The sequence below is a fragment of the Medicago truncatula genome, chromosome 7 (genome assembly GCF_003473485.1).
Source record: "Medicago truncatula cultivar Jemalong A17 chromosome 7, MtrunA17r5.0-ANR, whole genome shotgun sequence".
Taxonomy (NCBI): Eukaryota; Viridiplantae; Streptophyta; class Magnoliopsida; order Fabales; family Fabaceae; genus Medicago; species Medicago truncatula.
Genome location: NC_053048.1, coordinates 5,310,340 through 5,382,428, shown reverse-complemented (window position 1 = coordinate 5,382,428; position 72,089 = coordinate 5,310,340). Strand labels below are relative to the sequence as shown.

At 33.6% G+C, this 72,089-nt stretch overlaps 4 protein-coding genes across 5 annotated transcripts; 2 read left to right on the top strand and 2 right to left on the bottom strand.

Annotated features, from left to right (window-relative positions):
- Positions 1 to 20,127: 20,127 nt before the first annotated feature.
- On the top strand, positions 20,128 to 27,667 carry LOC25497608 (protein DOWNY MILDEW RESISTANCE 6). 2 transcript variants are annotated; one of them, XM_039828316.1, is made up of 4 exons: positions 20,128 to 20,385; positions 20,776 to 21,026; positions 24,218 to 24,539; positions 27,260 to 27,667. In XM_039828316.1, exons 1-4 carry the CDS (start codon positions 20,185 to 20,187, stop codon positions 27,341 to 27,343), a joined length of 858 nt encoding a protein of 285 aa, XP_039684250.1. In that variant the 5' UTR covers positions 20,128 to 20,184; the 3' UTR covers positions 27,344 to 27,667. The 2 variants fall into 2 exon arrangements, with proteins under 2 accessions (XP_039684250.1, XP_039684249.1); XM_039828315.1 differs by lacking the exon at positions 27,260 to 27,667 and adding an exon at positions 26,645 to 27,073 and having other exon boundaries at positions 20,131 to 20,385.
- Positions 27,668 to 28,593: 926 nt separating this feature from the next.
- On the bottom strand, positions 28,594 to 32,015 carry LOC25497607 (protein DOWNY MILDEW RESISTANCE 6). Its single transcript, XM_013592226.3, has 4 exons — positions 31,753 to 32,015; positions 31,152 to 31,402; positions 29,779 to 30,100; positions 28,594 to 29,069 (listed from the first exon to the last, which is right to left on the bottom strand). The coding sequence occupies exons 1-4, from the start codon at positions 31,957 to 31,959 to the stop codon at positions 28,836 to 28,838; spliced, it is 1,014 nt and encodes a 337-aa protein (XP_013447680.1). The 5' UTR covers positions 31,960 to 32,015; the 3' UTR covers positions 28,594 to 28,835.
- Positions 32,016 to 35,194: 3,179 nt separating this feature from the next.
- LOC25497606 (protein DOWNY MILDEW RESISTANCE 6) lies at positions 35,195 to 38,812 on the bottom strand. The gene is made up of 4 exons (XM_039828104.1): positions 38,463 to 38,812; positions 37,729 to 37,979; positions 36,003 to 36,324; positions 35,195 to 35,584 (listed from the first exon to the last, which is right to left on the bottom strand). The coding sequence occupies exons 1-3, from the start codon at positions 38,667 to 38,669 to the stop codon at positions 36,003 to 36,005; spliced, it is 780 nt and encodes a 259-aa protein (XP_039684038.1). The 5' UTR covers positions 38,670 to 38,812; the 3' UTR covers positions 35,195 to 35,584.
- A 12,698-nt stretch (positions 38,813 to 51,510) lies between these two features.
- LOC25497604 (uncharacterized) lies at positions 51,511 to 52,584 on the top strand. Its single transcript, XM_013592223.3, has 3 exons — positions 51,511 to 51,688; positions 51,773 to 51,861; positions 52,236 to 52,584. The coding sequence occupies exons 1-3, from the start codon at positions 51,665 to 51,667 to the stop codon at positions 52,381 to 52,383; spliced, it is 261 nt and encodes an 86-aa protein (XP_013447677.1). The 5' UTR covers positions 51,511 to 51,664; the 3' UTR covers positions 52,384 to 52,584.
- The last annotated feature ends 19,505 nt before the right edge of the window (positions 52,585 to 72,089 follow it).

Here is a 72,089-nt window from a genome sequence, read left to right as displayed (position 1 = left end):
GCAATTTTTGTAATATGGACTACGGACACTATGGCGCACCGGCACGCACACACTCACCCTAGATGTATGCCTAGGATTGCATGGTTAGACGAATGCTTAGGTTTGAACACTTAGAGAAAATCCAACTTTTTCCAAAATATGCAAATAACCTCACTTGAAAACATTTTTGCAAAAATAAAATAGGAGTCAAAACTCCTTATTTCCCTTTTATTTTCTTAAGTAAAATTTCTAATAAATCTTAACTATACTTGGACTTCATTTTGAAAAAACTAATTCCACCTCACCTTTTTTCCAAATCTCATGCCCTTGAGGCCCCTCATCTCTATTCTTCAAAATCTCTTTTCAAACTTAAAATCAACCAACAAAAGCAAAAACCATTTTTTTGAGAATGAACTACGAACGGTTTTGATCCCTTAAAAGGGTACGTAGGCAAGGAGTCAAAACTCCACCAAGCCGAAATAAAACCAAATTCTACTTCTTCTCACCCCTATTCTTCACTAATCATACCTTCTTTTTTTACCAAATAGACAATAAAACTAAAGCGTAGAAATAAACCTAGGAGAGCGGTTCTTATGGAATACCATAATCGCTCCGGGTGCCTAACACCTTCCCGTAGCGAAAACGACCCCCGAATCCGGAAACTCAAGGGTTTTTCTCCTTTTACCCTTCCCAAGAAAAAAGAGAGATATCAACGGTCAAAAGGTTCAAGTCCAATTAATGGCTTGACACCCAAAAACCATGATAACACAGTAGTAACCTGCTCGCAACAACTTCCTTGACATAGTATGCCCTGTAGCATGGGTCCCGAAGGTACCGTCATGTACATCATGCATTAACTGCTCTGCTTCATGTTCATCAACACATCTTAACAATACCATGTCATAGTTCCTCTTGTACATAATATCTCCATCTAACAAGAATCTACTGGCCAATCTTCTCAGGGTCTTCTTATCTTGTTTGGAAGCACCCGGCGGATACTCACGGCTCAGCAAGAACTGTTTGATGTCGTAGTACCAGGGTTTATAGTCAACCACATTTTCGCCAGCCTGATCGATCACATCCCCAATAGCAAACACATGTGAAGGTCTTTCAAGGCGTTGCACTTTGATTACTGGCACATCATTCCAAAGGTTTACTCGAAACATGGAGGATAGAGTAGCAAGAGCATCAGCCATTTGGTTCTCATCACGAGGAATATGGTGCAGCTCAACCTTTGTAAAATATGTCAGCAGACGTCTCGCATAATCGCGATAAGGAATCAACTTAGCATGGTGAGTCTCCCATTCACCTTTTATCTGATTGATGACGAGCGCAAAATCTCCATAGATGTCGAGGTGTTTGATTCTCATGTCAATTGCTTCCTCGATCCCAAAGATACATGCTTCATACTCAGCCATATTGTTTGTACATTCGAACAAAATTCGGGCGGTAAAAGGAATGTGATGCCCCTGCGGGGATACAATGACTGCCCCAATTCCTTTACCATAAGCATTGACAGCACCATCAAAGACTAAACCCCACTTGCTATTGGGATCTGGACCTTCCTCAATCAACGGTTCTTCGCAGTCTTTTGATTTCAAATACATGATCTCTTCATCGGGGAAGTCGAATTCAATTGGTTGGTAATCATCAAGAGGTTGGTAAGCAAGATGATCGGCAAGAATGCTACCTTTGATTGCCTTTTGAGTTTTGAACACAATATCATATTCAGACAAAAGCATCTGCCAGCGTGCAATCTTCCTAGTAACAGCAGCTTTCTCAAAGATATACTTTATCGGATCCATTCTGGATATTAACCAAGTTGTATGATTCACCAAATAATGACACAGGCGTTTAGCGGCCTAGGCCAGAGCACAACAAGTCTTCTCAAGCATTGTATACCGAGTTTCACAATCGGTGAACTTCTTGCTTAGATAGTAGATAGCATGTTCTTTCTTTCCAGTCTCATCTTGTTGACCAAGTACGCATCCCATGGATTCATCAAATACTGCCAAATACATAATCAAAGGCCTCCCTTCCACGGGTGGGACAAGGATAGGTGGTTCCAGCAGGTAATTCTTGATGCTATCAAAAGCTTCTTGGCATTCATCATTCCATACAACAGGCTGATTCTTTCTGAGTAGCTTGAAGATCGGCCCGCAGGTTGCGGTCATGTGAGATATGAATCGGGAGATGTAATTCAAACGTCCGAGGAAACCTCTGACTTGCTTCTCTGTCTGTGGAGCTGGCATTTCTCGGATGGCCCGGACTTTATCAGGATCGACTTCAATGCCCTTTTGGCTGACAATGAAGCCTAATAACTTCCCGGATCTGACGCCGAATGTACATTTATTGGGATTCAATCGAAGCTTGTATTTTCTCAACCTTTCAAACATCTTTGTCAAATATTCAACATGTTGCTCCTCATCTGTTGACTTCACAATCATATCATCCACATATACTTCGACTTCTTTGTGAATCATGTCATGAAAGAGGGTAGTCATCCCTCTTTGGTAGGTAGCACCAGCATTTATTAGGCCGAACGGCATCACTTTGTAGCAGAAAGTACCCCATGGAGTGATAAAAGACGTCTTTTCTCTATCTTCAGGAGACATTTTGATCTGATTGTAACCGGAGAAACCATCCATGAAGGAGAACACCTTAGACTGAGCAGTATTATCAACAAGCACATCAATATGAGGCAATGGAAAGTTGTCTTTTGGACTAGCTTTGTTCAGGTCTCTGAAGTCAACACACATTCGGACTTTACCATCCTTCTTTGGCACAGGTACAATATTGGCAACCCATTCAGGGTACTCAACTGTCATGAGGAAACCCGCATCAATCTGTTTTTGAACCTCGCTCTTAATCTTGAGAGCCATATCTGGATGAGTCCTTCTCAATTTCTGCCTGACGGGAGGACATTCAGGCTTGGTGGGGATCCGATGCTCCACAATCATAGGATCTAGACCTGGCATATCTTCATACGACCATGCAAAAATATCCGGATATTCCCGGAGGAGTTGGATGATCTTCTTTTTAACCCCTTCCTCTAGAGCAGCACCGATCTTGATTTCTCGCTTGTTCTCCTCGGTACCTATGTTGATAAGCTCAATCTCTTCCTGGTGAGGCTGAATGGCTTTCTTTTCTTGCTCAAGTAACCGAGTGATCTCATATGGTATGTCATCACCTTCCTCATCTTCGGCCTCATACACTGGGAACTCAAAATTCGGAGGGAATGCAGGGTTACTGTGCCCAACGGGTTTATTATAGTTCAATCTGCGTAAAATGGTTGGATGATTTTAGAAAGAGGGTTTTTATGCAGATTTTTGAAATTAATAAGAAAAATACAGATGTTTTGGTTTTTTCTGGCATTACCATTATTTCCAAGAAAAAAAAGGCACTAAAAAAAAGCAGTCGTGAAAGAAACGACAATTTTTTATTAATCAACGGCAATGCCGAAACAAACATGCCCTTACAGAAAATATCACTCTCGCTTTGGGCAGAGCGAGAGGATTGTTATTTTGAAAAAACAAGATACTTAAGCAACAAGGTATATTACTCAGAAACATGCATGATTGAGGGAATGTTAATGGCATCCCAATCTCTCGCAATGCCTCCTGGTATAACAAATACAGGCCTCGGGCCAAATCCAGTTGTTTCTTCTGTGATTGCGTTGACGAACCCAGCACTACAGAATGCCCCGGTGGAAACTCCTGAAGTTGGGGAGAAGCCAAGACCTTCCTTATGCTTGTTCTCACGAAGCTGTATTAACCTGCCCCAGCCGGCAGCTTGACCCTCTTGGACGGCTCTCTGTGCATCCTTCAAAGAAGCCATTGCAGTTCCATCCCTCTTGGGCTCCGTACCTTCGACAGTTAATCCTTGAAAAGCGGTCCCCTCTGCAGACCCTGCTTCTATGCAAGAGAAAGATGATAGCTGGCTAACCAGGTATGCCTCCTCTCCATGAATGGTAACAAGCTTTCCACTTTTTGCAAATTTCAACTTCTGATGCAAGGTAGAGGTCACCGCCCCCGCGTCATGTATCCATGGTCTCCCCAAGAGACAGCTGTAAGAGGCATTAATATCCATGACCTGAAACGTGATTAGAAAGGTTTCGGGGCCAATAGTTATTGGCAAGTCTATCTCCCCGAGAACGCTCTTGCGGGTTCCATCAAAGGCTTTGACCAAAAAAGTGCTCTTCCTCAAAGGAGTTCCCCGGTAACTCAGCTGATCCAGCGTTGACTTGGGCATCACGTTCAAAGATGAGCCAGTGTCTACTAACACATTTGAGATCATGTCAGACTTGCAATTCATGGAGATATGCAAGGCCAGATTATGATGCTTTCCTGCTTCGGGCAATTCATCTTCACTGAACCACAGATTGCTGCAGGCGGTAATGTTCCCCACTATGCTACCAAAGTGATCCACAGTTACTTCATGATCCACATAAGCCTGCTCCAATACTTTCAAAAGGGTATCTCTGTGAGCAGCGGAACTCAGGAGTAAAGACAAAATGGATATCTTCGACGGAGTTTGCAGCAGCTGATCCACAATCTTATAATCACTTCTTTTGATCAACCTCAAAATCTCGTCCAGATTAGAATCCTCTATAGACCGGCCTGGTTGGCTCGCATCTCTGTTAACGGGAGAAACATCAGTCGGGGTTGGCTTGTCAATGGGTGGCACGGTAGGCGTAGCGGCCTTCTTTTGAAACAACGGTGGACGGACTCTTCCGCTTCTAAGGGCTGCTGAAGTTCCTTCGGCGGTATTGTTCATCACAGCCAAGGACACCAGAGGCACTTCTACTCCGTTTTCAATTATGGTAGCATTATATTTGTACGGGATAGCCCTATCTGAAGTATATGGTACCGGTCCAGGCAACCTTATCACCAAAGGCTCAGCATTCTTCTTCAAAGGTATACTCTTGACAGGTGGATCGTGAAAAACTGGCACAATCACGCAGACGTCACTAACAGTCAAAAAATTATCATTCATCAAGCTTTGGATGTCATCTTGAACAGTGTAGCAACCCAAAGGATTACGAAGGCATCCTAGGCACTTGGCATGATCATGGCTGAACAGAGAAGCTTTGCACAACTTGATGTGTAGAGGCACCAGAGGAGTTACGACGTTATGGACATCAAGTCTAGGAGCTTCCTCACATACTTCGATCATATTCACAGCGGCATGATTTGGGAGAGGATTGTCGAGGACATGTGGGACATTATTCTCAAAAGTCAGCTTTCCTTGATCAATGAGCTTCTTCACGATATACTTCAAAGCGTAGCATCCCTCGACATCATGACCTAGGGCACCTTGATGAAAATCACATTTGAGATCAGACCTGAACCTTGGAGGCAACGGATTAGGTGGGGGCTTACCCTGTCTGGTTGTACAATGCCCTCTATGGAGTAAAGTTGGAAGCAACTCAGCATACAACATCGGTATCGGAGGAAAAGTAGGTCTAGCTTGCTGATTTTGTTGTTGTTGTTGAACCGGCAACTGTTGTTTCATCTGTTGAGCAATTGCATTAACGGGTACTTGAGGTTGACCCGGTGGCAGAGGATACTGATGATAAAATGGCGGAAAGAAAGGATGCTGAGAATACGGCACATATGGGTATGACGGAGGCATTTGAGCTGCATTGATAGGAGCAACAGTAGCCATGGATTGACCGGCTCCAGCTGACACCATCCCTACTTCCGTTTCTTTCTTCTTGTGGTGTCCATTACCATACCTCTTCGATGCATTCACAGAGGACTCAGCTTTCTCGAACACAATGATTCCATCCCTGACGGCTTCCTCCAGACGGGTTCCCATGGTGACCATCTCCGAAAAGTTATTCGGGGCAGCAATGATCATTCTCTCAACATAATCCTTCTTCAAGGTTTTTAAGAATGTTTGGGTCATTTCTTCTTCATCAAGAGCGGGAGTAATGCGGGCAGCTGCCCCCCTCCATCTCTGAGCGTATTCACGGAAGCTTTCCTCCTTCTTCTGGGAGAGAGATCTGAGGAATTCCCTGTTCGGCTTCAATCGGGTGTTAAACCCGTAGTGGCTCTTGAAAGCAGCGGCTAATTCATCGAAGGTATGGATATCATTTTTGCTCAAACTAGTATACCACTCTGCGGCATCTTCCATCAAACTATCCTGAAAGCAGTGGATCATAAGGGAATCATTGTCTTTGTAATTGCCCATCTTTCGGACGTATTTGATGATGTGGTTCTGGGGACAAGTTAGCCCGTTGTACCGGTCGAAATCCGGGATTTTGAACTTCTTAGGGACATCCACTTTTGACACCAAGCAGAGGTCTTGAGTTTTGAAAGAGTCCGCATTCCCTCGATTGGCTTTGATCTCATGACGGAGTTCTTTAGCAAGTTCCTCCATCATCTCTTCCATGGTTTTGGTTACGGGGATGCTTCCGTGCTGTGTGTTGATGTTAACACTTTGAGGCATGGTATGCACAAGAGGCTCGGTGACAGCTGCCGTTGTTTGTGGCAAAGTAGCATTGATGGAGACAGCATTTGTTGCAGGGATCAGAACATTGTTAGCAGTGCCCGAAGTGCCCGCTGCAGTACTGGGAGTGAAGAACGGTGGAAGCCCATACGGAAACCCAGCTGGCATAGCAAAGCGAGCGTCTGCAGATGCGGTTGGGAGCATGCTTGTAGTCACCGGTATAGCTGTGGCTATAGGGATAGCCGTGGCTGATTGTTCTTGAGCGGCTAGCAGAGCAGTCATGACATCATTAGCTTTAGCCAATTCCTCCCTTAGAGTGGCTAACTCGGTACGGAGCTGAGCGTTCTCTTCTTCCATAGCCTTTTTCCTTCTTCTGTATTCTCTGGTTCGATCGATTCTGTCAGGTTTGTAGACCTTCTGAGCACGAGCCACTTTTCAAACTGTGGCAGAGGAACCAGGAGGTAGTGAGCACTTGGAAGCCTTTGTGACCAATGCATGATGCATGATATGCAAATGCAAATGCAAAAGACTTCTTTTTTCATCGAAGGATTTTTAAACAAATTGGAAATCTTCCAAATAATCAAAACTACATAGTATTTTCAAAAGGAAGACTTTGAAATTTCAACAAGATAAACAAATGAAGCCCTCAAGCATAGGAAGTAGTCGGAGAATCATCGGACTCGGAATCTGAATCACAGTATCTGGCAAAGAAGTCTCGTCGTCCTCTGGCTCTCTTGGAATCCCTCATAAGCAGCTCGTCTTTCTCTTCCAATTCCCTCCGGACCTTAGCTAGTTCCTTCTTCAACATCAGGTTCTCATGAGTCTTCTGCTCATCTCTACCATCCAAAGTCATGATTAGATTCTCAGCTTGATTGTACCGAGCTTTCCACACTTGCTTCTCACGACTCTCCATAGTTAGATGCTCCTGATACATATCCTGAGTCGTGGGGAGTAGAGGTAGAGGCATAGATGGAGCAAATGAAGATACATATCTCATAGCTGGATAAGGCATGCCAATCTCCTCAGCTCGATCTATCACCCACTGAGTATAGGCCTCATGAGCAACACCGGATCTCACACCTAGATGCTTCACACTCTTCCTTCGAACCTTGGACCAAGCATCCATGAAAGCTTTCCTTTGTCCGGTAGGAGAATTCGTGTAGAAGAAGAACTCTGGAGATGTAGCAAGATTGATGGGCTTCGACTTCATAGGGAAACCAAACTGTCTCATAGCAAGCTCGGGGTTGTAGTTAATTCCTCCACGAGTACCAAGAAGAGGTACATTGAGAAAGTCCCCACAACCCATAATGATTTCCTTCACCTGAGCGGCAGGAGTGAGCCAGACGACCTCATTAGGAGTGAGGGCCATAATCCGCTGCGAGTAGGACCAGTTCTCCGAGTTGTCATGGAAGGAACTCGGAAGGTGCGAAATAAACCACCTATACAAAAGAGATATGCAGCAAAGAATATACCCACGGCCCTTGAGAGTCCTATCATGAATGGCGTGGTAGGTATCTGCTAGCAAAGTGGGAACCGAATTCCTGGAATGGAAGATCTCAATAGCATTCATGTCCACAAAGTTGTCGAGGTTTGGAAAAAGAATGAGCCCATAGATAAGCAAAGCAAGAATAGCCTCGAGTGTATCCTGACAAGTAGTACTGAGATTAGCCTGCTCAAGAAGATACTTTGAAGTGAACCCCCGGATGTGAGACTTGGTAATAAGATGGTTGGAGACGTCGGAAGTCTTGAGGTAGAGGTCCTTAGCAATAACCAGAGGAGTAAAAGAAGTCCCGGGACCGGTGAAAGGCGTCTTCTCGGCTATAGGTAAACCCACTAGATTGGAGTAAGCCTCGAGAGTAGGAACCAACTGGAAGTCCGGGAAAGTAAAGCAACGGAAGCTCGGATCATAAAATTGCACTAGAGTGTGCACTAGCTTCTCTTCCACATCGGTTCGGAGCAAAGTAAGCAATCCCCCATACCGGAGTCGGAACCCTGTTTGACTCTTGACCTTGAGTGCCAACTCTCTTAAACTGACCAAATCCACTTCCTTGAACTTGTAGCACTTAGTCTTCTTCATACCTGTGATTATTTACAAAAATTTCCATTTGTTTAAGCCCTTCGATGAATGCATGAAAAATGTTTATGCATGAATGCATGTATGCATGATTGTTTTTCCAATTACAGAGAAAACATGGAGGGTTTGAGATTAAAGTCGAGGAGCCACGGGCGGACACGGTGCCCGGTAAACTAAAGTTTAGGATAATAGTAACCAAGGTTCTAACACAGTTCCCAAACTGCAACCTCTCTCACATATATCATGGTAGTACAGGACGACACCCGTTCCATGATTATTTGTGAGAAGGTCTAGTTTGAGTGTAGTATCGCGTGACGACTAAAGTTTGAGACAACACTCAATTTAGCCACCGCACTACGTCCTAAAAAGGCTAGGATGGGTTTGGTAACTACGGTTCATAGCTTCGTCGAACAATTGAAAGTGAAGTGCCTAAGCATGACAACACACGCCGACAATATCACCTTCAAAATGCCTCAGCTATGTGAGATTGATCGCATAATCCAATACACGAGGCAACCCCCGGATCGAATTGTCGATTATATCTCTACCTAAACATAAGTTCACTCAGCCCGGGTATAGGACTTTTGATATTCTCACCCCACACGTCAAATGAAAGTAAACAAAATATTCACATGTATAAATAATAAAGTAAAACATAAGCAAAAAGAAAACTAGGTGTGACCCGCTCTAAGAAAAAAAATCCCCAGTGAAGTCGCCATTTCTGTCATCTCGATTTTAGGGTGTCAAGCCATTGATTGGACTTGAACCTTTCAATCCTCGATGTTCTCTATTTTTTGGGGAAGGGTAAATGGAGAGAAACCCTTAAAAAGTTCTAAGTTCGGGGGTCGATTTCGTTACGGGAAGGTGTTAGGCACCCGTCGCGACTATAGTATCCTATAGGAACCGTTTTTTAATTTTGCCTATGCTTTACTTTTATATTTATAAAAAGAATTTTTGTTTATTAAGAATGGAGGGAGAGATAGTTTGAGTTTGATTTTATTTGAAAAATAATTTTTGAAGAGGGGGAGAGAAGCCGTAAGGCATAGAGGAAATGTCGAATTCGATTTTTAACAAAAAATGTCATGGAGTTTTGACTCCAAGTTTTTTTGAAAAATTTAGCCTATTTCGAAGAAGAAATTTCGCTAGGCGTCGGATTCCTAAACATACACCTAAATCGATAATCATGCAACGTGTGTGTGAGTGTCGGTGCTTGTGTCGGTGTACATTATTAGAGAGTCCATAGTCCTTTACATTGTCCTAGATACATTCTATGGTCTTGCAAGAATGTAAACTAAACTAAACTAACTAAATTTATTACAAACCAATTGGCATAGAAATGAATACAAAAAGAAAAACCTAAACTAGGAGCAATGAGGGTACAAAGATTAGGTGCTTATGGAATGAGTGAGATATGAAGCATAAGAGTTAGTAACACAAGTACAAAATGATAAAAAAGAATGCAAGCAATATAGAATTGAAGAGCACAAGAGAAAGAAAATAATGCAATGAAACAAAGTGGTAAAAATACACCTAGAATTTAGGTATAACACTCATATATGCATATGACCTATAATTCCCTCATTATAGCCATTTTTGAAAGATTTGAATTTAAGCTACAATGTGAGGATCATAAGAGTACACACAAGCCAAGCATTATATCATATTCCTAGAGATATTTTCACACATTATTTCACATGCAAAAATATCACAATATGAAAAAATGCATCAAGAACATATATGGAATTTAATGAGCAAGAATTAAAAGAACAAAGTAAAGAAAATAAATGCAAAAATAAGCAAATAAATTCTAATACTTAGAGGAAAAATTAAAATGATAGGGAAATATTTTTAGAAAATTTTTTAGGAGCATAAAATGCCAAGAAAGTGTAAAAAAGTATTTAAAACACAATTAAAAAGCAATAAAAAAAAGGCTCAGCAGGATTTAATCTGGTCCGCTGGACGAATCCAGAGGTCCAGATCTAACTCCCAAGATCACATCACAGCCACTGGATCAAAGATCCAAGGGTCCAAAAAAAAGCACAAAAGATAGTGTAAAATGCAGGAAGCACAGTGACCGTTAGATCAAAGATCTAACGGTTTAAACAGAAGATATACCATATTCCACACAAAAAGTCACACACAGGATTCAAAATCAAACACACAGCAGCCATCAGATCTTGGAACAATCCAGATCTGATGGTTCACAGAGCGAGGGAACACAACAAGAGCACGCACGCGCGCGCGTGGGAACGGAGGGAGTATAAAAAGGAATTTTCACACAAAAATCACATAAACTTCTTCTTCTTCTCTCTCTAAGTCACACTTAGAGAGAGAAGCTCTCCCTTCTCTCTAAAAGTCCCGTCGGCGGACATGAGTGGTGGTGGTGGTTCCGGCGCGGCGGCCGGCCGGTTTCCGGCGGCGGCGCCACCGCGCCGGAAAATTCAAACTTAATTTTTTTTCAAAATTTTTACATCAAAAGTTCCGTCACCACCTCCTCTACTCAAATCCGGTGCTAGTTTTAAAAAGGGGTGAGAGATTCGTCGTAGATCTACGTTTGATCTTTCGGAATTTTTTCACTCTTTTTGTAAAAAAGCTTACGGATCTAGATATCCTTTTCGCTCTAGAGTCCGAATCCGGCCTCAAAATTTCAAAAATCCGAACGTACAAGCTTAGATCTACAAATCTTGATTCGTAACAAACTTTTCACATGTGTATATGCGCGAAAATGAGGGAAAAAAGTGTTACCGTCGTCGTGAAACGGAGAAAAAAATCCGAGCCTCCTCTTCTCTCCGCCGCGCGCGCGGATTTGCTCCGGTGGTGCCGCTTTTGCTCGAAAATCCGGTACGGATTTGGTGTTGGTGTGGTGATTCGCGGTGGTTTTGAATGATTCCGGTTCGGATTTGTTGATTTTGTGATGATTTGAGTTGGTTTTGAGTGAATCCGGTTCGGATTTGTTGATTTTGTGAAGATTTGTTCTTGGTGTTCTTGGAGAATTTTTTGGTGATTTTCTGTTTTGGATCTAACTGATTTTGGAGAGAGAAAGAAATTTCTGTTTTTGTGATGTGACTGATTTTTTTTTTTATTTGGATCTGACACATCTATTTATAGCCTGCTATGTGTATTTGTGGGCCAATGAGAAAATGCCATCTGGACTGGGACTGAAGTGTGCGAAAATTCTGGACAAAAATGCCTCTGGGACCTTTTCTGCAAAAAAAAATAATAAAAAAGGACTGGACAGCAATTAAAAATGGACAAAAAATAAAAATTAAAAAGTTTTGGACTAAATTGTGATTTAAAAATAAAATTGAACTAAAAAAAGTAATTTTGACAAACGTAAAGTGAAACTAAAATTAAAATCAACAAAAGGACTAAAACGAACCAATTAATGACATGAGGTATTTTAAAATACCTCCCTGTCGAAATATTAATAGGAAAAGACCAAAACGCCCCTAGGGACTAGACTGACTCGAATTGACTCAAATGCAATTTTTGAAATTATTTTCTTAATAAAGACTCGATAATGATTTGTACAGACAAATTGAAAAGACTCAGAGGCAAACACAGGGACTAAAATGGGTTCCACTGCAGGAAATGACCAAAATACCCTTTTGTATGATTTTTTGAAATAAAATGCAAGAAAAGTAATGCGACGTTTCAGAGAGTTCTTAAATGACTTGTAATGCAAGAAAAGACAGACAGAGGCAGTAAAATATGTTTTAAAAAGAGAGTAAAGATTCAGAGAAAAATAACAGAGAATTGACAAATATCAGTTGTTAAAAAAGAAATTTGAACGAGTATTTTTAGGTCCAAAATCAGGGTATAACAGTAACCATCTCTGAGAAATTGTTTGGGGCTGCGATAATCATCCTTTCAACATAATCCTTCTTGAGAGTCTTCAGAAATGTCTGAGTCATTTCCTCTTCATCTAAAGCAGGAGTGATACGGGCAGCTGCCCCTCTCCACCTTTGCGCATATTCACGGAAACTTTCCTCCTTCTTCTGAGATAGGGACCTGAGAAACTCCCTATTTGGCTTCAGTCTTGTATTGAACCCATAATGGCTTTTGAAAGCGGCTGCTAGCTCATCAAAAGTGTGGACATCATCTTTGCTTAGACTAGTATACCACTCTGCAGCATCTTCCATCAGACTGTCTTGGAAGCAATGAATCATAAGGGAATCATTATCCTTGTAGTTGCTCATCTTCCGGACATACTTGACAATATGATTTTGAGGACAAGTCAGCCCGTTATACTTGTCGAACTCCGGGACTTTGAACTTTTTGGGAACATCTACCTTCGATACCAAGCAGAGATCCTGGGTTTTAATGGAGTCTCCGTTTCCCCTGTTGGCCTTAATTTCCCGTCGGAGCTCTTTGGCAAGCTCTTCCATCCTCTCTTCCATAGTTCCGGTTGTGGCAATACTCCCGCGGTGCGCATTAGCATGGACAAATTGAGGCACCGTATTCACAATGGGCTCGGTAACAGTTGTTGCGGCTTGAGTCAAGGCGGTACTAACAGGAGTCAAGTTTGCCCCTGAGATTGGGCCATTGCTGGTAGTACCAGAGGTGCCTGCACCTGTATTAGCAGTATAGTACGGTGGAAGTCCGTAAGGATACCCAGGTGGCATGGTGAAGCGGGGATCAGTTGTTGCAGTAGGAATCACATTTGCAGCTGCAGAAACTACAGGAGCTGGTTGTTCTTGAGCAGCCAACAGAGCAGTCATAGCATCATGAGCTTTGGCCAATTCCTCCCTTAGAGATGCCAATTCGGTACGGAGCTGCGTGTTCTCTTCCACCATAGCCTTTTTCCTTCTTCTGTATTCTCTGGTTCGATCGATTCTGTCAGGTTCGTAGACCTTCTGAGCACGAGCCACTTTTCAAACTGTGGCAGAGGAACCAGGAGGTAGTGAGCACTTAGAAGCCTTTGTGACCAATGCATGATGCATATGATGCATGATATGCAAATGCAAATGCAAAAGACTTCTTTTTTCATCGAAGGATTTTTAAACAAATTAGAAATCTTGCAAATAATCAAAACTACATAGTATTTTCAAAAGGAAGACTTTGAAATTTCAGCAAGATAAACAAATGAAGCCCTCAAGCATAGGAAGTAGTCGGAGAATCATCGGACTCGGAATCTGAATCACAGTATCTGGCAAAGAAGTCTCGTCGTCCTCTGGCTCTCTTGGAATCCCTCATAAGCAGCTCGTCTTTCTCTTCCAATTCCCTCCGGACCTTAGCTAGTTCCTTCTTCAACATCAGGTTCTCATGAGTCTTCTGCTCATCTCTACCATCCAAAGTCATGATTAGATTCTCAGCTTGATTGTACCGAGCTTTCCACACTTGCTTCTCACGACTCTCCATAGCTAGATGCTCCTGATACATATCCTGAGTCGTGGGGAGTAGAGGTAGAGGCATAGATGGAGCAGATGAAGACACGTATCTCATAGCTGGATAAGGCATACCAATCTCCTCAGCTCGATCTATCACCCACTGAGTATAGGCCTCATGAGCAACACCGGATCTCACACCTAGATGCTTCACACTCTTCCTTCGAACCTTGGACCAAGCATCCATGAAAGCTTTCCTTTGTCCGGTAGGAGCATTCGTGTAGAAGAAAAACTCTGGAGATGTAGCAAGATTGATGGGCTTCGACTTCATAGGGAAACCAAACTGTCTCATAGCAAGCTCGGGGTTGTAGTTAATTCCTCCACGAGTACCAAGAAGAGGTATATTGAGAAAGTCCCCACAACCCATAATGATTTCCTTCACCTGAGCGGCAGGAGTGAGCCAGACGACCTCATTAGGAGTGAGGGCCATAATCCGCTACGAGTAGGACCAGTTCTCCGAGTTGTCATGGAAGGAACTCGGAAGGTGCGAAATAAACCACCTATACAAAAGAGATATGCAGCAAAGAATATACCCACGGCCCTTGAGAGTCCTGTCATGAATGGCGTGGTAGGTATCCGCTAGCAAAGTAGGAACCGGGTTCTTGGAATGGAAGACCTCGATAGCATTCATGTCCACGAAGTTGTCGAGGTTCGGAAAGAGAATGAGCTCGTAGATAAGCAAAGCAAGAATAGCCTCGAGTGTATCCTGACAAGTAGTACTGAGATTAGCCTGCTCAAGAAGATACTTCGAAGTGAACCCCCGGATGTGAGACTTGGTAATAAGATGGTTGGAGACGTCGGAAGTCTTGAGGTAGAGATCCTTAGCAATAACTAGAGGAGTAAGAGAAGTCCCGGGACCGGTGAAAGGCGTCTTCTCGGCTATAGGTAAACCCACTAGATTGGAGTAAGCCTCGAGAGTAGGAACCAACTGGAAGTCCGGGAAAGTGAAGCAACGGAAGCTCGGATCATAAAATTGCACTAGAGTGTGCACTAGCTTCTCTTCCACATCGGTTCGGAGCAAAGTAAGCAATCCCCCATACCGGAGTCGGAACCCTGTTTGACTCTTGACCTTGAGTGCCAACTCTCTTAAACTGACCAAATCCACTTCCTTGAACTTGTAGCACTTAGTCTTCTTCATACCTGTGATTATTTACAAAAATTTCCATTTGTTTAAGCCCTTCGATGAATGCATGAAAAATGTTTATGCATGAATGCATGTATGCATGATTGTTTTTTTCAATTACAGAGAAAACATGGAGGGTTGAGATTAAAGTCGAGGAGCCACGGGCGGACACGGTGCCCGGTAAACTAAGGCTTAGGATAATAGTAACCAAGGTTCTAATCAAGTTCCCAAACTGCAACCTCTCTTACGTATATCATGGTAGCACGGGACAACGTCCGTTCCATGTTTATTCGCAAGAAGGTCTAGTTTGAGTGTAGTATCGCGTGACGACTAAAACTCGAGACAACGCTCGGTTTAGCCACCGCACTACGTCCTAAAAAGGTCAGGGATGGGTTTGGTAACTACGGTCCATAGCATCGTCGAACAATTGAAAGCAAAGTGCCTAAGCATGACAACACACGCCGACAATATTACTTCCAAAATGCCTCAGCTATGTGAGATTGATCGCATAATCAAATACACGAGGCAACCCTCGGATCGAATTGTCGATTATATCTCTACCTAATCATAAGTTCACTCAGCCCGGGTATAGGACTTTTGATATTCTCACCCCACACGTCAAATGAAAATAAACAAGTATTCACATATGTAAGCAATAAAACAAAGCGTAAATATAAACTAAGGAAAACTAGGCGTGACCCGCTAAAAGTGTCCCCAGTGAAGTCGCCATTTCTGTTATCGCGATTTTCGGGTGTCAAGTCATAAATTAGGCTTGAACCTTTCAATCTTTGATATTCTCTATTTTTTCTTGGGAAGGGCAAAATTGAGAAAAAACCCTTAGATTCGAAGTTCGGGGGTCGTTTTCACTATGGGAAGGTGTTAGGCACCCGGAGCGATTATGGTACTCCATAAGAACCGTTCTCCTAAGTTTATTTCTACGCTTTATTTTTATTGCCTACTTATTGAAAGAAAAGAAGTTTTATTTGAGTGAAGAATGGGGGAGAGAAGATGATTGAGATCTTATTTTTATTTGGAAAATGATTTTTGAAGAAGAGGAGAGAAGCCGTAAGGCATAGAAGAAAAATGTCGAATTTGATCTTTATTTTTATTTCACAAAAAGGCATTGGAGTTTTGACTCCAAAGTTTGTTTGAAAAATTTAGCCTATTTTGAAGAAGAAATTTCACTAGGCGTCGAATTCCTAAACATACACCTAAATCGATAATCATGCAACGTGTGTGCGAGTGTCGGTGCTTGTGTCGGTGTACATTATTAGAGATAGTCCATAGTCCGTTACATTTTGTCCTAGTATACATTCTATGGTCTTGCGAAAATTAAAATGGAAACTAAACTATCTAAAATATTACACCATTTATCATATGAATAAAAGTAAAAAAAAATGGCTAAACTAGTGGAAATAGAAATGGAATGGTGAAATGCTCATGAGATGAATGAAACAAAGGGTGAGATGATTAGTAAAACAAAGCATAGAATAATAGAAGTGCACAAAAAATAATATTGAAAGGAAAGACATAAAAGAAGCAAATAAAGTGGCAAAATGTGTGTGAAGATGGACATAAAACTCTAGCACATGTATGACCCATAATCCCTTTATTTTGGCGTTTTTAGAGATCTTGCTTTGTGTAAAAAAAATGAAAAAAAGATGGGACATATTTTATGCTAGAATTTATGGCGCACTTTCAAAACATTTTGACACTTTATTCACTAATGAAAATGCATACAAATTGCAAGGTGAAGAGGGAATTAAAATTGATATACAAAAGCAGCAAATTGCACATATAATCAGCAGCAAAATCATCACAAAATTGCACTCCAAGAAGTCATATCACATGTCAACGCTTCATGAGGAATATTGCACTAAAAAATGCACATACATGGACCAAAAATACACTAATTGAACAAAAACATCACATGTGATCTTTATCATATTTTTTTAGTTGAAAAGCATCACAAAAATATGAGAATCCACCAAGAATCATGTGATATTTTTTGTGCAATTTTTAGAGTATTTTTCAAACATGCAGAGGTTCAATTAGTAAAGAAACAGGGTGCAGATAGCAAAAAAAAAAAAATAACAAAAAAACGAAAAAAAACTAGGCCCAAACCCATGCTGCTGGAGACGGATCAGGTGGAGAGCACAGGGACCGTTGGATCGATCCAGGAATTAAAATCTAGATCCAACGGATGAGAAAGAAAGGAAAGAACCAAGAATAAACCGGTTCGGTTCAGCAGCCTATATATAGGTGTGAAAACCGGTTTTTCTCATTTTTCTTCTCCTCTTTCTCTTTCTTCCCTCAATCTAGTGAGAGAAGCTCTCACTTCTCTCTAGGATTTCCGGTCACCTTCTCCGATTCACATGGCTTTTCCGGCGCGGCGGACGGCGGTGGCGCCTCCGCGCCGGAGTTCGAAACTTCTCCGATTCAAAAACTTTTTACGTTTTTGGACATCCTTTTTTGCATACTACTCGAATCCGAGCTTAGATTTTTCAAAGGAGTTTTGAATCGGAGTAGATCTAAACTTGAACCTTGATGAAAAAAAAAAGATTTAAGAAAACGGAAAAGAAGAGAGGGAGAACGACGGCGGTTACCTCTTTGGCACTTCGAACTCACGATTGCAGCGGCTCTTGGCTTGGCGTTGTTGCTTCGTGTTCTTCGCGTGTGCGCTTCGTTGCTGTTGCTTCGGCTTCGATTGCTGTTGCTTCGGCTTCGATTGCTGTTGCTTCAGCTTCGTGTGCTTGCGTTTCTGTTGCTGGCTTCGATTGCTTGCGTTTTTTCGATTCTGTCCTCTTCTCCTTCCTCTGTACAGATTCGATTTTCCCTTCCTCTTCTCCCACCGTGATCGGTGCTTGAGTTCTTCACTTCCGGTGAGGAATTCGCACCTTGTATTGCGGTGGAATCGATTCAATGATGAAGATTCGTACACGAATCTCTGAGAATTGATGATGAATTTCGGTTAGGGTTCTTTGTGTTCTTGAGAAATTTTTTTGTTTTGATCTAACAGAAAAGAGAGAGAAAGTGAGAATCTGTTTTTTTCTTTTTTGGTGATGTGTATTGCCATTTTTTTGGATCTGTGCAGAAAAAGTCTATTTATAGACTGCCATGTGTGATTCTGGACCAATGAGAAAAGGACATCTGTTTTGGGACCTTTCTGCAAAAAAAATGAAATTAAAGGACTGGACAGCAAATAAGAAAAAAGGACTAAGAATGCAATTTTTTAAAGAGTAGTGGACTGAAATGCAATTCTTGAAATTGTTTGATGGACTAAAATGTAATTAAAAAATAAAATTGAATTAAAATTGGTAAATTGGGCAAAACGTAAAGTGAAACCAAAAATAAAATCAACAAAAGGACTAAAATGAACCAGTTCCAAAAATGAGGTATTTTAAAATACCTCTCTGCCGAAATTTTGACAGGAAAAGACCAAAATGCCCCTAGGGACTAAACTGACTCAAACTGACTCAGATGCAATTTTTGAAATGATTTTTAAACAAAGACTCAACAAAGATTTGTACAAACAAATTGAAAAGACTCAGAGACAAACACAGGGATTAAAATGGGTTCCACTGCAGGAAATGACCAAAATACCCTTTTGTATGATTTTTGAAATAAAATGCAAGAAAATGTAACGCGACGTTTCAGAGAGTTCTTAAATGACTTGTAATGCAAGAAAAGACAGACAGAGGCAGTAAAATATGTTTTAAAAAGAGAGTAAAGATTCAGAGAAAAATAACAGAGAATTGACAAACATCAGTGTTAAAAAAGAAATTTGTACGAGTATTTTTAGGTCCAAAATCAGGGTATAACATACATAAATTTGAAAAATTAAGATATCATTCTTTAGAGTCTTTCTGAAGAGAGTAGTGTCAACTTGACCTCTTTTAAAATCGTTTTCTAAAAGAAAATTACTCAATCTATCATACCAATTACCAAGCTCTGGAAGCTTGTTTCAGACCATATATAGAGTGACAGTTTAAGTTTAAAAACATACTCTGGGTGTTTTAAATCTTCAAACCCAAGTGGTTGCTTGACATATACTTCTTCAGATATGACATCATTTAAGAATGCACTCTTAACATCCATATGATACAAAATGATATCATTATTAACATCATATGATAGTAGTAATCTGATTGCTTCTAATCTAGCAACAAGTGCAACAGTTTCAAAATAATCAATACTTTCTAGCTGACGGTAGCCTTAAGCTACAAGTCTAGATTTATTACTTACCACATCACCTTTTTCATTAAGCTTGTTTTTGAAAACTCATTTTGTTTCAATGATGTTCTTATGAGATGGCTTAGCAACTAAGTCTCAGACATCATTTCTCTAAAATTGATTCAACTCTTCTTACATTGTCACAATGCATCCATCATCTGAGATTGGTTCATTAACATAGGTAGCTTTAATCATTGAAAGCATTCCCAACATTGAGTGTTCATCTCTGACTGCATATATTGTCTTTGTTTCCAACGATTATAACTTCTTGATGTGAAGACTTGTACTTGAAAGTTCTTTTAAAATGTGTTGCTTCTTGTGAGCCATCATAAGCTTCTTCAGAGTCTTTGATATCTAATCCCAACAATTTTATCTCTCAGTTTTTGTTTCCAATTTAATTCTTAGATCTCTTCATGTACCATCAATATCCTTTTTCTATTCTTTTTTTTGAAGAGATATCCTTTTTCTATTCTTAAAACTATAATAATTAATGAAAGATATATCGACATCACATGACTCTTGTACATAGGAAAACTCTAGATGCATATGTTTTAACCTCTAAATTTGCAAGCATGTGTATTTCCCTAGTTTTTATTAAAGTTGGTGATGATGGGTGAGCTGGTGGCAATGTTAATTTTAGTAGACTTCAGAGTCATATATGCTTGTATTTTTTTATTTTTTTTGGAGATGACTTGTGCTTGTTGTGATAGAGTTAACTGTAAAGTTTCCACATGTACCTTCCTTATTATATATATTTATTACTAAGTAGGTAATGCCTTTTATTTTTTTATAGTCTACAAGTGTTCATCGATAAGACTTAATTTTAATGTTTCTTTAAATAATGGAATATATTAACTTAAACTTTATGACTTTACACTATAAACATAGAAAACACATTTAAATAGACACATTCAGAGAACCTAGGCATTGAGAACATGGATAACATGCTTGTCTCTAGCTGGTTTCATCTTCATTCAACTGTGCCTTTATCGTATGTGCAACCGCCGGAAAGTAGACCCGGCACGGCGTCCGTGATTTCCGGCAAGTCAATCCCGGTGGTGGATCTTGGGAGTCATGACCATGCTGAAACATTACTGCAGGTTTTGAGAGCTTCTGAGGAGTATGGATTTTTCCAGGTTTGTACTTTAAGATTTTGGAAACCTTACGTTTGAATATTTCACCTATATGGTTTTAATTAGAAATGTTTTTTTTTTTTTTTTATTGTATACAAAATTAAAAATCTCCTATATAAAAAAAAGAAAAATTCTCCAGGATGGTGCAAAATAAAATATATAAATAGATAAGAGGGTTCTAAATTGTGGTCCATAATTAAAATTGCGACTAGAAATGATAAAAATTCCCTAAAAAAAAAATAAAAAAAAAAGTTTTGCTGGTGAACTTTTTTTATGACAAATTTTCAAATGAACTTTAATTTGGAAGAAAATTCTAGAGAATTTTGATTGAATCATATATATATGTTTGTCGTTATTTAATATGAAAAACTTGTGGATTTATTTATTTATAAGGTTGTTAACCATGGAGTTTCTAAGGAGTTGATGGATGATACAATGAACATTTTCAAGGAATTTCATGGCATGCCTGAATTAGAAAAGATAAGTGAAAGTTCAAAGGACCCTAATGGAAGTTGTAGACTCTATACAAGTCGTGAGATTAATAATAAAGATTTTGTTCAGTATTGGAGGGACACATTAAGGCATATTTGTCCACCTTCAGGTGAATTCATGGAGTTTTGGCCACAAAAGCCTTCAAGATACCGGTATATCTACATATCCTTTCTTCTATTTTAACTTTTTTGTTTTTTTTTCGGTTTAACTTTTTTGTTTAAGGGTCATGTTAACTTGTACCCTTAGGGCACATGTTATGCATAAATATCTTTTGTTTAATATTAAATTTTTTAAACAGTAAATTAACACAATTTTCGATATAATATTTTTATTAGTGGAATCCTTAACATGTGTTTTAAGGGCACAAATTAAAATTTCCCTTTGTTTAAATAATAAATCCCAGTGCATGATGGTTATAGCTGTTAATTAATTGTTTAGTTACGGTTCAGTGCTCAATGTTTTAAATAAATTTTTTATACTTTTTTTATTTGGAAACTTACTTTTTTAGGAAACTTATTTGGAAATTTACTTGTTTACCTTGAGCACAAAACATATTTATTTATTCAAATTGATAGAGTATATCAATACAATACAAATTTAAAGTCACTAAAAATAAAAGGGAGAAATCCGCGAACAATCTCACAATATCCATGTTAATATCATAAAACTACATAGTACACGTGCCTGCAAATATGACTATATTCAAGACCCCGAAATACTTATGTCTCCAAATCTACAACGTTGACGACGTCAAAGTCATTAATTGAACTTGCACTTGCTCAAATCTATTTTTTGAACGTGAATCAAATAAAAATTGTACTAAGATGGGAAATAAAAAACATCGCACAAAGACGGAAAATCAAAACAAACAAAGTCGTGCAAACATGACGAAATCACACACACAAACGAAATAAAATTGACCATAAATCACCCATGTTTCGTTATCAAGAATTAAAAGTGGTGATGGCTAGGGTTTGTGAAGAAAAAAAGAGTGAGATAATTCTTAAAAATGTCACACTTATCTGAAGTTCGGTCATGAGGTAAATAAAGTTTGATTAAAAATTGTTTTAGCCAATAATCAAACTATGTTTCTACTAAATAGTTCATCTTTTTTGGAGCTCATTAACCATAAAACCAATTGTTTAGTCTAAGATTTGACTTTATAAATTAACATAAACCACTAATATTTGCCTAATGATATATAAGAAATAGAGATGATCTCCAACTTGGACTACGACTAGGGTTGAGAATAGGCCAGGCCGACCTACAAGGGCTTATGACTTGGCCTGTTTAAGCCTGACCTGACCTGTTTATTAAAAAGGCTAGGCTTAGACTTTTTAAAAAGCCTATTTAAGTAAATAGTTCAGGCTTAGGCTATCAAAAAAGCCTATGAAGCCTAATAGGCCGGTCTGTTATTGCATGTTAGGCTTCATAGTGGACTTTTTAAATAGGCTTTAAAGCTTTATAGTGAAATAGGCTTTTAAGGTCTTATAGTAGTGATAGACAAGTCTTACACTGAAATAGGCTTTGAGACATATTAAACCTATTTAAAAGTAGATAAAATGGAATGTTTAGTGACTTTAATAGTAAATAGGCTTGTAAATAGGCTTTCAGGCTAGGCCAGACTTTTAAATAGGTCAGGCCAGGCCAAAAAATAGGCCTATGAAAGGCCATAGGCCAGGCTCAGGCCTGCAAATTTTTTCGTAGGCCAGGCTCAGACCTATCAAAGCCTGGCCTGGCCTGGCCTATTCCCAACCCTAACTACGACTAATCATTCATTAATCATTGTATAAATTTGTTTCTATTTAATAATGTTCTTCAACAGTTTTTATTTCTTTTGGCCTTCACAAATTGCAATTTATTTAATCCTTGAGGTCTAGGTCAGATTTTTAATCAAATGAATAAATTAAAATCCTTGATAACGATCAAGATAATATAGTTTTTTTCAATTCGAGTCAGAGATGCTTGATGGTGGAAGGTTGATGTGTTCCCAGTTGACAAATACCACCTCTTTCCTAAAGATTGATTGTGTGTTTTCTTAAAGTTGATTGTGAAAGTTATAGGTCACAATCAAACATTTGATTCAATCACATTCTTAGTAAAATCATACCAAAATACGTTACTTCTATGGTTAGCTAGAATAGTATAATTTTGAAATTTGTCTATTATTCACTTTATTAATTTCTTAAATATGAAATAGTTGATAATGCAATTTCTAACAATTACTTTTTTTCTCTAAAAAAAAATAAAACTACTTATTTTGGTTGAGCTCATCTTAGAATACATACATTGTATATTAAATTAATTGATTGTGATGTCTCAACAAACTCTCCACACATGAGTCATAAATAACAAATTGTATGATAAAAAAAACTAGTGTTATATTGATACTATAAAATGCCATATAATAAAATAATGAGGGTTATATTTGCCCTTTCAATTATTCTTCCATACAACAATGCAGGAACTTATGGTTCAAATTAAAACCTTATGATACCGTTGCATATAGAATGTGACTATATATTGTTGCATATTATAGAGTGCCATATGCATGGTTATGATTAGTACCATTGGCTGCATGAAATTAACAACACCCACATGGCTATACTTCTTCGTACGTACAAATAATCAAGATCAATCTGCAAGTAAGAATGAATAATAATTGAGCATATATTAACTAACTACCTACCAACTTTAAGAATGGGAAAAAGCTGCATGCAAGTTTCCAAAGTTTTGTTTTCAATTATTTTTTTTTTGTTTTTTATTTTTATACAAACCACTAAAAGATGGTCCAAAATACATCCTTACCATTTTTAATAAAAAATAACAAACAAATAAAATGTTTAAGTAAAAGACAGAGGGAGTAGCTCAGTTTTTTTTTTTTTACCTAGCTATGCGCAGATCAAATTGCATGTAGAAACCAGTATTGTAAGAATGTATGAGAAAAAAATAATTAATTAAATATGGACACATTAAATTTTTTTTTTTTGAGAGAAAAAGAGAAAACACATTCATTTTTTTTTATATTTCTTTGAAAAATATTGATTTTGTTTAATATTATTATATATTATTATCTATATTATTATTATAAAGGATCTATATTATTATTATAAAGGTCATGCTAACCGGTGTCCCGGAGATATCGGTCTACATTTTCCCTTTTTTTTTTTTGTGGTGGCTAGGGTTTGAACTCCGAATCTTGCATATATTATGCATTGTCCTTACCAACTGAGTTAAGCTCACGATAACGCATTTCCCATATTATAACTATAATTATCATATTTTATAGTTGAACTATTAATTCAATCATTTTACTAACATTTTTATATTGCACACTTTCCAGTGAAATAGTTGCAAAATATACACAAGAAATGAGAGCACTGGGGCTTAAAATATTGGAGTTGATATGTGAAGGGTTAGGACTTGACCCCAAATATTGTTCTGGTGGACTTAGTGAAAGTCCATTATTGTTAGGGCATCACTATCCACCTTGTCCACAGCCAAGTTTAACTTTGGGAACACCCAAGCACAGGGATCCTAACCTTGTTACCATTCTGTTTCAAGAAAATGATATAAATGCTCTTCAAGTATTCAAAGATGGGGAATGGATTGTTGTTGAGCCAATTCCATATGCTTTTGTGGTTAACATTGGGCTTCTTTTGCAGGTATTCTCTCCCTTTATAAAATATAAACAAAATAACTACTTACTTTCTCCTATTTTGAATATAAACAAATAATTATAATTTTTGGTCTTAAATAAAAGTGAATTTAATTACTTTTACTTTGTTTGATAATATCATTCTTAAAACACCCATCCGTTAATATTTGTTTATTTACGAATGACAGTTTTTTTCCCAAAGAAAGTTCCTATGAAGGGTACATTTTAAAATACCATTACTTTTTTTTGAAGGATAAAATACCATTACTTTGTTTATCAGATTAAAAAAAGTTATTTGCACTTAACTAATTTTCTTATAAGTCTTCCCTAAAAATAAAATTCTTATAAATAAGTCCGAAGTTAATTTTTAATGATAAAGACAAGAAGGATAATTTATTATTAATGTTGTGAATTCAGTAACTTTAAATCTCACATCAATGAAATTTAAATACGTGAGAAAGGTATTAATGGTGTCAAGTAACCACAAGCAACAACAATATATCTAGATCTGAATCTCGTAACCAAGTGTAAAGCAAATCCACAATCGAACCATATAATAACAAGATAAAGAGGGTAGAGAAAAGAGAACAGCACATCAAAAATATTTACCCTATTCAGTCCAACAATGATTTGCTATGGGGGAGAGATTTATCTCTCCAATTCACTATCAATGAGTTCTTTACAAAGAGATACAAAAGGTTTACAATAAATTATCTTCAACAAACTATCCAAGAACAAACCTAATTTCTACTCTTTTCCTAATCTCCTCCCATAAACAAGAGACTCAATGATTTCACCCGCCCAATGTGTTTTCCATTTGTTTCCCAACTCTTAACCTTTGATTTCCTGAGGATCTTCTCTTTTGGTTACCCAAGACTCACCTAAGTTTATCACAAATGACCCTCATTTGAAGTGTTTACCAATCCAATGAATCTCTCTCCAAAAGGCACCGACCCTCTCCCAAGAGCCCCCTCTTTTGGTTCTCAAAGATTCACATCTTGAAGTTTTGAACATCACCTAAAGACCCTCAACCTTTAGTATTTAAATACCCTAAAAGTCCCCTCCTTTGGTATCCATGAGATTCACTAAACTTGCTCATCAAATTTGTCAAAGGATGCTTATATACTGTTAAGATTCAGGCAAAACCACGCAACGATTTGCCTAAATTGTTTCACGATTAAGCTCGTATGTAATACTGTATTGTGCCCTTAACCAAAAATCATGTCATGATTTGCTTCCAAAAATACACCTATATCGTGACTTGAAAATCATGTCACGGTGCCAAAATCTTATCACGGTACCAAAATTGTGTCACGATTTCAAACTCCCAGCACACTAATTTTGAGTCATTTGTTCAACAATTAAGATAATTAATTATTCACATTTACCCTTGTTAGTTTCATTTAAAGTTTAGATTCATTACCTACATTATTCCTCGTTTCATTTAATTGGATCAAACAAACACTTTTGTGTTACTTAAGTGGTAAGAGCGTAGTCTTATAACTTCACGATACTAAATTTATATCAATTTAGCGATGGCTGTAAAATATCATTGGTACCACTTTGATAATAAAAAAAATTCTCCTTCCCCAATTCTAAAAAATGGATAAAAAGAATGTATAAAAAAAAATGTATAAATTATAAAAAGAAGAGTCATTAATTTTGAAGGACATTTTGGTATACTATCATTGATAAAAAAAAAAGAGTTAATTTTGCTATAAACACTCTATTTAATATTCATTCTCTTATTGGATAAAACTTGTATGAATTTCACATTTTATGTTGAATTCATTTCCAAAAAAAATTGAAGCATGCATTTCATCCAATAATAAAGTTGATGTTATCCATGTCAATATTAGCAATAATGCTCTTCATCTCTTTGAATTCAACTAAGTATAAAATCGAGTAATTAATTAGAAAATAAACATATAATGAGCTATCCATGTACAAGTCTTGATATTTCTTGAAAAAATATACAAATTTTGACATGTTAGAAAAATCTTTATAAGTTAAGTATTAGTAACAATAACAAGTGATTGAGCTCAAATGGATATTGAACATATCAATAACAAGTGATATTGAATTTAAATTTTTTCTCTCACTAATGTGTAGATCATTAGTAATGGAAGGCTGATAGGAGCAGAGCACCGTGTTGTGACAAATTCAGGCACTGCAAGAACCACTGTTGCCTACTTCATCCGTCCAACAAAAGAAAGTATTATAGAACCAGCAAAACCTTTGACATGTTCTGGTGCTCCTCCCATATACAAGCCTATAGCATTTGATGATTTTTTGAGAATATTCATGACAAAAGGCCCTGATATTGAAACATTCCTCTAGTTTGTGTTTGATTTGCTAAAAATAAGAAACTGCACAAGACAACTCTTATTGTACTTTGATTTAAAATTGATTATCAAGTTAGAGAAAACAAAGGCAAAAGATCGAGTTCTCGTGAGTTTAGCTCAATTGGTATTAATTAAGTCACGTGACAACGTTTTGTCTCAAGTATATGATATTTATAATACTCAAATATCTTTTTTATTTTTTTATTAAGAAAAATATTTTCTCTCTATCCGACTCGGTCCTCTGCGCTGATTAAGAATAAATACTAAATCGCTCGAATTAGGCCTGCAAACAAAAAATAATTTTTGATTAGATTTTATAAACAAAATTGTCTCATGCAGACAAAAAAAGATCACATGTATATTTTTTGGTCGTGTTAATCAGGAGGCGATTGGTTTTGGTTTATTTAAGGGGTTTAAAGTTAGAGACTCTGAGCTAATGATTTATAATCTCCATGGAAGCGAATGATACTCTAATGTAGATCAAGAATCTATGCATGTGGCGTCAGGTTTTCTTAATTGTAATGAAGGTTTCCTCCCTTTTCAATACCTTGGAATACTTCAGGATGTTTTCTACTTTGCAACCTATGTTGCAGGTTTAAAATCTAGACTTACTTATTGGCTTCATATATGTTAGATTCAAATGTATAATGGTACTCGTTTACTTGTTTTTGAGTAGTATTCCAAACTTCTATATCTCATATTGTAAGATGGCAACTATAGTTTTGAATTATTGGTGGATGGATGTTATTGGCGGATAACTGAGTTTTGGAAGAAGATCCTTCTTATCAAATATGGTGTTGAGGAAGGTCACTCTCCTTAGATAAGTGTCAACTGAATGTCATTTTACCTATATAAATCATGACACTTATATTGCAAGAAACATCATAAAAATCCTTGAATTATTGTAATTATTAGAATACTAATACTCATTCCGTCCTAAATTATATGTCGCTTTACAATACCAATGAAACATTAATGTTACTTTTCCTATTATATCCTTAACTATTTATTATTCCCTCTTCTTTCAATTCTTTCATTCATCTTTCGCATATCATAGTAAGGGTAATTTTGCAAAACAACTCATAATATCTCTTTCCCACAAAAAATTAATTACATTTCTTAATACGTGTGAAATTCCCAAAACGTCATATAATTTAGGACGGAGAGAGTATTATATTAGATTTAGTGTACCTTTACCATGTAATCCAACAGAATGTGCATCAGTTCAAATAAGAATGAAAGTTCCAAGAAAGCACCTTAAAATCACGACTTTTGCCTAGAGAACCACATACATATTAGCGCAGCGTAAGGTTTCTTGTAGTGCAAGCAAAACAGAAATTAGGGTTTCAATGGAGAAGATGAAGTTGGTTATGGAGGTTAAAGTTTGTTGGAGAGAGAGAGATAGAATATTGAATTGAAAATTTTATTCACACTAAAGATTGTGTTACAAGCAAGTATAGAGTAAGTCTTCTGTAACTAATTAAAATGAAGTTTATCCAAAATAACAAATTAAACTCTTAAGTGTTTGTTAAGCATGATTATGGATTAAAACACACAAACTAATAATACTCACCCAAGAAAGACAAGTCAGAATCTAAAGCTTTGAAATGGGTGAAAATCTATCCATATCCACAAAATATATCCATATCCTCTCAAAATATATTTGAGTAAAAATAGTGAATGAATTTAGATAAAAAAAAATTAATAAATCGGCCATCACCAAATGTCTATCACTTATTTAATTTTTCCAACAGTATATGATATAAAATTACTCTAAGTGAAAGACAAATTAATTCAACTCAAGACCAAGAGAGGAAGGTTGCACATAACTGTTTGGTCATAAATAAGACCTTCATAAAGTCAAAAACTACAAGATAAATTATTCATTTGCTTGGATACCAGTCCAACAACTTATTCATGATTACTTGTATATTTCCTCAGGCACAAAAATTAAATTTTTATAAGCGGAATTCAGCTTCAAAGTAAGGACCCTTGTTCATAAAATTCTCCAACAATTCTCCAAATGGCATGGATGGATATATGGCTTGTGAAGTTGAACTTGCAAGAGGCTTTGCAGGTCCTATGATTGCATCTTTTTTTGGGTTAATGAAATAGGCAATAGTGTGCCTATTAGGGCTTGAATTTGTTATAACTCGGTGTTCAGCACCAATAAGCCTTCCATTGGTAATTATCTATATCAATCATAAAAGAAAGTTCAATTTTGTCATACAAAAACTTATTAAAAGATGTTAACTATAAGAAGTTATCAAATTTGTTTTCCTAATTTTCTAAACGTGCAAAAATAAGTTCATAAACTCATTTACACTTCAGAAAACTATAATACTTCAAACTTTCATTGTTGCTTAACATTATTAATTAAATTACATTCAAAAGTATTTATACATATGGTTTCTAATTAATTTTTTTTTTTCTTAATCCTTCAATTCTCAATGGAAAGAGTTTAAAAAAATTTGTAAGGCGATCAGATAAATAAAGTCTAGCAAAAAATTATCTATCTAAAGTTCAGACTTCGATCCTCTCAACCGATAATGAAGATAAATTGTTTCTAATTTGATTACATACTAATTAATTATTTACTAAGTATGTTGAATTTCTAATTTGTAATTAATAAACATTCACACTACAGTAAAAAAATAGAGAATTCATATCTACTTAATTAATTAATACTCGATCAAAGTTTACTTATCTCTTCTCTAGAAACCAGAGGATTAAGATTAAAAAAATTAAAACAAATAGTTATACAAATTTAAATCATGCATTTTAAAATAAAAAATTATTTAAATATCAGGTAGATTTTTCTAGATAAATTATATGGATTCAACTTAAAAAAAGACTCTATCTATTGATATCAAATACTAAGTTAGATGAAGAAACATGTACCTGAAGCATAAGCCCCATATTAACAACAAAAGCATTAGGAATTGGCTCAACAGGAATCCATGCCCCATCTTTCAAGACTTGAAGTGCAGTGATATTTGGTTCTTGAAAAAGAATGGTTAGAATGTTTGGATCTTTGTGGCTTGATGCTCCCAATGTTAAACTTGGTTCTGGACAAGGAGGGTAGTTATGAGATATAAGTACTGGATTAGCACTTAGTTCTTCAGAGAAGTAATTAGGGCTTAGTCCCAACCCTTCAGAAATCAGATCCAAAATTCTCAGCCCTAGTGCTCTTAGTTCTTGTGTATATTTTCCAACAATTTCACTGAAAAAATATCAAAAATTAATGTTAATGAATTATTAAAAATATAACACAGTATGATCCCTTTAAAAATATTTGTTCAAAAATTTTAAAAAGGCTAAACTACACTTTTTGACCCCTAAGTTTTAAAAAGTTGCGATTTTTGCCCTCTATTAAAAAAAATTACAATTTTGGCCCCTTTCGTCACAAAAAAGGGGCCATAATCGCAACTTTTTGAGAAGATAAGGGGTCAAAATATCATATTTCCCTTATGTTAGGGGTCAAAAGAACATATTTTCCTAAACATGGGGTCACTTTTATCCTTTTTTTCACAGGAGGCCAAAATCACAAGTTTTTGAAACTTAAGGGGTGAAAAGTGCACTTTAGCCTTTTAAAAAAAAAAATTGGACCAATGAGACCTCTGCCTTGCTTCTCTACACCTTAACATGGGAAAACCAATTTGGTTTGCTTACTTTTTTTTTTTTTTATTAAAACTAGTATATGATACAACAACCGACTAATCCAAGGAAATCATCCCACCGTTCACTCGTGGGGGTTCTATTTAAAGTTAAAGTAAAGCTTTGAAGGGATTGACCCGACGAAATTGATACGAAAGAGAATCGAATATGAGACCTTCAAACTCTAAGATCTTAATTCAACCTTAAATGAGTTTTGTCTTTCTTACTTTAATTTCTTCAAACATAAAACAAATTTAGTGAAGTTTTCAGTTGTTTCCATCAATTAATGTTTAAACAAGTCAATCGTTATGAAAATTATTATCATAATCCTCCGATCACGTAACACATTACCTTATAAGTCTAATTTATAAAAAATGTCAATTAACCAAATCATCGGATCCAACACAAATTAATTTTCAACTATGTAACGTACACATTCAAGCAAAATAAAATATATTCTATTATAAATAGAATAAAAAATAAACTTTGAAATCCAGACGTCTTAGCTCAACTGGTAAAATGCCGAAATTGTTAGGCCCACTTGTGTGTATGATTTTATAATGGCTTCGCCATTTCATCTACCTACTAAAAAAAAAATTTAACTTTGAAAAATTTACCGGTATCCCTCTGGTTTCTCAGGCCAATATTCAGTAAATTCTCCAGAAGGTGGACAAGGGTGTCTCAATGAATCCTTCCAATACTTAGCCACATCTGCACAATTCCTTCCACTGCTTGTATAGAGTTTACAGCTTCCATTTGGATCTTTTGAACTTTCAATTAACTTTTCATTGGCAGGCATGGCATGAAATTCTTTGAAAATTCTTAATGTATCATCCATTAATTCCTTAGCAACTCCATGATTCACAACCTAGCATTACATTAAGCACAAATATAACACGGATTAACATAATTAATTTTTATATGATCGATAATTTTTGTTAAATCGTGAATCCTCAACGACAATCAAATACTATTTCCTCGAGATACACATTTCACATGCATGCATGTATGCACATATTATATATTACTAGAAAAATTGTAAATCATGATGAAAAAAATAAAATTGTCCTTTAAATTTGGCATCTCTAGCGCTTTTAGTGACGGAGTTAGAGATAAATTTTGTTTGTTTCCATCGCTAAGATTCAGTCGCTATTTACTTTCTAAAAGTATATAGTTGAGAAGGAAAAACAAAAACTTATGCAAATGAAAATTTTGAACCTGAAAAAATCCATATTCCTCGGAGGACTTAACGATGTTTCTTATGATATCATCACGATCATGTCCTCCAAGATCAATCACTGGAATTGTCTTAATAGTGGACAAAACAGCATTGCAAGGTTGTCTTTCTGCTGGTTGCACATAAGATTCTGGCACAGAAGAGTGAAGATTGTACCAGGTAGACACGAGCTTGCCATCCATATTCATAATCCTTAATTAGTGTACCTTGGAGCTTGAGTAGCATGCACACTGTGCTTATGAAAATGTCAAGAGTCAAGACACTACAATATATTTATTTAGTAAAATATTTTCCCCTAAAAAAATTATTTATATAATCTATGTATCTATTAATATTTTTTCGAAGGGATGTATCTATCAACTTCTATATTATTAATAACTATAATAAGAATAATTTTCATTTTGTTGGTCAACAAAAAAACTATAATAAAATTTCCAAAAAAAAAAAAACTGTAATAATAAAATTCATTTGACCTATTGATTACTATTACATATTAAATACAATGTATTTTATCAAGAAAAGTAAATACCATGTAATCGTTGTTTTGACTCAATGTACTACTATATAGAATGTATTAAACACTGATAAAAAAAATTAGTATACTTTTTTAAATGTTAATAACTTTTAATTATTTTTAAATAATTGTATTTGAAAGTTCAAATTAATAACTGTATTTTCATTTCTCCGTTAAAAAAAAATAAAACTATGTTTTCATTTCTTTAAACATTTTCTTTAAAGTTAAGAGTACACTTAATATGTAATAGCAATCAGCAGAGTATAAAATGGTCCTTATATTTTTCAAATAACAAATAGAAAAATTTATACTATTGAAAAGTGATTTCATAGTAGTAAAAACGAAATTAGTTATTATTTATTGCATATAATCACGACTTAATTAGATATGGAAAGTTGTGTAATGATTTCTTCTCTTCTTCGATTAGATATTATCCTGCATGCGCATACATCCAAGGTTTTTAGACAGAGATTCATAATTAATTAGTTTGCTTTTCTTGTGCTTTCTTTCTTCTTTTAATAAAAAAAAAACAAGAAGAAGAAGAGGTATGCCAACAAAAAAAAAGTTAGAGACACAATCAATTATATTTGATGTTAATCGACAATCAATCACACGTAACGATCACAATGTGATCAGCAGGTGCAATCAGACTTTGGAGGGATAAACCTAGTTAACCGAGATTTATAACCCCACAGGTAAGGATCACCATGTGATCAGCAGGTGCAGTTTTCAACCTTATAGGTTAGTCACGTCTGTTTCATCACTTGTATAGTCTATCTAAGATAAATAAACACGACATGAATTTTATTTAATATCCAACAATATAAATAGGGGGATTCAAAGAATCCTAACCGCTGCTTACTTTTCTGCAACCAAAATCAAGTAAACTTGCTCTCTTGCAAACAGATAAAAATTGTAACTCTCTAACCATATACTCTTTTATTATATCGTCAACTTAAAAATAAGTGTTCGAATTGTTTGGACGAAACGACAATCCTTGTGGATACGATACTCTACTTACACTTTATTACTTGGTAAATAATTTGGTACACTTGCCAAATCCACACATCAGGTTTTTCGCACCGTTGCCGGAGATTGTTAACATTTTCGACTAAGCAATTAAAATTACTTATTTTCTATCTTTATTTTTCTGTCATTGATTTTTCAGTCATTTATTTTTCCGCATTTTATTTTTCTATTTTCAAAAATTCAAAAATACAAAAAAAAAATTCAAAAATACCAAAAATATTTAGTCCTAGTTGAGTCATTTTTTTTAGAGTCTAGTTTATCATTTAGTTTATTTTAGCCGTTATTAACATAATTTATTTTTCTGTTTTGCATTTAATTTATTGTTTCCATTTAGTACGAACCATTTTTCTTTTCTTTTTGTTTTTCTATTTAGGAATTAACCCATTTTATTTTTGTTCTTTATTTTTTTAAGTCTTAGTTTAGGTTATTATTTCGCATTGCATTAATTTAGGGAGTCGTAGTAAAAATAACGGTTGTTATAATATCTACATTAGATCGAGTCTAGTTTTAATTAGGTTATTTATTTAGAGTCAGTCCAATTTAATTTTGCATTTAGGATTAATTTTAGCATTTAGTAATAATAGTTATAGAGTCTTAGGATTTATTAGGTATTAACTATAGTAGTTAATTTAAATCGAGTCTATTAAACATAGAGTCTATTGAGCCTAAGTGAACAATCGTTAAAAAGTAAGATCAATTATAATTAGGAATAAACTTTAAAATCGTCATAAGTAGGTATATTAAGTCTGCATTACACACGAGGCATTTTTCTTTGATGCCTTGAGCCTTTCTAGCCACCCTTTTATATTCTTATTATCCTTTGTGAAATCAATTTGAGTCTCTACATGAAAATTTCTTTTCTGTTACTTAGTGACGAATCATGTCACATTCCTTAACTCTAAGATGAACTCATGTTTGTTTTGTTGGATAATTATTTAATTATATGTCGTTTATTTAGTTATTTTCTATTCCCCATTTAGTTTAGTTAGTCTAGGTTTATTTCTGTAGCAAGCGCAATCCTAGATTAGATACTTAGGTTCTGACAGGGCCTAACATTGTTATTACTATCTGGATGCTTATATCTTGATATTTTTGTCCTTATACTAGTAACTAACTGTCTAGGAAGTAATTAGTTAATAACTAGCGAAGGATACCGAAAGAGAGTTAACCCTAGTAGTAAGTACTTAGGAGGTGAGATTACTAAAACTGCGTAAAATCTGATGAACCTAGGAGGTAACTAGTTCGAGATGAAGGAAACAAGCGGTTAGTTGAAGGAAATAAATAGAAACCTAATGGAACCATTCTTCTTGACCCTTGGTAAGGTAGACGCTGATAGGGTTGCCCTTTTGTAAAACTATCGAGAGGGGGAGTGTGAGTTGAGATACCTAAGATTCATGGATGGGCTAACCTAATGCAACTTTGGCACTTCATAGCCTCGGGGAAAAACTGGAGGCCAATTTAAGTCCATGCTTCAATTACCTTTGAATTAACAAGACCCTACAAGTAAAGATCACCGTATGACCAGCAAGTGCAGTTAGCCATCGGAGGGATAGACTTTAATCAACTAGGAGAGTAAGACCCGGACGTAATGATCATCATGCGATCAGCATGTGCAACTTGATGACCAATTAGGGTAGAAACATCTCATGGCCTCGCCACTTTAATTTCTGTAAGAGAAATTTAGAGAACAAAATAAAGATATACTAAAAAAACAAAAAGAAATAACGAGGGAAATTTAGAGAGGCAAAACATAAAATTTCTCTCTAATTTCGTCACGAAATTTTATGATGGGAAAATTTATGAGGGATTTCTTTTTTCTGTCACTAATTTCCCTTACTAATTTTGCTTTTTCTCTTATGATATGAAATTTCAACTTAAGACCATGAGAAATATTGCCTATTACTAATTGACCATAAGCTCTTGATAAAGTCAAATTACAAGATAAATTATTCATAAACTTGAATATATCTCCAACTTATTTATGAGTCCATGTACATTCTTCATGTACAAGTAATAAAAGGAGTTTACATTAATGTTTATAAATGCAGTTCATTTTCAAAGTTAGGACCCTTGTTGTATAAATTCTCCAGCATTTCTCCAAATTCCATAGATGAGTATATTGGTGGTGAAGTTGAACTTAAAAGAGGCTTGGCAGGTCCTATAATTGCTTCTTTTCTTGGATAAATGAAATAGGCTATAGTGTATCTACTAGTGCTTGAATTGGTTATAACTCGATGTTCAGCACCTTTGAGCCTTCCATTGCTAATTATCTATATCAATAGTAAGAAGTTGAAATATTTTTCATACAAAATATTTAGGTCAAATGCATCTAAAGGTTATTTAAGTTTTTCATTTTTTCCAAAATCGTCCTTTAAGTTTCAAAAGTCTCAAACAAATCCTTTTAGTTTTTGAATCGTTTCAAACATTCTTATTGTAGATAGCATAGTTGGTAATTGCTTCCTTGAAACTTAAAGGACGACTTTGGGAAAAACGAAAAACTTAAAGGACCTTTAAATGCATTTAACCAAACATTTATCATAATGAAGTTTAACTTGGTTCTTAGTTAATTAGTTATGTTATGGTGAGATAATTATCTCACCAATTTTCATGGTGAGATAATTAGTTAGAAACTTTATTCTTACTCTCTTAATTCTATTATTAATTTTTTTTCTAGTAGTGAATACGTACCTAAAGCATAAACCCCATGTTAACTACAAAGGCATTCGGAATTGGCTCAATAGGAATCCATGCACCATCCTTCAATATTTGAAGTGCTGTGATCTCTGGTTGTTGGAAAAGAATTGTTAGAATGTTTGGATCTTTGTGTTGTGGTGCTCCCAATGTTAAACTTGGTTCTGGACAAGGAGGGTAGTGATGAGATATCACTACTGGGCTATCACTCAATTCTCCAGTAAAGTAATTTGGATTGAGTTCCAATCCCTCAGAAATTAGGTCTAAAATCCTCAGTGCCAATGCTCTTAGCTCTTGTGTATATCTTCCAACAATTTCACTTCAAAGTGAAAAAAATAATAATCTTAATTAAATTATAAAATTTATGCTTAATTACAATTTTGATCACCTTATTTTCACCCACTCACAAAATGGGTCCTTGTGTTTTAAAATCAACAAGCCTTTCTCATATTTTTTAGATTTTTTAACTTATTGATAAATCATATTTACAGTAAAAAGTTTAAAAGGTTTTCTAGTAATTTCATGGTTGTTGATGATTTCGCATCATCATTTATGAGTCAAAAAATATGAGGAAGGACCTAAGTTGAATGATTTTGAAATGGAGGGACCAATTTCACAAATGAGTAAAAACAAAAGGATCAAACTTATAATTTATCTTAAAATTTACGTAAATAGAATTTAAATTATTAAAAATATAACTATAATATATACTACATTAAAATTATTCGTTTTGCTGGGTAATAATTTTATAATTGATGTCAAAATCAAACTAACTCAATATGGTGATAATACTCATTTTGTCTTAAATAATACCCATTATATCTTAAATTATAAGTCGTTTTAGAGAAAAAAAACTTGTTTTAAATTATAAGTTGTTTCACAATATCAATGAAGCATTAAATACTATTTTTCTTAATATAACTTCAATTTACAACTATTTCTTACTTTTTTTTTCAATTCTTTAATTTATCTTTCTTATATCATTAAGATAATTTTGTAAAATGACTTATAATTTATCTTTCTCATACAACATTAGTTATATTTTCTAATTTGTGTGAAAAGATCAAAACATCGTATAATTTGAGATGTTGAGAGTTTATTTTTTTGAAACGGCAAATATTATTCACGTCAAGGGAATGCAAGGTGCACAACAAACTCGCGGATAGAAAAAACAGAAGACATACAAAGGGTGCCGCACATACACGGAACACCCTGAACCCAAGGTATCAAACAGTGAGGCCGAGATATACTTGTAAAGGGCGAGCATACCCCTGCCTCACCCCCGAAAAACCCAAGGAGCACTGACCCAACAGCAGCAGCACAGAGCCGGAACAGAACACAGAGAAAGGGTCTAAACAGAGAAACCCCAAACCCCACAGACTTAGATGCCGCAGACTGCCTAGACCAGCCATACCCAAAACGCAGCGGCACACAGCAGCACAACTACAGCAACTACCGGCCCAACTACCAAAACCCACGACACCCAACTGCACATGGCAACACAGCAACAGCAGCTGCAGCTCTGCTAAAACACATCCAAGATTCCAGCCACACCTACCTCCTCCCTTCTCTCCCAAGACACAAAATCGAATTCCAACTCCACTCAAAGAAAAGGCACACCGGGATATTGAGAGTATGTATAGATATAATTATAAAAATGATTAAAAAAATTAGAAGAAAAATAACTAAAAATTAAAAAAATGTGAAAAACTAGAGAATTTACCGGTATCCATCTGGTTTCTCAGGCCAATACCAAGTGAATTCTCCTGAAGGTGGACAACGGTGTTCCAATGAATCCTTCCAATACTTAGCCACATCATTAATGTTCCCCCCACAACTTGTATAGAGTTTGCAGCTTCCATTTGGGTCTTTAGAACTTTCCCTAACTTTTTCATTGGCAAGCATGGCATGAAATTCTTTGAAAATCTTATATGTATCATCCATTAATTCCTTAGCAACTCCATGGTTCACAACCTACCATCAAATTAAGAACATATACAACAAGATTAACGTTTGCATGATCATTCTATCAAATTATGGTCAACTCATTTATGTATCCTCGACCAGCAGTCAAATATTAATCCCTCACGATACACATATATTTCCTCCGATCACATTTATAAGACAAAAACAACTTTTGTTCATCGAATAATCAATGTATCTGGTCTATATAAATGTTAGAGACATTAGTTATTGAATGAACCAAAAAAGTTATTTTTTCTTCATAAATGTAACCTGAGAAAGTAAATAATAGTGTATATATAGGCGTAAACAACGACGGAAAAAAATAAAATTGATCCATAAATTTGCCGTCTCTAACATTTAATTAACGAAGGAATTAGAAACTAATTTTGTTTTTCTCTCTCTATTATTCCGTCTTCATTTCAACTTTTTTCTACTTGCATGCGTAGTTGAGAAGTAAAAACAAAAAACAAAAGGCAAATGTAAAATTTGAACCTGAAAAAATCCATATTCCTCGGAGGCTTTGATGATGTTTCTTATGATGTCATCACGATCATGTCCTCCAAGATCAATCACTGGAACTTTCTGGTTAGTGGACAAAACATGTACAGCATTGCAAGGTTGTCTTTCTGGTGGTTGCACATAAGATTGTGGCACAGAAGAGTGAAGATTATACCAGCTAGACACAAGCTTGCCATCCATATTCTTAATCCTTAATTAGTGTACCTTAGAGCTTGAGAAGCATGCACACTGTGATTGTGAAATGTTGAGAACACTGCGGATGTGTGTGTGTAGCTTCTCTAAATGATATGAGTTCAAATTGTGATCTATGCCAGCCCAAGAATATGTCTACAGTGCATGCAAGACAAATTGCATTTTCCATGTATTGACAAGTTGGAAGATGCATGAGAAACAAGTGACATGTTACACATTTGGTGTTTTGCATGAAAGACAAGTGGCTTGTTGCATGCAAGAAACAATGGTTTACCCATCCTATAAATAATCATTTCATTTGCACCATTTCAATTATCTCATCAAGTAGTAACACAACAACAATAATTAGAGTCTCTAGAGAGTGAGAAAATATAAAGAGGAAATATAGTTTCTTTCGTAAGGTATCTCTTATTGTATAAGTATTATTCTCCTATTTCAAGAGATAGGATAATTTGTCTCTTTTTGGATAGGACTTATAATTTCTCCCACTTAGTAAAAGTTATCTACTCTTGCTCCATGGTTTTTCCCCTTATTTGTTGAGGGTTTTCATGTAAATATTATGTATTTAGTCCCTCTTTTTCTCATCTTTTATTTTAGTTGAGTGATAATATTTTGTTACTGGTTTCCAACGGTTTACATGTTCTTGTGTGTTAAGTGTTACACTTCTTCTAATTTGTTTGGTAGAGTTTTTTTTAAATGGCTTTTGGTAGAGTCCTTTTTATTTATTTTTTATTTACTATTTCACAAATTTGATTTTTTTGCTTGTGATAAATTTAAGATTTATATTTTTTTTAATTCAATTATTTTTTCTTCTATATTTTAATGCTGAATTTTTTTATTTGACACGAGCGTTTAAAAGAGTACTTCTATTCACTCTATTTATTAGGCTAACGCGTATAAATTACCAAAATATATTTCTATGAAATTTGGATGTTGATTAAACTATAAGTATATATGTTTGTGACTTTCAAACGGTAACAAAAGGTTCTTAAATATAAGTATTACCAAAATATATTTCTATGAAATTGAAACAATGACGAATAATAAGGTTCCTAAATTAAGGGTATCCTAAAGGTTCCCTCGCTATTAAATCTTAGAAGGACATCAGCACACTCTCCCTCTCAGTAGTTCTACAAACGAGCAACCCTATCTCATCTACCTTACCGAGGTGAAAGAAGAATGAAGTTACTAAGCTAATTTAAATACAAATTCACTTGTTTCCCAAATTGTTGAACTAGTTATTCTTGATTAAGACAGTTATTTACGAATATTAGATATGTCACCTCCTCCTAAGTGCCTTTATATCATGATTATGCTTCAGAAGAAACGAATCTTATGCATGACAGTAAAATTAAATGGGATTCCAAGGTTGAAAACACCACGTATGATTGAAGGGATGGCACTTTTATGTCTTTGAGTAATCGGGATTCCAAACCCCTATTTATGGGTAAAAAATCAAATATATAGGAACTTTCCATAAACGCACACCGCGTACATGGGTATCGGTATGTACGCCTTGTGTGCTTCATTAAACATGTGGCAGGATTTTTCAACTTCAAGGCGGGCTCTGAATACGTGGTTGTGAAATCTCCAAATTTTCGTTCTTAGTGTGCGTGGGGAACATATGGCACCCTTTAGAGTTGTTGGTTAGGGGATTACAAGACATAAGTGACTCAATTTAAAATAGGCTTAAATGTTCTTTTGGTCCCTTAAATATTTAATTGGTATCGTTTTGATCTCTTAAGTAAAAAAAAGATTATTTGAGTACTTTAAATATTTATTAGTCTCATTTTGGTCCTTTCTGACAAGGTGACACGTGTCCATGAGTTAACTTTTTTTTAAACCCTAACGGAAACCTAAAAGAAGGGATCAAAATGAGACTAAAAAAAACTTAAAGTGCTCAAACAATCATTTTTTTAGTTCATGAACCAAAGCGATACCAATTTAATACTTAAGAGACAAAAATAGCATTTAAACCATTTAAAATACTACAACCTATTTCTAAAACTATCAGTAACTCATTCTGGTCCTCATAAACTTAAATACAAAAAGACTTCATAAAATACTAAAATACTATTAAGATATATAGTAATGTCAATATTATATTAGGATAGAAAATATATAATAAATATCAATAAGTATTTTTATTGAAGATATTGTCTCATGTATGTTTTTAAAATAATGTATAATTATTCTCATTTTTATATGGATGATAGTAAAAAAAAAAAAAAAAAATTTACCTTCAAGATCAGTAACAAACACTTGGAGTCCTATATATTCTCTAAAAAAAAAAAAAAAAAACTTGTCCTATATATATTAAAAAAAATTAACAGCAATTTTGTTTATGTGTCAGTTAATTAAATATGATTAATTTGATAATTTATGGGGTATGTTATTTTCCTAAATATATTATGTATGATTTCAATTTTTTTAGCATTAGTGATAAACATTGGTGTCATATTTTTTATATAAAGAGTAAAAGCAAATAGAATAAAGATTAGTGAAAAATAAATTAAATAAAAGAATAAAAATGAAGTTAGAGAAAAAGAGAACATGAGAGAGAGACAGAGAGAGAATTAGTTTTTTTTTAAATAAGAATATGAATAGTTAAGAGAAAAAAATAGTGTGGAATGTGAGGGTGAGAGATAAAAGATGAGAAAGAAAGAGAAAATGTAAGGGAAGGAGGGGGGGAGGGAGGGAGGGAGAGGGAGGGGAAGAAAAATGTATTTTACAAAAAGTTATGAGAATTCAAATAAGAATAAGATTTTTCATAATAGAAATATGAAGTTTTGGCTATGGTTTCTTTATTTTGAGATATAAATTATCCTAATCTCAAAGTAAAGTGCTAGTAGAGTGCTAGTGGAAAAGAATAACATGTAGAAACCATGGAACCGTAAAAAAGGAAAATGATGAAGAAAAGTATTGAAGTACCATAGTTGAGAAGAAAGAAGCAGCAAAGAAAAGTAGTGTAGTGGTTGTGTTAATGTCACCATATGAGTATCAAATATTTAGAGTTACAAAATCATCCATCCGTGTTGCCGGACGAATCATATACATTGAAAATGTAAATTCACATTAAATAGTTGATCGTCTAATTACTTGTCTACCCGTGTTAACGTTGGTATATTTGAAGTATGATACTTTTTACCATTTGAAAATTTATTTATATGATGCAATGCACCACCAAAAGATTATATTAAACCAAAAAGAGAAACAACGGAAAAAGGTTGGAGGACTATACCAAAGCCAATCTCAAAGATTTACAAATCTGTAGTTAGAAATCTGTAATAAGATCTCCTCTAATTTCAGAAGGACATTTATCCCATCACAGGTATTAAATAAAATGAAATTTTCATTTTATTGTCATCCATATACTCTAAACAATACTTCTAATCAAGTTAGTTAAATTAAATAATTTTTTGGTAATTTTCAAAAGTGGTGTAAGATAACAATTTTACACAAATAATAGCCACGTTTATTCCATGAGATGCAACACAAATCAAGTCATTCCAACAAAGGTTGAAGACCAAAGAAAACATCATATAGTCCACTCACAAGACACAAAAGCTAACACCCTTGTTTTTTCTTCCCTCAAAGCAAATGTCGTATGAACCAAATATAGCATAATACTTTCATCGACATAATATGTCGTACGAACCAAATATGCTTCTCGATGTAACCAGACAATCAACAAAAAATTATGCAAAAGCAAGCAACCACAATAGCATCATTGACTTAAATTCAAGGCACACTATATACAATGTTAGATTAGAATAAAGTTATATATGTATGAATAATTAATGTACTTAAACCCAATGTATAACTCAAAAACTATATATACTCATTACATTCTTTTTGTAAACATAAAGATTAGTACAATGTATAACCCAATGGACAGAAACAATAAAACTTCATTTGAAAGACATGTAGTGACAACTAAATAATTTTTATTTTGTATAGCTTAACAGGACCACCATATCAAAGTAGAAAATAATTCACACTGCACTATAAAAGTCAAAGTAACAAATAAAAAAGAAAATAAATCAAGAATTTAATGCAAAAGAAGATGAAGGTACAAACCTTGTGCACCAGAGTCACTCTCAAATTTAGAAAAAAATTAAAGCAGGAGCAGAACAATGATGAATTATAGAGATAATTTATCTATAACAACCACATAAACAGCATGCCTTCAACAATCTATTTATCTGCATTTTGTAGGAAGTCCCTTGCAAAAAATAAGGATAAAATAAAATGAAGAAGAGAGATAGATCGAAATGGGAGCAATGTAGAGGAGAATATTTGTAAAGATACTGAGCCAAATCACCAACGAACTTGATCGATTTCAGCGTTGTTTCGAGGATGACCAATTTGAGATCCGATATTTGATGCCATTAGGAAGAATGGAAGCAACAAATGTGGGTCTCTAAAAATAAAAGGAATCAGAGAAGGTGTATCGATCATTTCAAAGGCACCCTTTTGGGAATTGGATAAAGATTAAAGCAACTCTTCATTTCTATGTTAATGACTTGGTTCAATCTTGAAGTAGTTATATGATTATGGAGAACTCCTTGGAAATATACTCCACTAATACACGTGAGTTTAATGCACCCTCTCATCTAACAAAATGAATGGTTCACTGAATTGCATTTATAGCACAAAGCATTGGAAACCGATGTATATTTTAATGGAGGTATTACCATGAGTTGTACGTAGACATTGGTATTACACGTAGAGATTAAATGCACGGCTTATGGCAATTGGACATAATTAATCAAGGGTGAGGCATAGGTTGCCTTTGAAAATTCATGGGCAATTTACCCAAACCAATCAAAAGTTTCTATGTGTACTCCATTAGAATAATAACATTTATTATTTTATTTTGCAAAAATTTAACAAGTATTTTATTATTTGCATATTCACCCATCTTAAATTAATGATTTTTTACATTTTAAACCATCACAATAATTAAATTTCACCTCTAATCCAATCACTCTCCAAACCTCTTTTTTTTTTTTATCAAATTTGGGTTCATCTTTATGAAACCGCAATCCAGGGAATTTAATGCCAAAGATCATGCATTCGTTCCAATTTAGTTGAACAGCTTGGCAAAAATCATTACAAATTAAAATTATCACCCCTGGAAATCAAACCTAGGTGTTCCCACCTATTTAAAATGTACTCCAGAACCACTTGATCAATACATTTTTTATGAAATAATTTGAAATTTAAAATTATGTTATTAGTGAGCAAATTATTTTATTTTTATTTGCCGTGCCTTTATAACCTAGCTTTAGTAAAAAAAATCATTTTATAAGTGTATAATTATGAAGTAGTAAATTTTTCTTAAGAAAAATGAATTCATTCAATTGATTTTTTATATTTTAAATATCATTCTTTTTTATAAATTCATACTTTTATATAGATTCGATGACCTACAACAATGTTTCATTTGTGATCAACCGAATTATGATTTATTTTAGGTACTATCTTTCATTTTGATCAGATAAATTGTTCAAAGGTATTAATTTTTTTTTTCAATGTCTTATAAGTTATAACCTAGCTTTAGTAAAAAAAAAAATCATTTTATATGTGTATATTTATGAAATAGTAAATCTTTCTTAAAAAAAAAATGAATTCATTCAATTGATTTTTTATATTTTAAATATCATTCTTTTATATAAATTCATACTTTTATATAGATTCGATGACTGATGGGATAAAACCGCAAGTGCACGGTTCTACCAGAATTCAGGGCATTACAAAGGAAACATGTGGCATAAAAACATTACTTTATATGTATATACTATACTATATACTATTGATTTTATTGTTCATTTAAAATATTTTATTTACTATTTTATCCTCTAATAATATTATATTAAATTTGAATTAGAAAAATGAAATCACATTAAAATAGGAAATATACCACTACAACAGGAACAATACTATATATACTTTTTTTTTTTTTTTGACAAAATACTATATATACTATATATGAAGGGAATAGAGACTTTGGGCTGAATTTTTTATAATTTCAATTATACCCTTAAACAAATTTTTCTATATTAATGTTACATTCTTGGTGGTATTAAAAAAAGATAAGAATTTGTATTATATTTGTTAAACTACTGTGTTGTTGTGGTAAAAGATAAACATGATTTTTTTGGGTTTGTTACAATTTTAATTTCACAAATATTAGTACTTATAATTTTAATCAAAATCAAAATTTCATATAAAATACCGTTCATAATTTACACATGTCACGTGCCCGTTTTTTCGCTAGTTATATATAGTATCTATACTATATATAAAAAAAAAAAAAAACTATCTCTTTGAGCACTTTTGGGCAGTATTTTTCTTTCCAAAAATACCCTTAATTTTTAATACAAACAACACATGTAACAAATAAATAAGAATAAATTTAAATATTGAAACAAATGTAACAAACACGATATGTATGTCTGGTTTTTTTCCTTTATCATTTAAAAAGTGTAACAAACTATATGAGTATATTTAATAATTGCTTTTTTATTATCCCAATTATACCATTAAAACAAAATCCATAATCATCAATCAACAACAAGAAGATCCAACATTTTAAAAACTAAATAGATAAATTTAAAGTAATTTTTTTAAGATTCTTATGTTGGTACATAATATTTGGACAAGATTCTAATTCTCATTAATCTTTTCTCCCACGTCAAGAATATATTTTTGCTTCTTCTGATTCATATTCATTCATTCCTTATTATTCCAATTTTTAACCCAATTCATCTTCCTATAGATTTGCATCGTTTTTGCTGAACCAAGAAGGACTGTTAAGCAGAAGAATTCCAGAATCATAGATGTAATTACAATAGTTCTCAATGACAATGCTTAAAAAAAATTGATTTTTTTCCCAATCTATCTCTCTCAATCCCGATCTACTCTCTAGCCCCTTAAACCCTTTTTTCCTAAACTATTCCTTACCTCTCATGCTCTCTCTTCTCCATCGGATACCATTTTCCCTTCTATCATCTTCATTGCATTCTCCTCCTTCTCTTTCATTTTTGACTTCTCAATAAAAAATCAATCCCAGCTTCAATTTTTTATTGTCGAATTCGAATTCGGATTTGGGGTGCGTGGGTTCAATTGAGAGAGAGATGGATTGAGATGATGGATATATAAACAACGGTGTTGATGGTGATTTTGAAAAAGAGGTTTTGATGGTGGTTATCTGGATTTTTTTTGAATTTTTTTTTATGAAGGTGATGAATGAGGGGAAGGAAGAAGATGAAGTATGGGATATAATGCTAGATGTTGTTGGTTCACAGTAAGATACAGTGAACATGCATGATCTAACAATCCTTCTTTATTAAAAAAGATCAAACGGTTTATATTAAAAAAATTAATAGGATCTATGGTGGACCAGTGGGTTCACCATAGATATTTGAGGTTAAAGTTAATTTATTTGGCAAACTGTGGGAAAAGTGAAGGACTAAAACGTGAGTTTTATTAATTGTGAGACCAAAATAAAACCAAAGAATTAAATAAGCTTTTTTTTTTACTAAAGCTAAGTTATAACTTATAAGACATTGCAAAAAAAAAAATTAATACCTTTAAACAATTTATCTGAGCCAAATGAAAGATATTATCTAAAATAAATCATAATTTGGTTGATCACAAATGAAACATTGTTGTAGTTCATCGAATCTATATAAAAGTATGAATTTATATAAAAGAAATATATTTAAAATATAAAAAATCAAATGAATGATTCATATTTTTTTTTTTAAGAAAGATTTACTATTTCATAAATATACACATAAAATGATTTTTTTTTACAAAAGCTAGGTTATAACTTATAAGACTCTGCAAAAAAAAATTAATACCTTTAAACAATTTATCTGATCCAAATGAAAGATAATACCTAAAATAAGTCAAAATTCGGTTGATCACAAATGAAACAATGTTGTAGTTCATCGAATCTATATAAAAGTATGAATTTATATAAAAGAATGATATTTACAATATAAAAAATCAATTGAATGAATTTATTATTATTTTTTAAGAAAGATTTACTATTTCATAAATATACACATATAAAATGATTATTATTATTTTTACTAAAGCTAGGTTATAAGTCACTGCAAAAAAAAAAAAAAAAAATTGCTCACTAATAACATATTTTTGCATTCCAATTTAATTCATAAAAAATGTATTGGTTAAGTGGTTTGAGAAAACATTTCAAATAAGTGGGTGCATTCAAGTTCGATTCCCATGATAATTTTAATTTTTAATAATTTTTGCCAAGTCGTTCAACTAAATTGGAATGAATGCATAATCTTTGTATTAAATTCCCTATAAAAAATCATTAATTTAAGATGGGGTGAATATGCAAATAATAAAATACATGCTAAATTTTTGCAAAATAAAATAATAAATGTTATTATTCTAATGGAGTACACATGGAAAATTTTGATTGATTTGGGTAAATTGCCCATGAATTTTCAAAGGTAATTTAGAAAGAAAAAAAAAAAACCTTAATTAAGGGCATGAGCACATATGAAATTGTTTTGGAGTGATTATTGCTTAATTACTCATTAGGGTATTTGAGGGAGATTTGAATTTCAAATTTTAATGATATGGCGCCATTTTTATTAGGGTTAGGTTTTGGAATTAGGGTTGCGTTGTTAGCAAAAATTAAATATTAAGGATAACTAGACCACTGACCCATGCTAACGCACGGGTCATTTTAAGAAGTAAATATTCACTGTAAAAATAAAACAATGTAGTTCGCTTGAATGTAAAAATTGTCGTGAATCAAAGCATAATGTCAATTACGATAGACTTTGTTATTGTTCCATAATTCTAAGACGCGATTTCTGTTATTTTAACATAACATATAATTTTAAAAGGGAAACTGAAGTACGTTGACATGCAAATAGTTTCAATAAGTAAGAAAATGAATAATACAAAAAAAAGTCATACACATTACAGAAAACTTCTTTGTAGACCACATTTGATGCAACATCGGTATAATCGCCGTCCTCGTCATTAATCAATATCTTTAAACCACCCCTCGAACAATACGTGTGAGTAAGATATGATGGTTGAGCAATAAAGAGTATTACTTATCACGATAAGCACAAAATAGTGGAATAAAATTAGGAAATGCCCAACATTTTAGGATAAAGATTAATATGAATAAAATGAAATTAATATTTTTGATGAGACATTTTTTTTTACTTAAGAATTGGCATGTAAATTGGGAGGGCGCAACACAAATGGATACACTTGAAGTGGATTAAATTTAGGAAATGCCCAACATTTTAGGATAAAGATAAATACAAATAATATGAAAATAATATTCTTGATGGGGCAGTGTGTTTGACTTAAGAATTGACTTGTAAATAGGGTTTAGGGGCGTAGAACAAATTATTAGGATAGTTGACTCGGGTGAAATGTAGTAGTTACTTGAATGAGATGAATTAGGATTTTTAGTTTGTTTCCACCCAAAACATATTTTAGAGATGTGGATGAAATCTCTTACTTATTTGAATGAGAGAAATAAGGATTTTGGTTTGTTTCTACCAAAAAGTTACTTTAGAGATGTGGATGAAATCTATTGGTTACTTGAATGAGAGAAATTAGGATTAGGATTTTAGTTTGTTTCCAGCTAAAAAATATTTTAAAGATGTGAATGAAATCTTTAATAGTTACTTGAATGAAAGGAATTATGATTTTTAGTTTGTTTCCACCCAAAATATATTTTAGAGATGTGGATGAAATTCCGTAATTATTTGAATGAGATAAATAAGGATTTTAGTTTGTTTCCTCCAAAAATGTACTTTAGAGATGTGGATGAAATTTCTTAGTTACTTGAATGAGAGAAATTAGGATTAAGATTTTAGTTTGATTCCAACCAAAACATATTTTAGAGATTAGGATTAGTAATTGTTAGTAATAATGTTACTAAAAGTGTCACCAAAAGGTAGTAATTGTTACTAATAATGTTACTAAAAGCTATGCTACTAAAATGCTTCAATAACACAACAATGCTACTAAATATAGTTTGAGGAGCACAAACACAAATATATAAATCAAAAACCAAAGCAAAGCAAGGCTAAATTATTTATGAAATTCAAGGGACATTTGCTAAATTCAAAGACAGAAAAATAGATGCTTCCAAAACTTTAAGAAACTAAAACTTAAAATTCAAAGTGGAAAGATGTTGCACAATTTATCTAAACATGGACTAATTGTAAATAACATCAAGGTAGATGGTATCATGTGACCCAACCATCGGAGCACCCCCTCTGATCTTCACACATTCACGGAGCCTGCGAGCTTCCATAAACCTATTCCAACGCCGTCCTATCTTGGAGTGTTCATAAGAAAAAGTTTCAAAAGTTAGCTCACACACCCATAAGTTACCGCAATCGTCGATAATATTCACAGTTGTCTTTGAGTGTATCAAGCATCTGCGGAACATTGCCGATGTAAAGTAGAATCTGCAAAATTAGAAATCCATGTAACTTATATCAACTAAACGGAAAAGGAATAAATGAAGTTAAGGTGGACACGAAAAGTGTATCATACCATGCAACCTTTTTTTTTAAATCAAGAACCATGTCAGTGATATTGTTACGATAAGCGAGAAGAGATGTTATTGGGGGGAGATAGTCATCGAAAGTTGCTTGCAAATTCATCTTGTCAAGAAGGAAATGCATAGGGGGATCAAAAACTGGGTAGGGGATACTCTTGTGAAAGCTATCAGTCAACTGTATATCAAACTGTCCTTCACCAACAAAAACTAAGGTAATCCAGGCACCAAGATCGATTCCGTAAAATTCACGAATCGCTTTCCATCCCTTTGTGAGAAAAAATGCTCTGTTTACTTTGTCGACCAATACTTCAAACTTGTTGGACTTAGGATCAGTCAATATTGCATAGCGCCCAATTTGATCTCCAAAATCACCGCCAAACATGTTTGGCAAGCATACTGCACCCTAAAAAAATAACAAACAAAAACATCACAAACGTTGATAAAATAGAATGCAAATAATTAAGAATAGGTATATTTCGCAAAAAACACATACAACATCAATGTCATATTCAACGATATATGATATGTATTTCAGTCTCAGCTTGTTGATTGCTTTGTCAAGATCGAAAAGAGGGTTTTTCACCAACGGACCTACAAAAGATTAAAAGGGATTGAAAGAATGATTTATACTTTACAACAGCGAGGAATAAGAGCAAAAGTCTATATATTTAGTATAAACCAGAGTGGAATGAAAATATGGTTACCAGTGAGGCGGCAGTGGTATGACAGCAAAGACTAAATGTTTCTGGAAGCCATGTTGATTAAGAAATTTCGGTTTAAGAGAAAGGTATGGTTTTAGAAAGAGATTTCGGTTTAGGAGAAATGATTAAAATATATTGGTGAGGGTTTGGAGGAGGGGAGTTAGGAGATATGGTTTATGGAAATCAATTGGATAGGTTTTAGGAGGAGTGAAGTTAGGAAATCATGGTTAGGGTTTGGAGGAGGGGAATTAGGAAATATGGTTAGGTTTTGAAGGAGGAAAAAGTTGCTAAAATATTAGGTTAAAATATTAGATAGGTTTAGGAGGAGTGAAATTAGGAAATCATGGTTAGGGTTTGGAGGAGGGGAATTAGGAAATATGGTTAGGTTTTGAAGGAGGGAAAAATTGATAAAATATTAGGTTAAAATTAGGGCAACAAAGCTTTGTTTAGGAATAAGAAGATAAGGATAAGGATAAGGATGTTTGTTTGTTGTTATGGGCTTGGGCTTCATATTTGCATATGTTATTCAATATTACCCTTCTCACTTTTAAAATTGCTCATTTACCCCCAAAATTTACCCTAATAACCCAAATGCAAGTTAATTGTCGCTCGCTACAAACGGAAGCTAACTCGCGCTCGGTTCCTATGCTTACGTTTTATTTGATTATTTGACATAAAATTGTGCCTCACCAATATTGTGAGTCCAGATCTGCCCCTGATTGGCTAGCTAATTTTAGTATATATATGAATTCAATCGATATTTTGACTTAGATGTTACTGAGACATCTCCTAAAGAGCTTCAAAATCTCTTGTTTGATGATATTGTTGGCACTTGCATTTCTATGAATGTTCGTTAAATTGATTATTTATTTTTATTGGGCTCCATTCTATATTTTTACCAAAAAAATGAAAGAATGAAAGGAGTTTTGAGAAGTTAATAATGTGTTAGCAATAAGTGGGTCTGCGTTGGCATTAGGGTGATCCTTCTCGACTCACAATCGTATCAGAAACCAATGTACGAGTCAAGAGATATCGAAACCAATGTACGAGTCATATATCCAATGAAATAAATTCCTCGTCCTTTCAAACAAGAAATTTTGTGATTTTCATGGTCGTTATTATCTCTTTATAGTTTATAACCCTAGTCAAAAGTTGACGTGACCAAGTTATACATACATGTTGTGTGTTGAAAAATATATTACGAAAAATTTCTAGCCTATCATACGAAAAAATATATACTTATAATATCCTTCTCAATCCAATAACAAACAAGAGAATAATCTACAATAAAATAATTAAATAGATATAGTTGTCGTTAATAACTGCGTTGCCCTATTGGCATGACTTTGAGTCATTCTTTGCATTTCCTTGTTTAAAAAAATAGAGAAAAACATGAGGCTAGCCCCTGGTTTTTACTACAAGTCAAATATTAAATTTTAATTTTGACGTTTGATTACAATGCTAGCTATTAGCCCATTGTAAAGGTTATCCAAGCAAATTCTACCTTACCAACTACTATATATACAAATAGCACATAGAATCATAGGTCATTCAAGAAAAATAAAGATCAAATAACCATTGCTAATATTTTGTAGAAATAGCAAAACAAAACTTTTTGAAATTCAAGAAACCAAGAATTCTGTTTTTTAATCCCAAAAGGCAAAGTATCATAAAAGAAACACTTTTCCAAATTAATGGGGCGCTGGATGAAACCAGAGGTAAAATATATACTTTAAATTGATTCATTATTATTCTCATTATAGTTTTGTTGAATACTTGAATTTTAACTTTTTTATATATAGGTTTACCCTCTATTGGCTGCAATGACCTTTGTGACAAGCATGTGTGTCTTCCAGTTAACAAGAAACTTGCTCCAGAACCCTGATGTTAGGTACAATTCTAATAAGAAATAGCAAAATTAGCAACGAAAATTAGTGACAGAAAAAATATGGAATTGAATCTATTAGAGGGGGTTTCATATTTTCTCCCTTTAAAATTTTCTCACTAATTTAATTATTTAGATTTTCAGCTCAAATGTTTTTACTAGAATCTGTTGGAACACACACGTCTTAAACAAAGCGACATAGTTCACGATCCAGCCTAGTAATCTCTTTAATGACAAAAATTATTTTTTTATTAGTTTTGACGGTTGTTTCAACATAATCTTTATAATGAAGAAAGGAACATATATTATATTGACACAATTAGTGTAATTGTTTGATTTGTTTTGTTTTGCTTATTTGATTTGATAATTTTCCTACATAGGATAAGCAAAAATGGCCGCACCAAGGGAGTGTTTGATAACAAAGAAGAAGGAGAGAAATATGCTAAGCATGGCTTGAGGAATTTCCTTCGAACTCGACCACCAGAGGTTATGCCAACTATTAATCACTTCTTTAGTGAACAGAAATGAAGAAGTGTTACTTATATGTACACCAACATATATTTCAATAGATGAAAGAATTCAAATCAAAGTGTTTATTTGTAACATAAGTTGTTTGCATGCATGAGAATTTTGTCTTATCGTGTATTATTAACTTTATGGCATCTTGTAATTCTTGCATCAAATAAAGCAATAAAAAATAAATCCGTTTGTAATCTTGTTTTATTATAATTATTACCGTTTTCTGTCCGTCTGTCTGTCTGATCTTGTCATTGTAATAATGCGTATGAATTACAAACATTAGTACGCTAACGAGTAACAAATTTTGATTTAACATATTAGTAACCGTTAGCTTTGGACGACTCAAATTTGTGGTTTTGATGCATGTCCACAAATTTTTATAACTTGTTTAATTTTTTTTTTCAACATATATCTGTGTGGTCTATAGATGTATGAATTTTCCGCTTCAAAAAACAAGATGTATGAATTTTCTAAACTTACTAGTTTTTGTCATGGTCCATATCATTTTTAGGTCGACTATGGTCCATAACCTAAACCTACCAACATTTTTTATTTAGGCATAAAACAAGGATTCGTGAGCTAACTTTGATCAAGTTATGAACCTTATGTTAGCCCCCCACATACCGAAACATATCTTTTAACAAGTTTTTTTTTTCACAACATGAATTGGAATCCATCTTCCACTAAGTGTTTTCTGTATTTGGAAAACACGATGGACGAGTAGAGCAATCATTAATGATTAAATAGATGACTTTCTCTCGCATTTCTTTTATTAAGTCTTATCTTACACTTCAATTATCCATTTTCACTTCGTAAACTAAAAAAACTCATTTCTTTATCTTAAAAAGTAAAATATACCCATTTCCTAAGGCCTAAATATTCGTAAACTTTAACTTGCTAGAAAAACAACCAAGTGAATAACATTAAAAAAAAAAGAATTTAAATTAAGATTATACATAAATTAATAAAAGTTGAAAAATGATGGCTTTGATGATATCAAATAAAGTGTCACATGCATATAAGAATTTGCTGGGAAAGAACCCACGATTACGAAAGTACATATAAAGAGAACAATTTTAAATATTTCGAATCTTGATTGTTTATTTTTATGATAATATTGAGATGCTGATCAATTATAGCTTAAGATACATCGTTATGGTTCTCCCATGTTGTGTATGAGTAATGGGCTGCAACTTAAGAATGATTTAAAGCAAAAGTATATACATACATATATATCCATTTCAATCCCAACACCATTTGCTGGCAATGGGCACTAATATGGTTAACCCATGACCCTACAAATAAGTTCAATAATTTTTTTAAATAGAAAAACATCAATGGATATGCTTTTTGTGGCTTAAATTGATAACAACTTAGTTGTATTTCACCATCCAAATCTAAGGTTTTAAGTAGTTCTCTTATTAGTTTATTTATATCCTTTTTAGTGTGTTCTTCTTTTTCTTTCTTTTTTAAATTTTTTGTTTCTAAAGAAATGTAATTGACATCATTGTGATCATGAAGAACTACATTATACCAAAGTTGTTTTGATGAGATGCTCTTATGACGATTATAGTCTCACATTCGAATTTAACTCCAAAAATGCAATAACATTAAATTTAGGCTAAATTGTATTTTTCGCCCCTTAAATTTTAAATTGTTGTGATTTTGACCCCATATTTAAAAAAATGACAATTTTGGCCCCTTTCGTCCCAAAATTGATGAGAAGACGCCACGTGTCCCAAAATAGGGATCATAATCGCAACTTTTTGAAAAGATAAGGGGTCAAAAAATCATATTTCCCTATACATGGGGGCCAAAAAAAAATTGATAGGAGACCAAAATTACAATATTTTAAAACTTAGGAAGCAAAAAGGACCGTTTAGCCTAAAAATAATGAAAGAAGCTTGTTTTTCCTTAAAGAACATTGAGATACATGTTTTATACTAAAAAAGGCACTAATAGAATTTTCGGTACATATTCTAATGGAAGCATAGGAAAATAAATTGTCCATATATAATTTATATATTTTTACCAAAACAATTATTCTCTCTATTTCAAAATACATGTCGTAATCAATCATTTAACACATGATCGGACAAAAATTTGATTGTTTATTTTTTAAGAACTTTGATTGTTGATATCTTTAATTATTTTTTTTTGAGAAAAGGTAAATTATATCATTTCATTAAATATCAAATCAGAAATACATGCAGGAATATCATCAAAGATCTGGAAGCTAGTACTAGATGTGGCTGCCCTAGCTAGAGTATGTGCAACCTCATTCGCTTGCCTCCTAATAAACTCGACATGAGAGTTTGTTAAATGGGTCTTGGTAAAGTAAATACTACTATTCATAATAGAACCAAATTCGGTGACATCACCACAGCCATTGTTGAAATAATCAGCTACTCTTTTAGAGTCAACTTCAAAATCAACATTTGTAAGTTGAAGTTCATATATCCATCGAATCGCGTGATGTAGACCAAGGGCCTCCCCTATATCAATGGAACAGGCTGGAGAGAAGAACATGGTTTTAGACCGGACATGATTCCCATCAGAATCACGAATGCACATTCCAAAACCTACTTGGTTAGAGTTGTTTGGGAAGGATGCATCAACATTACATTTATATCTGCCAACACTCGGTTTCTGTCAACGAACATGCCTGTTTTGAACATGTTGCGAAGTATTCAACATAGGAGTTGAGTTACCGCGCCTTAAAGGATGGTTGTTATGATTAGCACTACGCCAGCCTTCCAAAAGATGTTTTGCTCTTTCCAGAATGGTGAAATTCGAGTCTGACACCTGTTGCCAAAGCTTCATGTTCCTGGCTTTCCATAAACTCCAGATTATAGTAACAATGCTCTCATTCTGTTCGGCAGATAAACTTTGCAATAAGTGGAAAATGATATCAGGAGCATTATCAAATTGGTGAACAGCTGGAGCAATCAAGCGCCAAAGGTTTGCAGACTGCCATATAGTAACTGCAATTGGGCAATGAAACAGCAAATGATAACTATCTTCGTGGGGATCCTCACACATAACACATACTGAGGGACAGTTAACACCTCTGCCTCTTAACTTCACACGAGTTGGAAAACAGTCTCTACAAATCCTCCAAACTAAGTTCTTGACTTTCGGGGGAACTTTTAGTCTCCAGATACCACTCCAGTATCCTGGTTTGCGCAAATGATCATTGTTGATTACTTCTTCTATGCAGATACGATAGGCGCTTCTCACAAAATAATGGCCATTCTTTTCTGCCTTCCAGATCAGTTTATCCCGCTCGACTTGATGATGCAAAGGAGTGTTTAAGATGGTTTGGATCGTTTCATCTGCAAAGAGTTGACGGATAAAGGATTCATTCCAAACTTTGCGCTCTTGGTCGATTAGATTACCGACTGAATAAGGTTGGAGGGCCACCATGTCATCACCGACGGGTGGAATGCTGGACCCTGAGCCAATCCATGGCTCGCTAATGATGGGAATGTCGAAACCCGAGCCAATTTTCCAACGAGCTCCTTGTCTAACCACCACTTTGGCGCTGAGAATGCTTCGCCAAACAAAACAAGGATTATGACCCAACTTAGCATTTAGGTAATTTCTATTTGGGTAATATCTAGCTTTGAAAATTCTTGAGACCAGACTATCCGGATTAGTTTGCAGTAACCAACCTTGCTTACCAAGCATTGCCACATTAAAAGCTGCCAAATCCTTGAAACTCATTCCTCCATCCTTTTTGTGAACCGAAAGTTTCTCCCAAGAGAGCCAATTCAACCCTCTATTACTTGAGCCACCATGACCCCACCAAAAAGAGTTCATCATCTTCTCGATTTCATCAAGGAGAGAATTGGGTAGTCTGAAAATGCTCATAATATAGGAAGGAATGGCCTGGAGCACAGATTTGATCATAACCCTCTATAGTAAAAAATTATAAAAATTTAATATTTTAAAAATATTTATCAAAACAAATTAAACAAATCTTACATACTAACATTTGTATATAAGTTAAAAAATTAAGAGCAAATTAAGTTAATGTAAATAATACATATTATAAAAATACGACGTGTATTTTAAACGAGGGAGTATATGTTAGCTTTGGTCGAAACAATTTGATCCTCTCCAAAAGTAAATTTAAACGGGCTATTTGTTAATGGCATATATGGCATTCATTGAGGAGTTATTTTACTACTTTTGATCAATCAAGCATGACCAGTGAGATATGCATCATCATTTGATTGAAAGAAGAAGGAAAAAAAAAAGTAGATAATAGATACTCCTTCTGTCTCAAATTATATGTTCTCTTAACCAATTTTTTTTATCTTCAATTATTTGTTTCTTACAACCTCCGGTCATTGTTATAAGAAAAAAAAAATCAACATTTTATATTAATTCAATTAATGATGTATATTATCTTTATTATAGAAAACATACATGATATAATGAATGAATTTAAAATGTTTTTTTTTATATATAATAGTGACTGTAGAGTGCATAATACTAATGCAATATTTATTATTCGTTTCCACTAACCATACTCTAATTTATTGCATTTCAATCATCTAACTATCTCACTAACTATAATTAATAAAAGTGTTTCGGTAAATAAAACATTTTTTTAACAATAAATGAAACACATTTCATCATTAAAATCAACATTATTCATATTTTTTTTAAGAACCATATAAAACATAAAAGAAACACCTGATTTGACAAGGAGGACGTATCTTTTTAAAATTTTCAAATCACAATTTGGGAATCAATGAAGACTAATTTGAAGTACAATTTAAATGTGTGTAGGTTTGATTGATTGGAGATACTTTGATTTTGTTGAAATTTTAAAGTGTAAATTTTATCAAAATTACTTGATTGCAATTTTGCTCATCTCAATGTTAGTCTAAACACACTTAATTTAAGAATAAAGATTGGTAAATACCTTTAATGTATACACCCCTTTGTATTATTCTCGAAAATTTCAATTCATCAAATATATGGTATGTGTGACCACATTTTTTCAATTGCGTGACCACTATTTAGAAGTTGAAAAATATGGTCACGCAACTAAATGCGGGTGACCACTATTTTTCAACTTTGTTAACGAAATAAATTCTAGAAAAATAGTGGTCACGTAACTAAAAAATGTGGTCACAAAGACCATATATTTGATTAACTGAAATTTTTCAAAGTGATATAAAGGGGTATATAGATTAAGGATGTCTACCTATCATTACTATTCACTCTGTCCCACAATAACTGGGCTATTTGCAAAAAATAAAGTGTTTCAAAATAAGTGAGTCATTTCACTTTTCAATATAATATTAATTATTTTTTTCCTTTTATAACTCTTCATAATTTTCAATTCAATATACTCCACTATCATAAATGCAAAGTGAAATATATTGATAATGGAGTATGCACCAATACTTAACAAGAGCACTTAAAACTATTTTTATCTTTCCTTTATTTATACATTTGTTTTAATATATGTGAAAAGAAAAAATGGTTCAGCTAATTCGGGACGGAGGATTATAATTTAGTTGGGAATTATGATTGTAATGGAGAATAGCCAAACTCAACGGGTCCACCCCCTTCAAAAGTTTTTAGCATAGAAAATTTATCCACCAATACAAATTCAGTGAATGAAAGTCAACGAGAAACAAATTAAGATTTTGAAAAGGAAAAAAAGTGGTGCAAGTCAACTGTGAGCTTGTGCACTTGCACTCATTCAAACACATATTTCAATGTTTATGACTTTCTACATGTGCCAATAATTTATAAGTATATTAACTTGTGTCTTCAAGGATACATGTTAATGAACTTATTATAGAAATATACTACATATTAAAAGTCGCATTGTCAACTTTTTGAAAGCTGATATATTATGTTTTTCAATGTAGAATTGTTTTTTTGGGGTCATGTTAGCATGTTAAAAAATAAAAATATTTAATGAATTTTATGTAAAACAAGTTACTTTTTGTTGTTTCAATGTTTTGAATGCATAATTTTCAAGATAAACATTCACTTTAGACTTCTAAGCAAGTTCCCTGAGAACATCTGTTAGCATTTTTCTTTTTTTAATTGTCATTTAAAAGTTTAATTTGTTGTTATTTATAAAAAAAATACTATAATTCGTTCAATAATTATCACCTCATTTCACATGTACTCCCTCCGTCCATGGACCACATACATCATTAAATGAATGAACTTAAAAAGTCAATTTTGCTTATATTTAAAGACGGAGGGAGTATCTCTCTATAATAAATAATCAAAGATATTTCTACAAAATAATAATTAGGGAAATGTTAAAGAGTGCTCTTGGGGCATTGGTTAGGAAAACACAAATAGAAATTTGTTCAAAAATGGGAAAAAAGTGTTGAATTCAACTTTTTAAAAGTCAAAAAGTTGTAATTTCCAATGCAAAACTACTACTTTTAGTTTCCTTAACCATTGTCATAAGGACACAGGTTAGCAAAACTCTGATAATTAATATAAATTTGAATTCTAAAATTGAAAAAATAAAATAAACAAAAAACTTTTTTTTTTATGATGGTCAGAGTTTGAACTCAGAACCTTGCATATATTATGTATTGTCCCAACCAACTGAGTTAAGCTCAAGAATAAAAAAAATAAACTTTTAGAAGAAACCCATAAACGGGGAACACATGGAATATTTATTTTAATCTCCTATAACCTCCTCAGCAGTTAATAAGTGAACCTTGTGTAATTTATTATGAAGCATGTGGTTAGGTAGATTTAGAAAGTACAATACACATCGTACAATATCATTTTTTTGAGGGAAAAAATATTAATCTTATACTAGATTTTTTTTTTTTTCCTTCTGAAATAAGCATAAAAAACAGGATCTGATTATTAACCTAATGTTTGCTTTTCTTAGGTGATGGTTCGGTTGCTTTGTTTATAAATAGTGGGCTTCATGTTATTGCTATTTAACCCTAAAAATTTGTCATTGGAATTTAAAGTATTGTAAATTACTCCATAAATAAAAGAAGAGTCTTGTTAAAAAGTGTCCTAAATGCATTGTTTAAGATATCTACAAAAGGAAATTATATCTTAGAAATACAAGTCAAACACTTGATAAAGTCATAACCCTACAAATTTCAATGTAAAAGTTGCTACTTTTAGATGTTTAAACAACGCCTTTAGGGCACTTGTTAACATTTTCCATAAAAGAAAGACAGTTTTGTCAAAAAAAAAAAACAATCTAAAAGAAAGACAAAACAAAGGAGCTAATGGTGGGATAAAATTGTTCAAAGATATTTTTTTTAAAAGGTTAAGGTTAAAAATATAATATGTCATAAACAACATCATCAAACTATAACGAATTCTAAGATCGAAAGGTTACAAAGTTCAAAATTACAAAAAACAACACTAAACACAACGGTGTCTCCAAAGAGAAAAAAAATTGAAAATCACATTACATATAACAATTCTAGACATTTAAGAGGTTGAGTGCTCCATTGATTCTTAAAAGTCTTTAGCTTTAGACTTGATCCATGACCAAACCAAAATCTGTACCATGTCCAAATGTGTACGAGCTAAGCAATCTTGATTGTCGAACAACACAAAGTTACAATGCTTCCAAATTGACAAACTGCATGCTAACCAAATTGCTTGAAAGTTTTCATTCAAATTCTTTCTCTGAGAAATCAAATCCATGAATTGAACCTCATGGCCAAAAAAAATTATTCCAGCTGTTTTATTTAAGTTATACAACTAGCCACACAAGCAAATTTTTGCATCCCTCTTCAAAATAAATTATCTTGGGTGGAAAGACGGTGTTGGACGCAACAAACAGTTATATATTAATCCCTAAACAAGCAGAGGAATCTTTAACGTAACCAAACTGTTTCAAATGACCTTATATAAAAAGGATTCTACCATATCTTTAAAATTAGGTATCAACTCATAAACATCTTTAACTAAATCATGCCATTAAAATTAAGATCTCAAGTTCAAGTATCTTCCATATTATCTATCTTATAAAAGAACGTTGGACTATAAAACTTTACACTCATTCATCAAATCAACCTCCAAAGTAAATAAATTTCTTATCCAACTCCAACAACATCCCTCAAGTCTAGTACCATAAATCATATCCTTCGCAATGTGTAAACAATTTTTACAAATCTTTGAAGGTTAGTTCGATCATTTGAGACCCGTACCAAAAATGATTTACATCCTTCTTTGAAAGAATTTGAACTCTCTCTCTTGAAGCTATTACAAAGTCAAACAATTATAATATTAACAAGTTGACACATTGTAAAATATTTTATTAATATTATAGATAGATAAATAGATATAGAGAGATACTCATTTCTTTTATATGACATGTTGCCCCCAAAGACATAGGATGGTGATAATGAGCTTTAGTGAAGTTGGAGTCCATTGATGGAGATGTCGACCTCAATTAATTGTGTACATTGAAGAGATGAAAATTGTAGGATCATGTAGGCATTTATTATAAAGTTGGAAGAAAAAGGCCTTAATGAATCACAAACTAAATGGGGAAATTAGTCACTTTAGTCTCTGAATAGGAAAGAAGTCGTTATTTTAGTCCCTGAATGCAGATAAATTGTAAAATAGTCTCTGAATGTAAACTATATTAGTCAATTTAGTCCCTGAATGCAGACTCCGTTAATCAATTTAGTACCTGAATGTAGACTCCGTTAATCATTTTAGTCCTTGAAATTGACTAACAGAGTCTACATTCAAAGACTGTTTTGCATTTTCTCTGCATTCAGGAACTAAAGTGACTACTTTTTTCCCATTCAGGGACTAAAGTGACTACTCCCAAACTAAATGTCTAGTACTTGTCAATGGGTTTGTTTTGGTACCAAAGGGTACGATATTCCCACGAGGGGGTAACATGCAAACAAGCATCATTTTCCATTGTTGTTTGTGACACAAAGATGAAAGCCCCACAAGTTTTTTTGAGCTTCACTCTCAATGTGACCAAACAAACACCGGATCACATGGGTTTTTGTTAGTCTTTTTGTAACATAAGGTTACCTATTGTGGGATGAAAGCAAAGGAATGAAAGGTTTTAATACAAATTGCATTAGTGTGGAATGAAAGAAACAATAACAAAGACAAAAGCACCTCTTCAAGTATCAAACAAATTGATAGAGGGGGCCTTCAACACATGGGGGGGTGGGCGTGGGGTGGTTTGATATAGTGTAGTGGAGCCAACCACAATAAAGCTAAGAATAATATATTTTCTAATGTGTTGGTTATATATATTGGATGAGGAACGCATATATATCCAATGATGAATCCATCTAATTAATTAATAGGTATAAATGTTGCTAAAAAGAAAAAACTCCCTTTCTTTCATAAGCAAAAAAGAATGAGGAATCCCTCCCTCAAAATAGACTGATGGGTCACGATAACAACAACATAAAAATATTGATACATGAAATATAGACCAATTATACGATGTACAAGCGAGACAAATTTTGCATAATGAATAAGTTAGTTATTATTGTTGGATAAATAAATCTAACCATTTCACCAAATAAAATATGATGTGACGTATTGATTCAATGAGAAAAAATTTGATCAAATTAGATATGATGTGACCTATTGATTCAATGGTAAAAAAGATATTTGTGCATTGTGCAAGAACATTTTAATTATACATGTTTGCCATATTTTTTGTAAGTAGTTTAATTGTAAGACACATACGCCTTAAATACAGATAAGTGACGAGTCTCATATTCAAATGCAAGTCCCGGCCTAATAATGTCTCTCTGCAGTTATCAATCAAGATTACTTACGGGATTGGACTGTAATATGTTTGTCTAACACTCGTATCTTTTACTCTCACTGTTTTAAAATAAGTGTCGTTTAACAAAAAAGAATTGTTTTAAAATGAATATTATTTACACTTTTCAATGTAGAATTATTATTTGATTTCCAATTGTACAGTCTAATTAATTGTGTGAACACTACTTTCAAAACATTGCACTGATAGTAAATAAGGTTTGTTTTAGTTAAATTGTCATGTCTTTTGACACCATTTTACATTTCTTAATTTATGTGTAATTTTTTTTTTCAAGCAATGTGTACAAATTTAAATAATACTCATTTTAAAACGGATGGGATATTTCATGTACAATTTCATAATCACACTTGATATATTTCAAGAAAGACGGGTCTCAAAATGATAGGAAGAAAAAAAAAACAGCCTGTTCTTATTTTTTAGTGAGAGAAACTTCAACTTCTCTCTAAGTTCTCTTTATCTTTCACTCATTAAGGAAGGGTGATTTTAGGTCATTTTTTGACCTAGAATCACCCCTCTGCATCTTTCTCTCCATTATTTCGATCTAAATAAGTGATTTTTACATATATCAAGTTTTTCTTTTGTGTTTTTTCGTAATTTCGTCATCTAAGTGCGTTGTTGTGATGTTTGTCCCCGTGTGTGTTGTTTGAGTCCACGTCTTGTTTCAGTGTTGGTTTGGTTCAGTCAATCACAAGTTCAATAAATGATTTGGACGTCAACTTTGCATATCCGAAAGCATGAGTATTTTGATGATTTAGATTTTATCATACTATTTTTAATGATGTTGATGACGTTATTATATCTGATGTAAAAAAAAAAAAAAAAAAAAACGGGTATCTTTCATAAATCATAATCCACTATTTGAATATTTATATTGATCATTTAATTGCTATCCCATCACAATTTAAGATGTTTCCACAAGGACTATTTTTACCGGTGGTGAGTAAACCAACTATCATATCAATCCGAGCACAAGGCATATATACTCATCTCACAAATGGTACAAGAGCTTCACAATTTTAATCAATGAAAACGTGCAAAACCTAAGAAAAGTTTTTCTTACAGAAAACCTAAGCATAATTTAATTACACAAAGTAAGTACATGGGCAAAAATTAAAACCTAAGTATATTGAGATGTTGATGTGTGTACATTAATTGTTACTAATTAATTGTGAATTAATTATTTAAGTGTCTTTGTTCAGTAGTGTGTCTCCATAAAGTGTTGCAAGGTTCCAGTGTGTGTGTGCAGGTGCAGCTGAATATGGAAGGTTAATGTACATAGAATTAAATTAAGTAAGTTGTTATTGGTCATTGGAATAAATTGAAAGGGGGGAATTGAAGCTGTACTGAAAGCTCTGCACCAAATCAGGTACCTTTGGAGTATGGTCCACCACCACACGTGAAGTACCCTTCCATTACTTTGCCACTTTGTCAACACAAAGTAGCAAATAAACAAATACTAGTGCTTTGGAAAGAAGAATGAAAAAGAAAGAAGAAAAAACCCTCACATCAAATTTTGATATTAAATAGAGTATCTTATAAATTTTAAGTTTAATGGTGCTTTACCTCCGTAATATAGGTCATTTTTTGTTTTCCCTCCTGTAAAATATATTTTTTTATTTATTCCTGTAAAATATTTTTTTTGTGAAATACCCCCTAATATGTCATAAAAAAACGACTTTATATTTTTTTTTGTTCGTTTTTTTATGACCTATTAGGGGGGTATTCAAAAAAAAAAATATTTTATAAGGGTAAATAAAAAAAAATATTTTACAGGAGGTAAAGCGCCATTAACCCTAAATTTTAAAACATAGTATTTAAAAAACAATTATTTTGATGTTAGAAACAATACAATTATTTAAAAAACAACTTAGATAATGTATGATTGCGACGACTTTTCTATGGATACTCCATGTTCATCATAATGAAATGTATTAAATTAGTCAACCGATCAATCACCACTCAAATAACTTATCATCTTGATAAATAAATTTTTCAATTGATAATCCATGTTCATCACAATGAAAAGTGTTAACTTAGTCAACCGGTCAATCACCACTCAAACAACATCTCATTTTGATGGATTCATTGGTAATCCTGACATAAAGTCCACAACAATACTACCTCATTTTCAAAGAGGTGTCTTTGATGGTTGTAACATTCTCGAGGATTTTTTAATTCCTTTCTTTGATTTATGACAAGTCAAACACACATACATAATTTCTACTACATTCTTCTTCATTTTAAGCCACCAAAACATCTTCTAATTCTAACATATATCGGTAGCTCTAGGATGAATACTCAACTTACTTCTATGTCATTCTTCTAGTATCATCTTTCTTATTTTTGAAACATTAGGCACACATTCCTTGTCCCTGAACTTCATAATACCATCTTCTTCTATGAAATCATTTCATTTACCATGACTAATGAGTTACAAATTTGCTTCTTCGGGTATTAATCATCTTTCTTGATCTTCTTTTATTTGCACCAACAAATTACTTATTATTTTCAACATTTAAGGTCTGATACTCTTATTCGTTAATTTGAAACTCAAACTCATATCTCTAAATTATTCTAGTGTTGTGGTTAGCTTTCATGGTCAAACTTACTCACATTGCATTCTTATATTCAAATCTTTTAGAAATTCTTACGAACACTAAACACTTCGAATCTTTTTCCATAAAGATGATGTTTCCACATCTTAAGTGTAAACATTTGAACATTTTTGCTCATAATTCCAAATTATAAGTCATGTAATTATGTCAATGTATCTTTAACTTCCTCGATGCACATGAAACTATGTAACTCATGTAGTTCAAGTTCTTCTAGAATTATAACTTGTTGTCTATTTTTGTATGTGCTGACTCAAATACTTGTTTGTTTTAATGGAGCATGAAGGTGAGAAAAATATAAAAAGGGGAGGTTGAATAAACTTTTTATGGGTGTTTTACTGATTAGAGTCTGAAGTAGGGGTTTAGAGGGAGAGAGAGAGAGAGAGAGAGAGAGAGAGAGAGAGCAATTATACTAGTTCCTACCACAATCGAGTGTAGTTCACTCCTCGTACTAACCCACTTGGGTTTGGTGGTATTGGCTTGGTTCTTGGGAGTGTGCTCCTCTGCAAGGTCTCAAGTTCGATTCACTCCAGTGCCAATTTAGGTGGACTATTTAACTTCTTCAAAAAAAAGTTCACTCCTCGTACTTCTAAGGGATTTTCATAATAATCACTAAAGATTACAAATGTTCAAACACACAAGCAAGAGACTTCTAATGCTCAATCACAACTAAAAGAGACTTCTCACAATCTAACTTGATCAAATAAAAGATTGTTTGATTTTACACCTGAAATACAATCAGAGGTGTAAGCAGTTAAAAAATATAGTAGACTCGAAGACTTACAAATTTCTAAGATATAAAGTTTGTAAGAAATTCTAAGTTCAAACGCGCTTTGATTTTGACTGAGTAAAGGAACTTTCAAAATGTACAATCTTATATTTTTTTTTTTCAAGTCTTCATCTCCTTATATAGAGAAGGATATGAGAGATGTTGTCTACACATAATGTAACGATTAAACGTAACGTTTTGACACCCTCGAGCTTTTAAAATGCAGCGTTTTGATCCAAGTCAACAACTTAACGGCTACATCAGCATCAGTTAATTATTAACTGAGAGGACTAACTTGAGAATTCTGTCAAATAAAAGGACTCAATTGAAACTTTTAAAACTTAAAGGACTAACTTGAGAGATCTGTCAAACTAAAAGAATCAAACATGATATTTGACCTAAAATATATACCAACCCTCTTATTATTATTTTTTTTCTATAACCAATCAAACCCTTTAGAAAATGGCAACGCAATACATGCAGCACCACAAAATAATATATGGATGAAATAAATAAGCAACGAATAATTTTTTTTATATGTATAGATTTTGGACGAAGAGATGGTTTATGAAGACATTTTAAAAGACTTTCAAACTCAAAATAAATTTAAATGTTTTTTTTATCAATATGTTATGTCAAACAACGCAACCAACAAACAAATACGTCAATTTCAATGAATACAAACAGAAGCACGGGGATAGGACCTGCCACACGTGTACATAATCATTATATAAACGACTTCATATTTTATTATGTTTCCTTCTATCTGTTAAATGATTGTACTCCTTCTACTGTTAGTCTATTAATCTAGTTCATCTATTAAGAAAAAATCTTTCAAAAAACTATTAAAAAAAATCCTACAAAAAACTATAAAAAATGAAAATTTTAACTCGAATATATTTAATGATATTATCTCAAAAATATATAATTAAAGTAATTATTTAATATATTTTTTTTGAGGAAATTATTTAATATTTTAATGGGTTAAGGAGATTATAGTTTTTATAATTGAGAGTAGATTACTAAATATATTTTATTTTTACAAGAAGTGTGAAAACATGTGCTCACTTCTGGTGTCAAAAAAAAAATGTGTTTGTTCACTTCTTTATCCGATTATGAAGGTAATCAAATGGACAAAACCTATATTCGATCCATTTAATAGTTCTTCACTTGATATTTGAATCTTAGTTTATCATATTGTAAGAGTTTAGTTTCTTTTGTTTGACCCAATTGTTATTAGTAAAGATTAAAAAAATATAGGGACATAATATGATTAATGATAATTAAGGTGTCAAATTGATTCAAACAGTAACATTTTTTACAACGTTAGTTTAACAAAATTACAGTGTTGCCATTAATATTCTAAACAAACACTTAGAACCAAAAACACTTAGATTTGATAGGGGCATATGATTAATGATTTGATAAAAATGAATCTGTAATAGTGAAAAGTGAGATCAAGCAAAATGGGACTGGTTCAGAAAGTTTGATGGATTTTGTTTGATAAAAACTGAATGGGATGGTTCATGCATGAATGATCACATCAAAACACATAAATACAAACAATCGTGCGGATTTTAAAGCAAAAAGATAACAAAAGTTGAATATATAGTACACCTATTGAAGGAAAATGAAGAGCTGAATTTTTTGAAATTTATAGAAAGGCACTAATCGATAGAATCAGCCAAAAATAGAGCCGTGATCAAAATGGAATACATTGGCTTTATTTAGATAAAATTATCGTACATTAGACTGCCTACCAACCAAGAGTGGGGAGCTTTTAAGCCATATCGACAAGTATTTACGATCTAGTCTACGTTAGATTTAAACTAAACTAAACAACTCATTCGACTAAGTAATAAAAAGAAACTATCAGATCATTGAGTAAAAAAAATGTTTACGATAACCCGCTTCATTGTACCCATCCCCCAAATCTGTCGGGGATAAAAAAATCACACCCAAACCTGCCCTCAGCAGGGACGATTTCCCAGCCCTAACCCAACCCCCACCCGCGAAGCTGTAGTAAAAAAAAATATGTTTTTTTTGTTCATATGACTAAAAAAATATTATTTAGATATGTACTTGCTATGTTAAAAAGGGTATAAGAGTGATATAAGTAGTTTAAAATAAATGGGGTGGGTGCGGAGCAGGGTTGACCATCCTCCGACCCCCGCCTCGCCCCCATACTAAAGAAATGAGTTTTCCCCGCACCCATACACAGTTAAATAGAATTTTCTCCGTAAAATAGAACTAACATTTTAACTTTAGAGTAAAAAAACGTTTGTCACTTTATAAATCATTATTAGATTAGATATATATGTTTTTGCCTCCCTAAACCTACATATTTTTTTTGTCAAGTAACCTAGTGGCTAGAGCACACACAATAAATATGGAGAAGTGGGGTGTGAACCCCGATCCCTGCATATAATATACAATATCTCTACCAACTGAGTTAAGCTCACGGGGATAAACCTACATATTTAATATTCAAGTTAAATAAATTTGTACCTGTTATTTTAAATAACTCTTTTTCTTCAAATTATTAGATATATCATGTCACTTTAAAAATATTTCTTCATTAGTATTTGTTCCTTATATATTATGAGTGAATTAGAACAAGTTATGGTTGCACATATGATAGGTGGATCACATAAAGAGATTCACATAACTGAATTATTGATAGGAAATATAGAAGCACGTTAGAGTTGGAAGCAAGATATCAATAATTGGTTTGGTAGAGAGAGAGAGAGAGAGAGAGAGGGGCCCAAACAAAGGTTGAAGATGAGAGGAATGAATGTCTACCCACACACACACGAATGAAATTTATGCCCTTTCCTTTTAATCTGTTATTTATTTATTTGTTTGTGATTTATACCAAAGTTTGTGATGTACACTGTAACATTGAGGGATACAGTTTGCACGAGAGCCTCTATTTTGTTCTCTTGCGCTTTTTCTCTTGCCAGAAATTGTGTACTTTTTCATTCTTTACATCATTAATTACATATTTTTTGTGTTAAATATATTTTTGGTCCCTATAAATATGTCAACTTTTCGTTTTATTTCATTTAAAATTTTCCTTCAACTTTTAGTCCCTATAAAATTTTCAATCACTACTTTTGGTCTCTATTTTTAATTTAATTTTTTGTATTTTTTTAATGAAATTGTGTAGACATGTGTAAAATATTCTAAAAGAAATCCTAAAAGAAATTAGATTTTTTTTTTACAAAACATAAATTAAATATGAATTTTTAACCGTAAAATATATAAAAGTTCATATTAAATTCATGTTTTGTCAAAAAATTCTAATTTTTTTTTTGGAGTGATTCTTATAATATTTTGAATTTTTCTGGAAAATTTTATTAAAAAATATAAATTCTACATATGAGTTTACTTTAAAAAAGGGGACCAAAAGTGAAGATTGAAAATTTTATAGGACTAAAAGTTGAAGGAAAATTTTAAAGGGACTAAAATGAAAAGTTGACATATTTATAAGGACTAAAAACATATTTAACCCCTTTTTTTTAATCAAATTAACAAGTGTCTTATAAAGATTGTTTAAGAAAGGCAAAACAGAAAAATTTGTCTTAGAAACACTACTAACATAGTCATATAATTTTTTATGCAAAAATTGTTTCTTTTATTTGAGATTGACAAATAGACGATTAGGGAAATTTCGCTCAATTGATGGCCGGTTAGGCGATCTCTTATTTGTTATGGTTTAAATGTGGTTGAAGGGTTGCAAGACTAAGAACCAAAGGCCTTCATGGAGACATTCTAGAGCAAAGAAAGAAAGAAATGGTTGAAGGCGGTGGATGAGAAAATGCATTTATTGGATAACAACCAAACGTAGAAGCTTGTGGGACTACTTAAGAATCAGATGGTTCTAGAAATTTAATAAACAAGGCTCAAATCAAGACTCCAACAAAGGGTTGTACTCAGGTTGAGGGAATTAATTATAATGAGATTTTCACACTTGTGGTGAAACATTGTTCCATAAGGATACTTATAGCGATTGTGAATCGATATAATCCGAGTTGGAACAAATGGACGTGAAGATCATGTTCTTACATGGAAAGCTTTAAGAGAGACTCATGGTGCAACCAGAGGGTGAAGACAAGTCTAAGATGTGTCTTTTGAAGAAATATTTGTATTGGTTGAAACAAAGCCCAAGAAAATGACGTTGTCAGTTTGATAAGTTTCTTTCGATGACTGGTTTTGTGAGAGATGAGTACGATAATTGTGTCTACGTATTGAAGAGTGATGAGAAATTATTCTCTACCTATTGCTATATATGGGTGATATCTTGATGACAAGTTCTAGCAAGGATGAGATCGGTAAGCTCAATGAGAAAGGAGTAACAAGGTGATTTATGGTTTTTTTTAAGAAGAATAAGGTGATTGATGGTTAAATGAGCATCATCACCGATTTGAAATCGAGGGAGATAATTATTGTGAAAGTGACTTAAAACAAGTATTTTTTAAGTTGTTGGCAGCGGGGACTCGATTTATGGTTTTGCATTTATTCAAAATCATGCTAAAATACCTATTTCATGGAAATTCCTCCATATGGGGGACTCGAACCATGGTAATAGGTTGATTCAAGTTAACACAATACAGTTGCCTATAAATAACCGTTTCAGATAGCATTACACACAAATCACAAAATAGAATCTTAAAGAGATGAAACACAAAAAGCTAGTGTTTTGAGAGTTTATACATCTTGGTTGAGGTTCTAGGGTTAGGAAATACTTTCTAAACACCATGGAAAGAGAGAATTCATTTAAGGAAGGATTCAAGCTTTCTCTCACCATCTGCGTAGAGATCTTCTTGCGAGTCAAGAATGACTTGAAAAACTGATGAAAATTATGGTTTATTGTTGAAACTAATTTCTTATAACATATTTGAATCTAACCTATTTTGGGTTGACATTATAATGTTGACTTAAGATCTTGAAGTATACTCCTCCTCTAGATATAAGGTTCAATTCTCCCTCATTGCTAATTTGGTTGGACAAATTTAACTTTTTTTAAAAAAACATATTTGAATCTCTTTATAACTACTCATTCAAAATGGATGATAGAGTTCTCTTTCTCTCCAAACATATGTCAACTTGGTAATTTAAATTCATCCTTTTGTTGGGTAATATTGTATGTATGTTTTCTTTTTTAACCTTTTTGCATGGACATGATTGAGACTTTTCTTGCAGTACTTGTTGGTGATTCACCCATTCCAAAAAACCACTAGACTGAACAGTCTAAAAAGTCAATAGCACAGTTGAATTAATGGTTGTCTAGGAATTACAGTCTCACAAAATTTGAAAGTTTGAAACTTGCACTTGCAATTTTAAAATGGAACCGAATTTTCCCTTCTCTCTCAAAAACACACATAGGATCCACATGGTAACCAAAGGAAACTACTGTCGGTTTGACCAAATCTTGTTGACAGACATGTGAAGAACTGGGAGCTAGCTATGACTGCACATTTTATTTTAGGTGTAATTGGAATGCTATGCATCATGCATGTGCCTTTTCTTTAAAGAAATTGTTACCCTTTTCCCCTCTAGATTCAGGATAAATTATGTACTCCTTTTCTATACTTTTTTTATGATAAAAATAATACTTTATTATAATTAAAAATTGTAAGTTATTTTGGGACTTGAATGTGTAATGAGTAGTTACAATAATATCTTAATGTAACGAAGTTTCAAAATAATATATGATTGTGCCCTTTGTTAGTCAAAATATTGTGCCAAGAAATCAAGTTGTTTGGGCTCCAGTGGCAAGGAGCTTCTTCTAAGGACGTACCCGGGAAATACCGGGTTCGATTTCCAGGAGGAACAACGCTTAGCTAGTGTGCATGCCTCTACGCACAAGCCGGATTAGTCGCCCACCTTTGGTGGGTCGGAAACCGATGCGAAAGCCAAAAAAAAATATTGTGCCAAGAATGAGAAACCGCATATTCCAAAGCAAGAATAATACATGTCAGCTCCGCCTCAAAAACAGACAAATCACCAAGATTACTTGCAAAACCGCCAACTAAATCCCTCTATGGTCCCTAAAAATACCTCCACAGAAAGTCAAACTACCAATTAGCGAACCGTCTGTATTAACTTTAGTCCAACGAGCAATGGGGGGTTTCCAAGTCACCACAATACTCTCTTTGAAGCTAACTTGGGGAAACATTAAAATTATCCAACAAAATTTTATTTTCCTGACCACACAAGCAATAACCATGAGACTTGTTGCCACTAAGCGCCACCAGAGAAAGAATAGCGGACTGTGCCGAATGCATAGTCGCCCTGTTCGTGCTGAAGCAAATGATGTTTCCAGCCTTCCAAATAGTGTGGACGATATGGATGATAGCCGCAACAAAAACATCTCGCACTTGCGAACTACACACAGTCGGGATGCAATCCAAAACCGCGGTAATGCTAGTCAAGTCAATAGAACAATGCTACCGAGTCTCTGACCAACACCACAAATGCTTGGCAAAGTCGCAAGTCAAGAATAAGTGGGAGGACGTCTCATCTG

Excerpts from the sequence above, each read along its gene's own strand:
- LOC25497607 (XM_013592226.3), bottom strand. The coding sequence starts at position 31,959 with ATGAATATGGATGGCAAGCTCGTGTCTACCTGGTACAATCTTCACTCT. Across the intron at positions 31,403-31,752 it reads AGGAATATGGATTTTTTCAG|GTTGTGAATCATGGAGTTGC; the intron begins GTTCAAAATTTT and ends ATGTAATGCTAG. Across the intron at positions 30,101-31,151 it reads GAGAAACCAGAGGGATACCG|TGAAATTGTTGGAAAATATA; the intron begins GTAAATTTTTCA and ends ATATTTTTTCAG.
- LOC25497608 (XM_039828315.1), top strand. The coding sequence starts at position 20,185 with ATGGATAACATGCTTGTCTCTAGCTGGTTTCATCTTCATTCAACTGTG. Across the intron at positions 21,027-24,217 it reads CAAAAGCCTTCAAGATACCG|TGAAATAGTTGCAAAATATA; the intron begins GTATATCTACAT and ends CACACTTTCCAG. Across the intron at positions 24,540-26,644 it reads ACATTGGGCTTCTTTTGCAG|ATCATTAGTAATGGAAGGCT; the intron begins GTATTCTCTCCC and ends ACTAATGTGTAG.
- LOC25497604 (XM_013592223.3), top strand. The coding sequence starts at position 51,665 with ATGGGGCGCTGGATGAAACCAGAG. Across the intron at positions 51,689-51,772 it reads GGCGCTGGATGAAACCAGAG|GTTTACCCTCTATTGGCTGC; the intron begins GTAAAATATATA and ends TTTTATATATAG. Across the intron at positions 51,862-52,235 it reads CTCCAGAACCCTGATGTTAG|GATAAGCAAAAATGGCCGCA; the intron begins GTACAATTCTAA and ends TTTCCTACATAG.
- LOC25497606 (XM_039828104.1), bottom strand. The coding sequence starts at position 38,669 with ATGGATGGCAAGCTTGTGTCTAGCTGGTATAATCTTCACTCTTCTGTG. Across the intron at positions 37,980-38,462 it reads AGGAATATGGATTTTTTCAG|GTTGTGAACCATGGAGTTGC; the intron begins GTTCAAATTTTA and ends ATTTGATGGTAG. Across the intron at positions 36,325-37,728 it reads GAGAAACCAGATGGATACCG|TGAAATTGTTGGAAGATATA; the intron begins GTAAATTCTCTA and ends TTCACTTTGAAG.